Source organism: Aquarana catesbeiana, linkage group LG03 (assembly GCF_042186555.1).
Source record: "Aquarana catesbeiana isolate 2022-GZ linkage group LG03, ASM4218655v1, whole genome shotgun sequence".
Lineage (NCBI taxonomy): Eukaryota > Metazoa > Chordata > Amphibia > Anura > Ranidae > Aquarana > Aquarana catesbeiana.
In genome coordinates this window covers 368274934-368347022 of record NC_133326.1, presented here as the reverse complement: position 1 = coordinate 368347022, position 72089 = coordinate 368274934, and positions in this window count along the sequence as shown.

Below are 72089 nucleotides of genomic sequence, written 5' to 3'. Positions count from 1 at the left end.
TATAATCCAAATATACCCCGCAAATTCTACAAGAAAATGGCCGTGGACTCAGGCATGTTAAATAACCTATAACCTACATAGATCTTGCAGAACCTACAAGAAAATGGCCGCGGACTTCAGCTTGCAAAATAGCATATACCTATCAATTGCTCTATTGGGCTTCGGTCTGCAAAATCTCTCACAAAATGGCCACGGATTTCCCTTTGTTTTATTTCCTGTTTTTACAACACTAGGGATTTTATTTCCTGTCTTTACAACACTAGGGATATTCCACTAAAGGTTTATACACATGGCTCTGGTCTGCAATAGCCACATGCAAGATGGCCGCGTAAAAACCTAAGGGAAAATGGCCGCCGGAGGTTTCCGGTGAGCAGGCATTCAGCACATCGCACAGTATAAAAGGAGGGGAGGTGACGCAAAGGGGGCACGCTCCAGTTGACGTCCCTATCACGAAACACGTAGGGCGTGGCCTATTTTGACGCTTTTGCATCATCTCCCAGAGGATCACCAACTTAAATCTGACGCTCTCCTGTTTTGATGACATTTGGTTGCCTATTATAAACTGCTTAAATGTGAGTACCATTCTGTCATCTGAGTTCAATAAAGAGTGTTTTATGGTTTTACGCTATGGAATCTCCTCTTTCTTCTCTTATGCCTAAAACGTCACCATGACCCAGAAACAGCCTGTGGATTGCCGCACAGTGGCATACACTGTGACTGCGCATTACCCCCACAAGGGTTAAAAAAGCTGCCTAAAATGTCACCGTGACCCAGAAACAGCCTGTGGATTGCCGCACAGTGGCATACACTGTGACTGCTCATTACCCCCGCAGGGGTTAAAGAAGCTGGTGAGTGTCTGCATGATCACAAGACACGAGCACCTGGTCACCAAGATTAATACAAATACCTGCCTTGTTTTACAAAGATGTCAAGTTTTTCACTTAAGTTGCACTGAGCACTAGTCACGATTTAACCTATGTAATTATTCAGCAATGTTATGTTTGTCAATCACTATATGGGGTTTTTATGTGGATGGAATAGCTTTGGCTAAAGTCATTTTTTGATTTCATCCCCTGTTCCCCTTCCTCCTCCCCCAATTCAAAGGGGGCCAACCTAGCCGTTAAATTTGCTATATGCGATTTTGTTTATATTTTGTTTATAATTTACATGCGACTTTACATGTGGGATTTGGCTACACACGATTTACAAATTATTTTTTAAACTAGGACAACGTTACACCTACACACTCCAAAGGGGGTCACTTTGCTGTTTTATGTTTGGTTTTATTTTCGTTGAATTTTTTATTTGCAATTTTGGTTTATACTTTATATGCGACTTTACATATGGGATTTGGCTACACACGATTTACCAAGTATTTCTATGAATTAGGACTGAGCCACACCCACACACTAACCCTTCAAACACCATTAATTTGACCAACATAAATATTTTGAAGAATGCTATACCTGGCTCAAGCTATGCTCCTCCACATGTTGCTGCCTGGAAGGCCCAGGTTGGACGTCAGAAGCCTCAGCTGGGGGTGAAGGAAGTGTGGAAGGAAGACTGGAGATTGCTGGCCTGGGTTCAGTCTGGCCTGCCAGAAAATGCAGTCTGTCATAGTACCACAGCCTGGGGACATAAATGGCATCAGCAGCTCCTGATCTCTGGGAATCCTGGACCTTCTTGTGCTCCCTTAGATAAGTGCTCCTCATGCCACCAATTGGGATCTTCAAATAGGTGATGTCTGACGTAGGGATCACCGGCTTCACAAATTCCACCAATTGATCCAGCGCTGCCTTCCTCTTTGTTTGATTCTTATAATGTGGGTGGTTTACCCGCCACAGACAGGGCATCTCCCTGAACATATCAATGAATATGGGGATAAAGTCCTGATCATTCAATATATCCATTTTCTCTGCAAGACACAACACAAGACAAACCCTAATGTCAGGCTAAAGTCTCCTAATCTTGTCCCAATATAGGACACAATTTCTTGTTAAATATATTTATTGAGTTTTCACAGAAGAAGAAATAAAATGATACAATACATGGATACATATCAATCATCAGAAGATCTTTGCAGTATGATAAAAAAGATAAATAAATAAGTTAATAAAATAAAGTAATTTTAGAGATATCTTACAACCATATTTACTATACACTAGTTGGGATTCTAGATGAAAGATTAGAGAAGTAAATCAAGTTATTAGACTAAGTATCCATAGGAATATTTTAGGAAATAATAAAAGAAAAGGAGAGGGAGGAGAGATAAAGATGGAAAGAAGGAAAGAAGAGAAAAAAAAAAAGAGAGTTTCCCGGGATGATGATCCAGCTCTCATTAGGTATACAAATATAATATATATTTCAGTAATAATATGATATATATCTTAGTGTGGTAACAACAGAGATTGGTCAAAATCTGTAGGGAGGTAGTTTTTAACCCATGGTTGCCAAATTTTGCGAAATTTATTTATTTTATTTTCTTCAATAGCTGTCATCTTGGCGTATAAAAGTGCTCTGTTCATTCTGTGTTTAGCTTCAGCAAGAATCAGATTTTGTGACTTCCACGCCTTGGCAATCGTTTGTTTAGCTGCAGTGCTAAGTTGGATAAACAATTGGAATTGAGTTTGGGTGAGTATTGTGGGTTTAAGGTTTAGGAGTGCCGTTGCAGGATCTGGAGGAATCGTGATTTCCAGGGCTTTAGAAGCCATAAGAAATATATTCTTCCAGAATTCTTCAACTACGGGGCATTGCCACCATATGTGAAAATGTGTTCCTGCTGTGTCACATCCTCTAAAGCAATTAGGTGAATATGTGGGGACAAATTTAGCTATTTTAGCTGGTACAAGGTACCAGCGTGCTAGAACCTTGTAATTAGTTTCTAGAGCAAAACAATTTGGAGAGGAAGTTTTGGTGGCTGACCATATATTCGACCAATCTTGTTTATTAAACACTCAATTCATATCTTGTGCCCATTTAGTTGTGTATGAGGGTAGAAACTCACTAGATATCATATTAAGTTGGAAATATAATATTGAGATAAGTCCTCTAATGTGTGGATCACTTATACAAATCCGCTCAAATTGAGTCATTTGATTAAGAGTTGAGCCTGTACTAAGAAGTGGTTCATAAAAAATTTTAATTTGTAAATATCGAAATATTTCAGTTTTAGGTAACCCAAAGGTTTCACATAGTACAGGAAATGTATAAATAGCTTTAGTCGAGGAAAGATTGTATAAACGAGTCAGGTTCGTAGAGGTCCATGCAGAGAATGATTTTGGGAATTTCCAGGCAGGATAAAAGGCTGGATTATTAAGAAATGAAAGCAAGGGATTATGTGTTGATTGAAGATTATGTGCAAATTTACATTTATCCCATACTGCTAGGGTCTGTTTCGTGATAGGATTAGAAAGATGTATCCACTGAGATAGGGTCACTTTCCACTGATTCAATAGCTACCCATAGGGGAGCTTCTACAGAAGTATGATACTTGGGTATAAGTGCTAGCTGTGCAGCGTAGAAATAGGAGGAAAAGTTGGGCAATCCCAAACCACCACTCAATTTATTAAGGTAAAGCGTAGATTTAGGTATACGAGGTTTGAAGGACATAACTCTACGTTGAGTAAGTCTAAGAAAGTAAGATGGTAAAGAAATAGGGAGTACCCTAAATAAATATAAGAATTTCGGCAGGATTGACATCTTTACCGCATTAATCCTTCCCAACCATGACAATGATAGAAGAGCCCATTGTTTCAGGAAGCCAGAAGTTTGTTTAAGGAGGGGTAAGTAATTTGCCGCAAAAAGGTCTTTAAGAGAGATTGTGAGTTTTATTCCTAAGTATGGAAGCTGCTTTGGAACCCAAGTAAAGGGTAAGGAAGTTTGTGCCTGCTGAAGTTCTAATTGAGATAAGGAAATATTTAATGCATTTGATTTTGTTGGATTAACATGTAGTCCTGATATTTGGGCAAAATTATCTAGTGTTTTTAGTAGATTAGCGGTGGATATATGGGGATGAGACAAAAATATGAGAATGTCATCCGCAAAGAGACATAGTTTATGGTGATAACCACCTAGTTCGATACCTTTAATGTCAGGATTGGTTCTAATAAGGTGTGCCAGGGGTTCTATTATTAGGGCAAAAAGTAGAGGGGAAAGAGGGCATCCTTGTCTAGTGCCTCTTTTGATATCAATCATTGTTGACTTATAGCCTGCATATTTGATATATGCTCTAGGATTATTGTATAAGGATGAGACCCAGGTTAAAAAATTGTTTCCAAATCCCCATTTACCAAGGACATATTCCATATAAGGCCACGTAACCGAATCAAATACTTTCCTTATGTCTAAGGATACAAGGCAAGCTGGGATTCGTCTAGTTTTAGCCGCATTAATAAGTAAGAGTGCTCTCCTGATATTATCTCCAGCTTGGCGTTTAGGCATAAAGCCTGTTCGGTCTTTATGGATTAGTAGGCCAATAATATTATTCAGTCTAGTGGCCAAAATTTTAGCAATTAATTTTATATCGAGATTTAGGAGGGATATAGGACGATAATTAGTCCAGGAGGTGGAGTCAGAATGTGGTTTGGGGATCATTGCTATTATAGAGGTGAGAGTCTCTGTTCTAAATGAGTTACCTTTAAGGATCGAATTGAAGGCTTTAGTTAAGACAGGTGTTAAGATTGATGCAAATTGTCTATAATATGTTGCCGAAAATCCATCTGGGCCTGATCTTTTACGTAATTTTAAAGATTTTATTGCGTTAAGGACTTCAGTATCTGTAATTGGACAATCAAGAAGATCTTTCTGTTGTTGATCAAGGTTAGGAAGCGTGATATTGGAGAACAGTGTGTCTGCTTTAGTTTTATCAAAATTTGAGGCAGAAGAATATAGTTTAGATAACTTAGAGCAAAAAATTTCAAGTATTTTCACTGGGTTACTAGTGTAAGATTACCGGGATACTTTCAATCTGATAGGCGTATGTATATGTTGTGAATTTTTTTAAATTCTGGCCATAGGTGTATCAGGTTTATTTGCCTTGCGATATTGAACATGCGGGCGTTTACTTATAAGTTTATCTGCGGTATCAGTAAGAAAAAGATCTAGATCCAGGCGGGCTTTTTCTAGTTTGGTACTGTTGGTAGCATTCGGGGAGGTTTGAAAAGTTTGATGACAGTCATTAAAGGTAGATTCAAGTTTTGCAAACAACAGTTTGCGTTCTCTTTTAAGGTTAGTTGCTTGTTGTATCAGTCTACCCCTAATGACTACCTTGTGCGCCTCCCATAATGTAATAGCAGAGACATCGTCTGTATCATTGGATTTTAGGTAATCAGAAAGTGCTTTTTCAATCTCAACACGATGAGAAGGGTCTGACCCACCCTTCTCATCGTGTTGAGATTGAAAAAGCACTTTCTGATTACCTAAAATCCAATGATACAGACGATTGAATCGTTTATACACCAAGTGGTATCGTGTGATCTAGGAATTGTGGAAGCAATGGTAATGAATACTGCGCAGTGGTCTGTCCATGGAAAAGGAATGATTTTGGATGATATGATTTCTGGTAGCATACTTGACGGGATTAGAATATGATCTATTCGTGAAAAAGAGTTATGTGGATAAGAATAATGAGTGAAGCGCCTACTAATAGGGTTCATCTCTCGCCAAGTATCTACCAGGCTATGAGTGGTGAGTAGATGTTGAAAAGTTAGGTTTATTGAGTTTGTGGTAGGTCCAGGGGGAGATTTATCTAAGAACGGGAAAATAGTAGCCTTAGAATCCCCACAAATAACAACAGTACCAAACTTATGTACTTCTATAAGTTGAAAAAGGTGGGATAAGAAAGCAGTTGGGCGTTTGTTAGGGGCATAATAAGACACAATAGTAATAGGATTATCAGAAATAAATCCTGTTAGGAGAACATATCGTCCTTCAGGGTCTGTTATTTTGGATACAAGGTTAAACGGAGTGGAACGGTGAAAACCAATGAGAGTTCCGCGCTGTTTAACGGTAGCTGAAGCAGTATATAATTGTGGATATGATGATGAAAGAAATTTGGGATAAACTTTGTCAGTAAAATGCGTTTCCTGCAAACATATAATATTAGCTTTTTTCATAGCAAAAGAGCGTAAAGCCTTGGTTCGCTTATGTGGAGTATTAAACCCCTGTACATTTAATGACAAGATATTTATAGGAGCCATAAAACAACAAATGCGAATATTATAGCATAACAAGCAGAGTACTCACCGAGAGCCAGGATCACCAACCCGAGAGTCAGGAGGGAATAGCAAAGATTAAAGAAAGAAGCAATAGAATAGAAAAAGAAAAAAGGAGAGGAGAATTGAACAAACCCAATATGAAGACAATTTAGCAGTATATAAAGGCTAAATAATAGGGTGTAGGAGCATCTCAGGAGAGTTTTTAGAACTCTCTGAGAGGGTCCGGGACCACCAATAGAGACCCCCATAACAATGGTAGGAGTCCTTAGGTGGAATAAAGGGCAACAAGAAATTCCTAAGGGATGTATAACATCGGAGGACCACAGGAACTATTCCATTACTATCATGGAAAAATTTTGCTTAAATTGTTACAAAAAAAGAAAAAATAAAGTTCAAAAACTTGAGAGGAAAAAAAAACAGTAAAAAGTTAATATAAAAAAATAAAAAAAAAAAATATTAAAAAAAAATAAATAAATATTTTTGTAACATAACAGTAGTATGTAGCCATAACTCATTTTAGTCATGAATATGGCCAGTTTATTAACTCTGTCAGCATACTGTGCTGGAAAAAAGTAGCAAGGACAAATAACTAGTCTGGCTTAGATTGTCAGTCCATTGAATCCTCATTGTTTGGTGGTGAATGTTCATATCGACCTCGCTTGTTAAGATTTTGATGGGAAGATGTGGAATAGTTGGGTTTTGGGTCTTTGTTTTGCTGTGTAGAACGAAAAGCTGAGCGCCTTTGAGACTGGTCATTTGGTAAGATTGCTTCGGCTAGGCCCATATCAAATAGGGCTGACTTCAAGTCCTCTTAAGAGCGACAAACATATTTTGTTTCCAAATGAGTAAATCTGAGACAAAAAGGAAATCCCCATTGATAGGAAATTTGATTTCTCTGGAGTACCTGGAGTTGAGGTTTAAGTGCACGTCTTTTTGCAACCGTTAGTGGGGACAAATCTGTGAAGAGTTGATAGGTATTGCCCTGGAAGCTAAGAGATTCTCTCCCTCTGGCAGCTGTTAGTATCTGTTCTTTGGTTCTGTAAAAGTGCAATTTAGCTATAATATCCCTCGGGGGACCATTTATTTTGCGTGGGGCTAACGCTCTATGCACTCTATCCATTTCGAACCTGTCAATAGGGGTTCCAGGTAATAATTCTTGAAAGAGCGCCATGATATTAGCCTGCAGGTCTAGAACAGATTCAGGGATTCCCCTGATTCGCAGATTCGATCAACGATCTCTGTTCTCTTGGTCCTCTAAACGATTTTGTAATGTAAGGTTTTCCTCTTTTAGTACCTTCATCTCAGACATGTAGTTCTGTGTAAAATTATCAATTTCATCAACCCTCAGTTCTAAGTCAGCTGTTCTCTGACCTAGTTCTCTAATTTCTTTAGTCAGTTTGTCAGTTATATGATCAGAAGTCTGTTTGAGGGCTTTCTGAAGCATACATTCAAATTTTTTGAAGATGTCAGACTGTGTAGCAGCTTGTAATTCACAGTATTCATTTTCAGACTCAGACTCACCGTTAGCAGCCTGTGTCTTCTGACTGTGAGGTAAAGATTTTTCAGTGTATTCACCGCTGTGCTGTCTGTGAGGTAAAGATTTTCCAGTGTATTCACCGCTGTGCTGACTGTGAGGTAAAGATTTTCCAGTGTATTTACCGCTGTGCTGACTGTGAGGTAAAGATTTTTCAGTGTATTCACCGCTGTGCTGACTGTGAGGTAAAGATTTTCCAGTGTATTCACCGCTGTGCTGACTGTGAGGTAAAGATTTTTTAGTGTATTTACCGCTGTGCTGTGGGGGAGAGGATGCCGCCGCCATTCCAGCCGCCAGCCTGTGTGCCGTTTCCTTCTTTTTTCCTGCTTTAATTTTCGTTTTAGGAGCTCTCAAGACCATTGTCAGTGAAGCTGACAGTATTAGGTAGGATTTTCTGCTGTTTTGGGATACCTGCTGGTTCACTGGGACCTGTAGTCCTCCGATGAAAACTCCCGAGGAGCGGAGCTCTAAGGTAACATTACCTTCACCTCAGGCTGCCGCACATGTGCCCCAGGACACAATTTCTAAGCAGTATAGGCCCAAGTTTAAATGTTACCTTCGTTATCACGATCAGCGCTTCCTCTACTCCTTTCTCCGCTCACAGATCGTACGTACTATGCACGCGTGTTACGCTTTATATACACTGCACATGCGTGAAACTCTGCCCACCCCTGACGTTCTTTCTAGTCTATTCCCCGCCCCTTCTCATTCGGCGCAGTGGGGAAGAGCACATGGCGGAGACAGAGCAGGTGCGTGCTAATTACAGCAACGAGGAGGAGGAGGAGGAGCTAAGCCCGGAGTCAGAAACGTCACAATCCCAGAGGAGATGATTTAAGGCATCAAATATGCCCTTTGTAGAGATGGTGGAGATGGTGGACATACTGAAGAGGGCCAACTATGACGGGAAGTATGGATCTTACCCCAATCCAAATGTCAGAAAGGCCAAAATCATGACTAAAGTTGTGAAGAGTCTGCACCGAAATTTTGGGGTACGGCGATCCAAGGATCAACTCAGGAAGTGGTGGTCGGACGTCAAAATCAGGGCGCATGATCAGTATAGAAGGATCAGGAGAGTGCTGCAAAAAAGTAAGTGGTTGTCCTGTGCTCCTATTCATTATTTTTATAATGTTCGTGCTGCTCCATGTGCTTTACTTTACTGTTGTACAGTTTAAAATGGCAACTTTCATGTTCATGAACACATTATTCGTTCGTAGGAAACATTGTTCGTTCAGCCAGTAAACACCATGTTTTGTCCAGATGCATCTCAATACATTTTTTCTGGCCTATTTCTCCTAAAATAATTTTGCTGTCTAGATGGGTTTGTTACTAGAATGAAATGCAAACTCGATTCTGTGTAAGGAGAGGATGCTCAGCAGATGTTTACACATCTGGACGCTGGAGCACTAGTGTGGGACAAAAGAACACCCTTTTTATTAGGGGGCCCACACAGATGCTCCAGTGTATACTATAGGGGTGTCTCCATCTGTGCAGCTTGTACAAAACAGGTAAGTATTCAAGCTTGACAATGTACAAAAATATTTCTTGATCTTGGAACTCAGCCAAAATAGACAATTGTACCCCACTTCCAAGCAATGTTTTATATTCCTATTTCTGGCCATCAAATATCTGTGTGTTAAGTATACCTATTTTTTTTTACATAGGGGAGAAAAGACTTACATAGGGGAGGACACCACACATCAGAGGAGACCACAGACCCCCCACCTCATGAAGAAGTGGAAATGCCACAAACACAACAGGAGGAGGAGGAAGACGTTGTGGAAATTTTCACCACAACAGGTGAGTGTCTGCGACCACAGGCTCAGGTAAGAGATGGATGCCGGCATATTTATAATACATGGTGTGTTCTTGTTTCTATATTTTTAGGTGATGTTGTGGATGAAGGTCATTTCACCAGTGAAATCAGAGATCATGGGGTGTAATAGGAACCTGGAAAACATCAAGCAAAATATCAATGATGTTAAAAAAAATGAAGAACATCATTGATGTTTTAGGGAGAGTTTAAAACCACTCGAAATCCTTATTTTTTTCACCTTTTTTGCCAGAAAATATTTTTCACATTTTTTGACATTTTATAGCCAATTTTTGAAGATGCACACAGTGTGTCAACATGTGCTATCTGCCATCACGGGAGATCAATGTGTGCGTTTTGGGGGTACAACCCCTTCCTCAATAATAAAGTAGCTGAGAGGAAGGGGTTGCACCCACAAAACATGTCCATTGATCCCCCATGATGGCAGCTAGCACATGTTGACATTCGGCAATTTGTGTGCATCTTCAAAATTTGGCTTTTCCAGGGGTGACTTCAACCCATCTGCTGAATGCAAGTTCAAACACAGTTTATAAATACTCATGTCTGATATTGCCTTCAAGTTCTACAAAAGTTGAACTTTGTAAGTTCCCGATTTGTGTATTTCTTGTTGGTTTTACACATGCCTGTTTTACCTTAAAAGGACATTTCTACTTTTAATGTGACCTACCAAATTGTTATACAACAAACATGTTGGTTTGTTTTAAAAACCTTTTATAAATACACATGTGATTGTGCTTTGATTAAAAAGATTGAGCTGAAACAATGTGTGGCTTCTTCTTTCAATGCTCAAAAGCATTTTTGTGTTGTAAAATCGGTGTTTTCAGTGGCAATAGGTGTTATTTACTAAAGGAAAATCCACTTTGCACTACAAATGCAGTTTCAGTGCAGTCTCAAGTGCACTTGTACTGCAAAGTGTATTTTCCTTTAGTAAATAACACCCAACAGTGCTTTTTAATTTTACACAATCATGCCATTTTCAGGACTCCACAAATTTCTGTCAGGGTTAGCTAAAACAAAGCCAGGCAGTAAATCAAACCAAATATTTGTTCAGTTTAATTTTTTTTTTATTTAAAAAATGTCTCAGACATTGTCTGGCATATTGATGGCCCCCCTACCTGCAAAGTATTCCATGTATCTTATACGGACCTCGCGGGCACTGTGGGGGGGCAAGCCAGGATGGCCAGCTTCAAGAGCCGTCAGGGTTGGTTCATTGAGATTAATAATTCCGGCTTCAGGCCCAACTGAGCCAGCATAGTTCACAGAATTTCTCCTTAAAAAGTTGTGGAAAACACAGCAAGCCAGGATGATGTGATTAAGTTTATACTCCGCCATGTGTATTGGTGTAAGGAATAGGCAGAACCGGCTGGCCATTATTCCAAACGTGTTCTCCACCACTCTTCTGGCTCTGGCCAGCCGGTAATTAAAAACCCTCTGTTCCGGGGTGAGGGTCCTCATAGGGAATGGCCGCATAAGATCATCCCCCATCCGCAATGAAGAGGAATGGGAGTCCTTCCGCATTGTCTTCTGGAGGTGGCAAGTCCAAGCTGCCATTCTGGAGACGCCTGTAGAACTCCGTCTGGGCGATAACGCCACCATCTGACATCCGGCCATTCTTCCCCACGTCCACATACAGGAACTCGTAAGTAGCTGACACCACCGCCAACATCACAATACTATTGAACCCCTTGTAGTTGTAATCGTATGACCCCAAGCTGGGTGGTGGGACAATGTGGACATGTTTCCCATCAATTGCCCCTTCGCAGTTAGGAAAGTCCCACCGCTGGGCAAAGTGGGAGGCCACAGTCTGCCATTCCTGTGTGTTGGAAGGAAACTGTGGAGTCAAACAAGAATAAAAAATTAATAATTTTGCACATAAACATGGAAAGCAGATTAGACACAAACATTCTTTGCCAACATCAGTATAACATTTATTTTAAGACAAAGGTCCACCTATCATGGGGATATGCAATTAGCAGACCTCCAGCTGTTGCAAAACTACAAGTCCCATCATGCCTCTGCCTCTGGGTGTCATGCTTGTGGCTGTGAGAGTCTTGCAATGCCTCATGGGACTTGTAGTTCTGCAACAGCTGGAGGTCCACTAATTGCATATCCCTGACCTATCAGATTCCCCGACCCCCCCCTGGGGCCATTTTAGATATTTTATGGGGGGGGGAGATGTTTTGGACAGGTAACCCTCTCCACTTCATTGAGAGATGAATGCTTAAATAATGTGTATTACTTTGGCCAGCCCCTCCTTACTTACACTATTGGCAGCCCACTGGACAAGTAAGAAGTGTCATAATACAAAGATATAAATAAACACTGTTCACATTTTATCACATTTTTACATTCTGCTATTACCTATTAAGATAATAATAGGATACAAAAACTTTGAACGTTACCATTCGAAAGTATTCAGGCAGGCCCTTGCACTACATGCTTTGGGGAATTCATCCATAAATCTGACCACAAAAGAGGTGGGTATAGTGTGTATGGGTTTGGCAAAGTCAGCAGATAGAGGATTGGTATCAGCTGAGTTAGCAGTTGGGGGGGGAGGGAGGGTTAAAAATGATTTTGGGACCCCCCCCAAAAAAAAGCCTCTGGCACCTGAATTTAAAGCACAAATCGCAATTTTACACATTTTAGGGGGTATTTAGGGTAAAGCACTACTATGGAGCTGACAAAATACATTGTTAAGTGACTACACAAGGTAAATATAGGCCCAGGATATCATGCCGGGGAGGTAAGTGAAGGCAAATATGTATGAAGGACAAAAAAAACAAACCTAAAAATCCAGCATGCATGAGGACAAAGGGGACATTCACAGCATATTACAATCACGGTAATTAGGGAATGAGGAAAGAAATACAATACATTAGCAAGCATTCTATACAATAAAATTTGATATTAAAGGATAAAAATCTTACCTTAATATAGTCCTTCTGCAGGACCTGAATGATGGCAGAACAGGTCTCTGGGATAATGATCCCCAGAGCCTGGGGGGAGATGCCTGTTGAGAACTTAAGGTCCTGCAGGCTTCTCCCCGTCACCAAGTACCGCAGGGTGGCGACTAACCTCTGCTCCGGAGTGATGGCTTGCCTCATGCAGGTATCTTGCCTGCTGATATAGGGGGTCAGCAAAGCCGAGAAATGGTGGAATATGAGGTCCGTCATCTGGAGAAAGTTCCTGAAATCGTCAGGATTATTCTCATGGATCTCACGGAGCAAAGGCATGTGACAGAACTGGTCACGCTGGAGCAACTAATTCTTGGTCCATGAACTCCTCCTCACCCTGTTCATGGACTGGGCTTGTGTCAAAGTAAGGACCCCAACACCAAGCCCCCGCACAGCATGAACTCTACGATGAGTACGTACATGCAACATGGCTAGAAAACACATGGCTGGTCAGAACGAAGTAACAGAACGCACTGAAGAACAGCAAGGCCTGTGAAGAGCGACCTGAAAATCAGTAACGAATGAACAAGAACACAATGACAAAGTCAATGGTAACTCGTTGCATGCACTGAAGAACAGATACAAACCCTCAAGCACAAACTGAATACCAGAAAAACGAACCGAAAACCACAAGTCTGAAAAAGCATGAATCGTCTCTGACCAAACTTTTACTAACACGAGATTAGCAAAAGGAGCCCAAAGGGTGCCGCGCTTGGTATTGAGCTTACCTTTTATAGTCTCGTCATACGTGGTGTATGTGACCGTGTTCTTGGTGTTCAGAAATTTCGAAAACTTTGTGCGACCGTGTGTATGCAAAACAAGTTTGAGCCAACATCCGTCGGAAAAAATCCATGGATTTTGTTGTCGGAATGTCCGATCAATGTCCGACCGTGTGTACGGGGCATTACTTAACATGGCTAAACTAGCTGGCAAATTGATCAACCATATTCTAACAAATGCCACCTTTCCAAACAGACCTCCACAAACATATCCATGATGTCTACAATATGGAATACTTGACAGCTCAACAATAAAATTTGGTGCCAATGGCATTTTTTAGAATCCTAGTTTTACCAGTAGAGATAACCTTTCAGTGTCCTATCATTCTACCTGAAGATATTTGGGATTGTCTGGTAGGGTGGGTCATATACCCCACAACCACCCCCTCCCCCCAGGTCTCCCTTTTTTCCTCCTATTTGGACTAGCTGTAAGTTGAAACCACCTCTTTTCCTTCTGTACTTACTCCTGCTCTGGTTCCTGGTGCTCCAGCTTCCGTTGTTCCTCCTGTTTTGGACAGTCCCTCAGAACTCTAGCTGCCTCCTCTGCTTCGCTTGCTAAGGCTTCATCAATCAGTGTTCAATTAATTTCAAACTAGCAGCCAGCCATTTCCCTACTGACTGCTCCAATGTAGCATACATTCTATCACTTTTCACAGGTAATGCTCTGGCCTGGGCCTCGCCAGAGCATCAAGATCTTATCATTTTCAGTCTCATCACCTTCTTGGGAGTTTTCTGTAAGATAGATCTTTGATTTGTCAGGCAGGCCCTCATCTGCTGCTTGTACACTTATTTGGCTTTGTCAAGGAAGCAAGACTGTTGGTCAATATGCAGTTTAGCGCCACACCTTGGCTTTGATACTAGTATGAAATAATGAGGCCCTTACTGCAACATTTTGACAGGGCTTAGTGGATCACATTAAGGATGAACTAGCTGTCAGAACCATACCCTCCACCCTGGATGATTTGATTGTCCTTAGCATCCTATCGTTGTTCACTTCCAATAGTGAGATCTGGAGAAGACTGGTTCACATTTCCTTCCAGTGGGTCATTTAGCACCTGCGTTTCAGCAAGCTGCCAGTGTTTCAGAAAGCTGCCTATGTAAAAGTAATCCAATAAAGAAAGAATTGCAGTAGTCGAGGCGAGAGTTTGAGTTTGAGGCAGCAAGATTTGGATAGTGAGGTTAAAAAATGTTTTGACTTTAGAACCACTTTAAGCATTGCTGGTGCTTTTGGAATTGAGTGGTATTTCCTGCCTCTTTTCCTTCCTTGTATTTTACAACTCCTCCTGCCCATTTACTGTATCTTGCATATTATGCTCTGCATAGCTTTCAAAAAGCCCAAAAGTATTTTCTTTATATTCTTTGTTTCTTTAGGTTCCTATTTTTAACCATTTATGCTCATTTTTATTATTGATTGAATACAAAATAATGTCTTAGTACTAGTGCTATATAACAGGCTCATAACTGCATGAATTATGGGGACCGTGGGATGTGATTCAGTTTTTCAGCTGTTCATTTTTGCTGGTTAAAATGCTTCTTAATGCCATTCAAGACTATTTTGGGTTGCCTTTATTTGTATCTGCAGCTGACAGGATTTGCAAGATTACCAAAGATGAAAGTTGTAATGAATACTTGCTTTATTATGATTTATTACAACCCTAATTGAAAATGTACCTTTAGTCTTCTAAGTGTAACTCAATTTTTAATTAGAAATGTAAAAAAGACAAGAAAGGTGAATCGTTATTTGAGAGAGAGTGTGATTTTTTGGGGGGATTTTAGTTTGGGGAAAAAATAATCTTTACTTTCATGTTCTTGAGCAGTGAATTAAAGGATCACACAATGTTCTGTTGGTTGGGGAAGAATTGCTGTGCTCATCATATGCGGATATGCAGTTTTTACTTTAAGTACTGTACACTATGTGTGGGAACGCATATGTATGTGAGCAGCACCCTCAATTTATATAGGTATTTACACATATTTAGGATCTCACAAAAAGGTAGCGTGACAGTCTTTAGGTTTATTATTACACTGTGTTCATCATATACCATGCAGCAAATTGTAGCAGTGAGTCCCATAAAAAACTGGAGACCTACTGCAGGTTCTGGGTAGCTAGTCTGTAGGCTGTAATAATATTTTAGTGTACATATCCTGCTGCAGCTCAAAGTGAGAACATAAACACATTATACATTATATGATATCATATATAAAATGAATTAGGGCTATTAAAAAGTACCTCATCCATATGAAATATGTAACAAAAAGCTAGAAAATATTGGACTATACTGGTACCAGAAAAAAGAAGGCCACATGGGTAATATAAAAATATCAAAATTTATTATAAATATTACAAAAAAGAGAAAATTGTTAAAAACATGCATCAATGCGACAGATATACGCCATAATAAGAAGCCAACGTGTCTATGCTTAATGCCAAAAAGGTTGTCGTGTTTCACATAGTTGCTTCCTCAGGACCCCATTGATTTGGCAGCAGAGATAATCGCCTATACTGAAGAAAATTTGCAATAATCAGTTAGTATACAACATATTTCAAGATATCCATACAGTTTGTTACAGCTTACAGTATATGTCAACTCACGTGTCGTCACAGTGGTGTAGTACAAGGATAGTAGAACAGTGCAGTATAGTGCAGACAAGATAAGTAGTGTGGGGCAGTAGGATAACATATACAAATGTAGCCATATAATAAGGAAATAAAATAAATAAACGGCCAGTAAACCAAGATAAACTCCTCATATAACCATGGTACAGAACTTTCTTGTCTACAGATGAAGAAAAAGGCAAAGTATGGAAAAGACAGCAAACATGGGGTCGTACCCTAGATGTACAAGGTTATTGTCTAGATATCTGCAAATAGGGTAAAAGACCTACAATTATCAACAAAATACAATTAGGCACAATACCAAAAAGGCCAATGGTCCAAAAATAAAAAATATATATAAAATACTAATGTGGAAAAAAAAAACATTATTTACCATATGCCTTATTAGTATATTATACCATTTCCCAAGGTGGATGAGAGGGAGCGAGGAGAAAAATGACCCAGAATGGAAAGACCCACCAGACTTTATATTCAGTCCTATAAATGAGGATACAGTATTACTTTCAAAAATCCAAACCAGAAAGCAAAACCACCTACAATAATATAGATGGATAGAGAGGAGATCAATAGCCAAAACGACAAACCAGAATGGAAACACTGCTGGCTAAAAGCAAAAAAGTCATTGCACTTACTCCACAGTCTGCATACAACAATGTGTCCACCAGCGTTCAATCATCCAAATGAGAAACCATGCTGCTTATATATCAGACCCTGGAACCAAAAATTCATGACCTCATCATCCCGTGCACCTTTGCAGTGTGTCAGGGATTGCCAGACAAGTCATTTAGAGTTCATTTTACCATCACCTGAATCTATCATTGTAATCAAACACAGCATGCAAAAGCAGCATGTGTTGCAGCCGCCATTGTGGACATCCATCAGCAACCACTCCAGCCAATGAAGATGCACCACGGCAACCCCCAGGCATCCACCCTAACCGCACACACGCAGCATGGTAGTATCCGCAAAATCGCAGCAAATTACTTCCACCATGCAAGCGCAATGCAAACGGCGGTGCTGGATAGTAATTTATAATTTAAAAAATCCAAAACAAATCACAGAAAACGGCCACACAACTCCAGCGCCCCACAAATAAAAAGGTGAGCTGGCGACATGGAATCCAGTGACAAACAGCAACGCACACAAAACAAAGGCCATTCACGCAGCAACACTGCCCCCAGGGGTAGAACAGTAATAAGCTATTACAGACACAGAACATCCTACCGCAGTGTGGGAAGGTCACAGATATCAAAGAATCAAAAGGCACACAAGGTTATAACATCCCCCACACATATAAGCCCCCCACACCATGAACGATGATGAAGGAAGGGGTCCCATGTTACCTCCACTGCAACTCCACCACATAAAGAAAGACTGGGGAACATAAAGATACCCCAAGTCTTTAGATGTACACCACATATGGGACCAAGAGGCAGGAAATTAAGAAATGTATACATAATAATATTAGAGCTAGCATATTGTCAGCCAGCTATCATGTATCCTAGTGCACACCCCCAGCAACAACATGGCCATACAAGAATAACATACATACTGCAATTTACAAATGCTGAAGCAAACGCAGTACTAGTGAGGACATCAATGACATATGATATTGTTATAATAATAATTAGTACAATATAAAGACAATAGAACAATCCTAGAAAAATCTATCCTTTAGCATACATGTACTGCTACATGTTAGTGTATTCTAATGGGAAACATTTCGTATACATTGCTAATTCCATAGCCCAATATCCTATAGGAAGGGTTTAAAACTTAAAGCGTCATTCAAACCAGGTGCGGAGGTGGAGTTAACATTAAATATCCATCTCGCTTCTCTTTGTAGCACCTTTCTATCAAAATTCCCTCCCCTTGGATCCCCAAGGATTTTCTCAAGAACAGTGAATTTGACCATAGAGGTGTTGTGGCTGTGCTTAAGGGCCACATGTCTACCTATCGGTATATACAAAAGATTTTTCCTAATGTAATAGATATGATCATATAAAGCGCCCACACCTGCAGAACATAATGTATATGACTCCAGTTGTCCGGCAAACCTGATATCATGTAAGTTGATTTCTGTGCACATGAAACTATTTATTATCAAACATTGGGGGTTATTTACTAAAGGAAAATCCACTTTGCACTTCAAGTGTACTTGAAATTGCACTTAAAGTGCACTTGGAAGTAAAGTTGCTGTAGATCCGAGGGGGACAGCAAGGAAAATATAAAACAGTATTTTAGCTTGCACATGATTGGATGATAAAATCAGCAGAGCTTCCACTCATTTCAGATCTACCCCTTAGATTTAGAGTGACTGAACTTCCAAGTGCACTTTCAGTGCACTTTCAAGTGCACTTGCAGTGCAAAGTGGATTTGCCTTTCGTAAATAATCCCCATTACATAATTTGATTTTTAGTCTGAAGTTGTGCCTTAATTACAGCTACATTCAGATCTAGGAGGCTAGAATGGTTGTGATCACCATCTCCCCTTCAGCAAAAAACTGATTCGGCAGAAGTAAAAGAACCACATATAATATCATGGTACAGAATCTGAGATATCTGCATTGCATAGTTTTTACTGTCCTTGCAGAGACTTGTGATGACCTTGAAAAACATGTAGAAAAATAATAAATCTGATATTATCCACTTTCAAAAAAGTGTAACTGTTTTTTCATTGCTCTCTTCCCCATCTCTGAGGCAAATGTGTGTAGCCATATTGGGCGAGCACATCTAGTCTGTTATTCTAATCTATAGTAACTCTATGTTTAAAGTAAGGGCCATATTCAACAGCCTTTTTCAAACAACACTTTTCCCTCTTACACCTTTTTTTTAAAGGTTCTTTTCCTACGTAATCTCCTTCTTGCTTACATACATGCATGAAGATGGAGTAGACACTGGGACAATATTGATCAAAACTTCAAGATGGTAATAAGGAAGCTGGAATACCCTTACCGGAACAGGTGGACTCACCAGCCGGGGGCTGTGAGTTAAATGAGCTTGTACCGAGATTCGGTAGAGGTAGCTATCCCAGAAGGAATGGATGTAGAGCTGTATCCAGGAAGAGGTACATGGGAGTTCGTGACAATTACTCACCGACCTTCAAAGGTAGATATTCACACACTAGGGACGTCCATAGTTATGCAGCTGTACTGGAATTATCAGCTTTATTCTCCAATTCTCTTAGCCAAGATAAAATTTCTCAAAAGAAAAGAAGGAAAAAATGCCTCCACATAGTGTTATCTGTTCCAGTAAGGGTATTCCAGCTTCCTTATTACCATCTTGAAGTTTTGATCAATATTGTCCCAGTGTCTACTCCATCTTCATGCATACTGATCGGGATTCACCTTACATGCATATAGAGGACACTGAAGCTGTTCACATTAGCGTTTGCCACACGTCCATGTGAACTTTATTTTTCCTCTTGCTGAGGGTGCCACTCATGGATTTTTTCCAGTTTTAGTCATCTCTATTCATGTTGTGCACAGAACATGTTGGCACCTAGTTTGAGATAACATCTACCTTATATGTCACACTACTCCCATCAATTTTTTGTACACATTTTTTGATTGTATTAGTTTAATTTAGTGTGAGTTACTATACACAGTCTTTATAAGACACACTTATGATATAATTGGTGTATACAGTTATGTATACTACTATACTCCAGGTAGGGTCATATAATCTTATATTGTCTGGTGACTACCAGGAGGTTATTAATCAATATTGACATCTAACGATACATATTGCCATACACTTGTTGAATACATCTATTTACTTGTTTATTTATATGGGCGTATCTATAATTAAATTACAGACTTATATTCCACAAGTGCACATATATATGCACTTTTATTACTCTCATATATCTTTTTACACTCGTCTTTCAGAGTGTTCCATTAAATTTTTACAGTGCAGTGTACCCCCAGATCCATATTCTTGTTAGGTTTGCACAGTAACAGACATCATTTAGCGCCACATTGTTTCCATTATATCAAACCAGCTTGCTGGACCTGATTATGTTGGTAGATTGTTGAAGCCCAATTAAATGTCACACATTGAACACCTGATAATCAAATAGAGTCATACTGTACAAAATAAATTATGTTGTAAAACATATGCATATTTTAATGACCACATCCAAGTAAGACAGATCAATTAATTTTGTAAAAATAAGGTACTTTAATGCTATGTACAAGTACCTCATACAAGTTTTCTAACACCCTGAAAATGCTACTTTTTCAATTATATCTGTCAGCCATTCCCAAGGAAGACCAATTATGGCAGTACTATCAAATAGATTCCAAGGGCTCCATTCATCAGCCTTGGATGCACCTGTTAAGTTTCCTTTTTCCTATTATTTTCTACTGGGGAGAATGCATTATACCAATACATAATTCATTCTGGAGGCATGAAAACATATCAGAGATTAATGACTTTGTCCTACAGTCCCTGCCTGAGTTGTATACCTGACTACATTTCTCTCCTTGCCAGCATTTGTCTTATAATTAATTACCATGGTGCAGAACTTGGACAGGGTAACAAGACAAATTTCACGTGGAGTTAGAGCTTGTCTGCACGAAGAGTGCAATGAAATACACCTTCATATTCCTGAGGAATGAGGCCCTGGAGACACAGCTCTTGGACATTGTACCTTTATGGTTTTATACGTGAAAGCCCCATTGTTATTGTATGTGTAGATCCAGTGACTCAGAACTCTCTTATGACAGCACTGAAGAAATAACTCTATTCTTTGTCGAGAACGAGTGACCTGCTCTTGACATAAAGTTATATAGAAAGGTCATGAAACAGGAACTGTTCATTTCTTTATAGACTTACTGATGAGTGATGACAGTTGCACTGGTTTCTACAAGACAGAAAGCACAAGAGAGCATATTTAGCATACATAGACATATTCAAAAAGGCAAAGAGCAATGTAGAAATTACTTTGACCCACAGGAACCAACCAGCAATCATCTTTCAGTGTTTCTGAGTGGCTGCTATGGGATAAAGGGTTTTACATGTCATCACTGATTTTGTTATGCCAAACGAAAAAAATGAATTACAATAAGATGTGTAGTACAGTGCAAAAAAGTTGTTTTAAGGAAAACTATAATATAATGTATAAGGAAAAAATATTGATAGATGCAATACATGATATACCAAAAACAGCAATGTGAGTGTACATCCGCCTAAAAAGTGAGTGTGTGTTTGTAAGTGTGTGTATGTATGTGCTTGTTTATATACAGTATCTCACAAAAGTGAGTACACCCCTCACATTTTTGTAAATATTTTAATATATTTTTAAATGTGACAACACTGAAGAAATTACACTTTGCTACAATGTAAAGTAGTGAGTGTATAGCCTGTATAACAGTGTAAAGTTGCTGTCCCCTCAAAATACCTCAACACACAGCCATTAATGTCTAAACCGCTGGCAACAAAAGTGAGTACACCCTAAGTGAAAAATGTCCAAATTGGGCCCAAAGCGTCAATATTTTGCGTGGCCACCATTATTTTCTAGCACTGCCATAGTCCTCTTGGGCATGGAGTTCAACAGAGCTTCACAGGTTGCCACTGGAGTGCTCTTCTACTCCTCCATGATGACATCACGGAGCTGGTGGATGTTTCCACTTTCCGTTTGAGGATGCCCCACAGATACTAAATAGGGTTTAGGTCTGGAGACAAGTCCATCACCTCTACCCTCAGCTTCTTTAGCAAGACAGTGGTCATCTTGGAGGTGTGTTTGGGGTCGGTATCATGTTGGAATACTGCCCTGCGGCCAAGTCTCTGAAGGGACGGGATCATGTTCTGCTTCAGTATGTCACAGTACATGTTAGCATTCATGGTTCCCTCAATGAACTGTAGCTCCTCAGTGCTGGAAGCACTCATGGAGCCCCAGACCATTACACTACCACCACCATTCTTGACTGGGGGCAAGACACACTTGTCTTTGTACTCCTCACCTGGTTGCCCCCACATACGCTTGACACCATCTGAACCAAATAAGCTTATCTTGGTCTCATCAGACCACAGGACATGGTTCCAGTAATCTATGTGCTTAGTCTTCTTGTCTTCAGCAAACTGCAAGCTTTCTTGTGCATCAGCTTTAGAAGAGGCTTCTTTCTGGGATGACAGCCATGCAGACTAATTTGATGCAGTGTGTGGCGTATGGTCTGAGCACTGACAGGCTGACACCCACCCCTTCAACCTCTGCAGCGATGCTGGCAGCACTCATACATCTATTTCCCAAAGACAACCCCTCGATATGACGCTGAACATGTGCACTCAACTTCTTTGGTTGACCATGTCGAGGCCTGTTCTGAGTGGAACCTGTCCTGTTAAACTGCTGTATGGTGTTGGCCACCATGCTGCAGCTCAGTTTCAGGGTCTTGGCAATCTTCTTATGGCATAGGCCATCTTTATGTACAGCGACAATTCTTTTTTCAGATCCTCAGAGTTCTTTGCCATGAGGTGCCATGTTGAACTCCCAGTGACCAGTATAAGAGAATGAGAGCGATAACACCAAATTGAACACACCTGCTCCCTATTCACACCTGAGACCTTGTAACACTAATGAGTCACATGACACCGGGGAAGGAAAATGGCTAATTGGGCCCAATTTGGACATTTTCACTTAGGAGTGTACTCCCTTTTGTTGGCAGTGGTTTATACATTAATGGCTGTGTGTTGAGTTATTTTGAGGGGGCAGCACATTTTCACTGCTATACAAGCTGTGTACTCACTACTTTACATTATAGCAAAGCACAATTTCTTCAATGTTGTCACATGAAAAGATATAATAAAATATTTACAAAATGTGAGGGGTGTACTCACTTTTGTGAGATACTGTGTATAAATATATATAGAATAACAGTAGAATAACATATACAAATGTAGCCCTATAATAGGGAAATAAAATAAATAAACAGCCAGTAAACCAAGATAAACTCCTCATATAACCATGGTACAGGACTTTCTTGTCTACAGATGAAGAAAAAGGCAAAGTATGGAAAAGACAGCAAACATAGGGTCGTACTCCAGGTTTACAAGGTTATTGTCTAGATATCTGTAAATAGGGTAAAAGACCTACAATTATCAACAAAATACAATTAGGCACAATACCAAAAAGACCAATGGTCCAAAAATAAAAAATATATATAAAATACTAATGTGGAAAAAAAAACTTTATTTACCATATGCCTTATTAGTATATTATACCACTTCCCAAGATAGATGAGAGGGAGCGAGGAGAAAAATGACCCAGAATGGAAACACCCACCAGACTTTGTATTCAGTCCTATAAATGAGGATACTCTATATATATATATATATATATATATATATATATATATATATATATATATATATATATATATATATATATAATGTTTTGCCTTTCTATTTTAAACTGAATGGGTCATTTTACATGGTGAGGGTTTACATACGCTTTAAAGTTGTGGGGTCTTCTTTTTTATTAAAGTCTTGGATTTTGGCACATCCATGAGCCAATCTTGGTGGGGTAGACTGTATCCAGGGTAATGGAATGCAAGATCTGGCAACATATACTAACTGAATAAGAAATTTCTTGTATGTGTTCTAGAATTGTTGCTGTGATGTAGGAGAAATAAGGAATCCTTGTAATTCTCTAGTTTCTTAAACTTCACAGAGACTCTGAAGACATGATCTCACCAACAACAATTTTATCACCTCTGCTCTCTTTTCTATGCTAGTTATGTAGCCAAGTAAGTTTGTCTTACTTAGGCTGTGGTATTTTTTTTCCACATAATTGATGCATTTTAATTTAAAATAAATAACTAATAAAGCAGAAGTTACAAACCCTTCTTGCATGAATTTCTGAGAAGCGAAAGATTAAGGACTTCTACTGTACCCTTAGGAAATAAATAGATGTAAACTCTACTTGAATGAAATTTTGATTGCTAAAGCACCGTGCATCATAAAAAAATTATATAAATACAATGTGGATGCAATCAGGCAGGCCCTTGCACTACATAGTTGAAGTTCTGATTTACGTTTGACTTCTTTACCTCTCTCACCAAGGCTCTTCTTCCCCGATAGCTTAGTTTGGCCGGACGGCCAGCTCTAGGAAGGGTTCTGGTTGTCCCAAACGTCTTCCATTTAAGGATTATGGAAGCCACTGTGCTCTTAGGAACCTTAAGTGCAGTAGAAATGTTTTTGTAACCTTGGCCAGATCAGTGCCTTGCCACAATTCTGTCTCTGAGCTCTTCAGGCAGTTCCTTTGACCTCATGATTATCATTTGCTCTGACATGCACTGTGAGCTGTAAGGTCTTATATAGACAGGTGTGCGGCTTTTCTAATCAAATCCAATCAGTATAATCAAACACAGCTGGACTCAAATGAAGGTGTAGAACCATCTCAAGGATGATCAGAAGAAATGGACAGCACCTGAGTTAAATATATGAGTGTCACAGCAAAGGGTCTGAATACTTAGGACCATGTGATATTTCAGTTTTCCTTTTTTAACAAATCTGCAAAAATGTCAACAATTCTGTGTTCTTCTGTCAATATGGGGTGCTGTGTGTACATTAATGAGGGAAAAAATGAACTTAAATGATTTTAGCAAATGGCTGCAATATAACAAAGAGTGGAAAATTTAAGGGGGTCTGAATACTTACCATCCCCACTGTATGTTCACCAACCAAATGCTATGTATTTTACAAATGTTTAATGTAATACATTATGTTTACTATATAAAACATATGCACATCACAATAGCAAGGACATTTTTAGCAAAGCGCACTCTTACGCACCCTGACATATTATCAAACATAAACGTATTATTGCTTCCTGATCCCGACTGGCAGATGGGATCACAATTCCTTGCAAAATGCTTAAACTACAATATTAGATCACCAAGGAGGAACATTGCTTTTCACCCCCAGCTGTGACAGGAACTCTGAAAAGCAATTAACCATAACTTGTTAGAGGGTTTATACACTATTTACGCAATTATCTTTCTTAATTTGTACATGGAGATATGAGCAACAGAAAATATAGTACAAAAAAAATTCTCATTCAATCTGTTTTTCTATTTGTTCTCTGCTGTCAAAAAGCTTCAGAAAAAATAATTGCTTTGCATTCTTGCTTCTGATATTTTTAAAAAGATTAATTATGTCTTGTGCTGTCCATAATCCCATTTATTTAGTTTTCAGCTTTTATATTCACTTATGGATAAATATTCTATCTGCAAATTTAGCAGAGTGTACAAAAGCAAGAAATAAAATTATACCATGTAAATTTTATTTGCTTTAATTTTTGAACTACTAATATAACCCCAACTTGCGTTCTGTGGTTTTTCTTGAATTCATTCAGGCAGAAAGCTGAAATGTTCCCTTCTTGTTTAAATATGTTATATCTTTCAGCATGCAAGAACAGCGCGTTAATAGGACTTTTTGTATTGTCTTGTGAGTAATTGAGAGAAACACAATTAAGTTTTATACCACTGTGAGTCTTTATAAGGGAAGGCTTTCTTTGTGTTAATCACATGCTAATAAACTACTGGTCATAGAAGATTTCATTGTTTTCCCTTTGTTATTCTGGTAAACAACATAGACCAAGTAACTCTAGTCATTATTCTTCTGTTACGTTTACAGGAACACATTTTATAGACTATTTTCCATAATTTATATCCTGTTCTTCCTTTTGCAACTAGCTTTCATATATTGAATTGCCTAAATGTATGCCATTTTACTGGCTGGCATAGGCACACATTTTGTGATATTGGTGGCCCCAGCCATCATCCCTGAAATCCTCTCTAACCAAAGAAGTAGCTTTCCTGGTGCCTACAGCAGTCAGTCACTGTCTGGTGGTGATCATACTCTTTCAGTGGTGTATCCCAATATACCATTTTTTTTCTCATTTTCTAGAAGCTTATAATAATAAGATCAGCAGCTGTGACTGTGAAGCATTGTCACCATGTACCCTTCCCTACCTACTCTCTCACACATTCAAAGAATTACTTTTACAAAAAAAATGACCATTTAAATTGCTAGATGCTAAGTGACATATCCCACCTGCTTTCTTCTATTTTTAAAATAGGGATGGGGTTCAGCTCAGTGCAGCATTCGACCCTAACTTTGCATGTTCAGCATTCGAGGACTGACTACTATCACCAATTTATTAGTACTACCCACTGTGCAATCGCACAACATCGTTAGTTGATAAGATGCTGGTGGCTGCCAGCATCTTAGTAACCACTATCCCACTGCTTGCTGGCTTCTAAACAAGATGGCAGCCTAGGACACATCATTTACCTCATATGGTCATTACCATCAATGATGTTATGCCCCGTACACACGGTCGGATTTTCCGATGGATAATGTCCGATCGGAGCATGTTGTCGTAAATTCCGACCGTGTGTGGGCTCCATCGGATATTTTCCATCGGATTTTCCGACACACAAAGTTTGAGAGCAGGCTATAAAATTTTCCGACAACAAAATCCAATCGCATCAATTCCGACCATGTGTGGCCTGTTCCGACGCACAAAGTGCCACGCATGCTCAGAAGAAATTCTGAGACGGTACAGCTCGGTCGGGTAAAATTAGCGTTCGGAATGGATACAGCACTTTCGTCAGGCTGCAATGTTAAAAATGGTTTAATACAGCGCACTCTCTTCTTCTTTATAATGTGAGAAGAATGAAGTAATTTTGCTGCTCATATTCACACAGACTTCTCACAAACTTCTTTCTTTATTATTTATCGGGATTCCCTCAACATATTTGGATTTGTCACATCTGACAAAAATATTTTTTTTATTTTTTTTTTTTGAAGGCAGTTTTTTTTTAGATTTTAGGTTTGTATTTTTTTCCAAGGCTGATCTTTGTTTTATTTAATTTTTAGTTTTACTCCAGAATATTTTTGTGTGTTTTTTGTGTGTCAAGTCACCACAACACCATTATTATCTTGTATTATTTAATCTCAAGGAGATTGTTTGGTGTTGGTGTCCCTTGTTAATTTCACATAGTATTTTTGAAATGTACCTGAATCCTCACAAACAAACTGTTCTTTTTGAAGGAAAAAACACATAGGCAAGTATAATTGAAACCAAAAATCCTTTATTAAGGGCTCAGAACCAAACAAAGAGGGAGGCAACACTGGATAAACAGCAGAAATTAGCAAAGCCTTGGACCCCCAGGGCAGACATCAATTCTATAACATCAAAATTGGTGGCCTGAGGAGTCCATATGTAAGGGAGTCCAGTCTGGTCCAGAAGTCCCAGAGATCCGGAAAGCAGCAGATGACATCTGTGTCCCCAGGCTGTAGTACCACAAGAGGATGCATCTTTTGCCAGACCAGACTGGATCCAGGGTCATCACTTTCTGGTCTTCCTTCCACGCTTCATTCCCGGCTGTGGCTCTGCTGTTGGAGATGTGGCAGGAGGAGGAGTAGGACCTGGAGGAGGAGGAGGACTAGTAGGACCTGGAGGAGGAGGAGGAGAAGTAGAAGGACCTGGAGGAGGAGGACCATGTGTGAGGTCACAAATGTGGGTATCAGATGTTAGTTGGGCCCTCAACCCCTTATTGAGAGCTTCCAACATTAATGACTCACACATGAGTTGTTGGCCCTCCTCCATCCGCTGCATTTTACAGGCAATTATGGCAGCAAAGTCCTCCTCCACAGTGTGTGGTGCTCCCAGGGCCTCTGAAGCCTTCCAAAAGAGGCCTATGGCAGCCTCCTCTAGGGTACTCCTCTTCCTGCCACTTTCTCTTTGCAGGTGGATGGGAGGGACCTGCATATCAGGCAGCCTGCTCGGCCCAGCCACCTCCTGGCTGAGACTTCCCTGTGTATGAAAAAGGGACATGGTTTTAGTTTTTGCATCATCAATCACAATCAGAAATTAGTACTCCAAACTAACATCTAGTTAACATCATTGATTGGACAACCTGAACTATTTAGAGGAATGCTATACCTGGCTCAAGCTGGGCTCCTCCACATGTTGCTGCCTGGAAGGCCCAGGTTGGGAGTGAGAAGCCTCAGCTGGGGGGGAAGGAAGCATGGAAGGAAGACTGGAGAGTGCTGGCCTGGGTTCAGTCTGGCCTGCCAGAAAATGCAGCCTGTCATAGTACCACATCCTGAAAAAACAAAATAACCTTGCGCTCACTCAAAACGTATTAACTCAAAACGTGTAAGCCGCTGACACTGCAAATAGAATTTTTGCTGAAAACCATAAGATATATAAGATACGTGCAGCGCTGTAAATTATTCAAAAGTGAAGTGACAAAATGTGAGTATCAACATAAAAATGATAAATGTTCCTTATTAGTAAAACAGTCCATCTTGATTGTGAAACAATTATAGTCACCACGTGGATAAATAGTGAAAACAGTGGTCAAAATAATCCCCAAAGTAATGAAGGCGTATCATGGATATTGGACCTAAAAATAGCTGATGCTATATAGGTCTAGACAAGCCTTTAATGTCCAATAGCAAAAGTGTAGGTCAGAAGAAAATATACAGGTATAAATCGCCTTGGAGGCCTTCTCAGGGGTTTGATGTGAAAAAAAAAAGATTGTGCAGATACCACCACCCATATGAATGGAGGCTTACCGAAAGGTTGGGACCCAAGACAGCGTATGCTGTATGAGTCAAACAGGCTTAAAAGTTGCCCCCTGGCAAAGATGAGGAGATCCCAATGGTACACTGGAGAAGAAATCCTAGGGGTGCTTCACCAGGATGCCTTCCCCATATGGAGGATAGAGACGTCCTTCAGCATTCAGGGTCTTCCAACTCCATGAGAGGCTGAACATGGAGGGGCAGGTTTGGCAGGGGGGATGCAGCAAACAAATTACTTAAAACTGCAAACAACAGGTGGCCTGGAGCAGACCAAAAAAAGAAGAACTGATGTCAACTGATGTCATCTGCTGCTCCGGATCTCTGCGAATCCTGGACTTTCTTGCGCTCCCTTAGATATGTGCTCCTCAGGCCACCAATTAGGATCCTCAAATAGGTGATGTCTGCCGTGGGGATCACCTGCTTCGCAATTTCCAACAATTGATCCAGTGCTGCCTTCGTCTTTGTTTGGTTCTTATAATGTGAGTGGTTGATCTCCCACAGACAAGGCAGCTCCCTGAACATGTCAATGAAGATTGCCATGAAGTCGGTATCGTTCAAGATATCCATTTTCACTGCAAGACACAACACAAGACAAACCCTAATGTCAGGCAAAACTCTCCTAATCTTGTTACAATATAGGCCTCAATGTAGAAGCAGTATAGGCCCAAGTTTGGCTCTTACCTTCGTTATCACGATCGGCGCCTCCGATACTCCTTCGTCCGCTCACAGATCGTACGTACTACGCTTTATACACACTGCGCATGCGTGTAACTCCGCCCGCCCCTGACGTTCTTTATAGTCTATTTCCTGCCCCTTTTCGTTCGGCGCAGTGGGTGAAGCGCACATGGCGGAGTCAGAGCAGGTGCGTGCTAATTATAGCAACGAGGAGGAGGAAAGCCCGGGGTACGACGATCGAAAGATGAGCTCAGGAAGCGGTGGTCGGACCTGAAATTAAGAGAGCCCGAGCAGTACAGAAAGATCTGGAGAGTGCTGCAAAAAAGTAAGTAGTTGTGCTGTGTTCCTATTCTTTTTGTCTTTATTACATTCGTGCTGCTCCATATGCTTTTCTTAAGTGTTGTACAGTTTAAAATGGCGACTTTAATGTTCATGGGCCCATTATTCGTTCGTATCAAACATTTTTCTTTCGGCCTATAAAACACCATTGTTTAGGCCATATGCATTTGCCAACATTTTTTAGGGCTTACTTGTATGAAAAATATTTGGTTGTGTAGATGGGTTTGTTACTAGAATGAAATGCAAACTAGATTCTGTGTAAGGAGAGGACACTCAGCAGCTGTTTAGACATCTGGACGCTGGAGCACTAGTGTGGGACACAAGAACACCCTTTTTATTAGGGGGCCCACACAGGTGCTCCAGTGTATACTAAAGGGGGGTCTCCATCTGAGAAGCTTGTACAAAACAGGTAAAGTATTGAAGCTTGACAAAGGACAATAAAAATGCTACATCTTGGAACTCTGCCCACTTCCAAGCAATGTTTCATCTTTATATTTTGGCCATCAAATATCTGTGTGCTAATTATACCATTTTTGTTTTACATAGTGGAGAAAAGACTCGGAGGACACCCCTCATCCGAGGAGACCACAGACCCCCCACCTCTGGAAGAAGGGGAAATACCCCCAACACAAGCTGAGCAGGAGGAGGAAGAAGATGTGGTGGAAATTGACACCACAACAGGTGAGTGTCTGCGACCACAGACTCAGGTAAGAGATGGATGCCGGCAGATTTTTGATACCTGTTTTTGTTTGTTTTCTCTCTTTTTAGGTGATCGTGATGTTGTGGATCGAGATCCTTTCACATCAGAAAGTGCCCAGATCCTGATCGGGGAGATCATGGGGTGTAATTTTGAATTGGAAAACCTCAAGAAAAAAATCAATGATGTTATTCAAAAAAGTAGTAACATCATTGATGTTTTGGGGCGAATTTAAAACCCCTCAAAATCACTTTTTTTTTTGTGTGTGCTACAATCTTAAAAATGTTTTAGTGATGTTTAGAAAAGCCAAATTTGGACGATGCACACAGTGTGCCAACATGTGCTATCTGCCATCACGGGAGATCAATGGAAGCGTTTTGGGGGTGCAACCCCTTCCTCAATAATAAAGTAGCTGTGAGGAAGGGGTTGCTCCCCCAAAACACGTCCCTTGATCCCCCGTGATGGCAGCTAGCACATGTTGACATTCGTAAATTGGTGTGCATCTTCCAAATTTGGCTTTTCAAGGGGTGACTTCACCCCATCTGAACGCAATATCAAACATAGTTCCTAAATACTCATGTCTGATATTGCCTTCAAGTTTAACCATATGTGAACTTTGTAAGTTCAAGATTTTTGTCTTTCTTGTTGGTTTTACACATGCCTGTTTTATCTTAAATGGACATTTCTATTTTTGATAATGCCACCCCAAGAATTGTTATACAACAAACATGTTGGTTTGTTTTAAAAACCTTTTCTAAATGCACATGTGATTGTGCAGGTATTAAAAAGATTGTTATCAAGAATGTGTGGATTATTGTCTCAACGCTACAACACTTTTGTGGTGATGTAATTGCTGTTTTCTGTGAAAATGGGGGTTATTTCCTAAGGGCAAATCCTCTTTGCACTACAAGTGCAGTTTCAGTGCAGTTTCAAGTGCACTTGTAGTGCAAAGTGTCTATGCCTTTAGTAAATGACACCCAACAGTGCTTTGTATAAGGCTACACAATCACGCCATTTTCAGGACTCCCCACATTGCTGTCAGGGTCAACTAAAACAAACACAAGCAGTAAATGTCACCAAAGCTTAGCTTTTTTTTTTTATTTGGTAAAGGCTTCACAAATTGTCTGGCATATTGATGGCCCCCCTACCCACAAAGAACTCAAGGTATCTTAACCGGACATCACGGGCACTCAGGGAGGGCAAGCCAGGACGGCCACCTTCTAGCACCGTCAGGGTTGTTTCATGTAGAATTCCGGCCTCAGGCCCAACTGAGCCAGCATAGTTGGCAGAATGTTGGCGTAAAAAGTTATGTAGAACACAGCACGCCAGGATTAGATGATTAAGTTTATACTCCGCCATATGGATGGGTGTCAGAAACAGGCGGAACCGGCTGGCCATGATTCCAAATGTGTTCTACACCACTCTTCTGGCTCTGGCCGGTAATTAAAAACCCTCTGTTCCGGGGTGAGGGTCCTCATCGGGAATGGCCACATAAGATGGTCCCCCAGCGCAAATGCTTCATCTGCAATGAAGACGAATGGGAGTCCTTCCACATTGTCTTCTGGAGGTGGCAAGTCCAAGCTGCCATTCTGGAGATGTCTGTAAAACTCAGTCTGGGCGATGACTCCACCATCTGACATCCGGCCATTCTTCCCCACATCCACATACAGGAAGTCGTAATTAGCCGACACCACTGCCAACATCACAATACTATTGAACCCCTTGTAATTATAATAGTATGACCCCGAGTTGGGTGGTGGGACGATGTGGACATGTTTCCCATCAATTGCCTCTCCGCAGTTAGGAAAGTCCCACCGCTGGGCAAAGTGGGAGGCCACAGTCTGCCATTCCTGTGGCGTGGAAGGAAAAAAAAATTACTATTTTTGCACATAAACATGGCAAGCAGATTAGACACAAAAATTCTTGGCCAACCTCCATATAACATTTATTAAGTGGAATTTTATAACACCAAAGTATAAGGTACACCTATCATACCCCCCTCCCCCCACGGGCCATTTCTAACATTATAGGGGGGGGAAATCTTGGACAGGTAACCCTCTCCACTTCATTGAGAGATGAATGCCTAAATACAGGGTATTACTTGGAACAGCCCCTCCTTAGTTACACTATTGGCAGCCCACTGGACAGGTAAGAAGTGTCCTAATACAAAGATATAAATACACACTGTACACATTTGAGCACATTTGAACATTCTGCTATTACCTATCAAGATAATAATAGGATACAAAAACTTTAACCACTTGAGCCCCGGACCATTATGCTGCCTAAGGACCAGAGGTCTTTTTCCAATTTGGCACTGCGTCGCTTTAACTGCTAATTGCGCGGTCATGCAATGCTGTACCCAAGCGAAATTTGCGTCCTTTTCTTCCCACAAATAGAGCTTTCTTTTGATGGTATTTGATCACCTCTGCAGTTTTTATTTTTTGCGCTATAAACGGAAAAAGACCGAAAATTTTGAAAAAAAATGATATTTTCTACCTTTTGTTATAAAAAAAATCCAATAAACTCAATTTTAGTCATACATTTAGGCCAAAATGTATTCGGCCACATGTCTTTGGTAAAAAAAATGTCAATAAGCGTATATTTATTGGTTTGCGCAAAAGTTATAGCGTCTACAAACTAGGGTACATTTTCTGTAATTTACACAGCTTTTAGTTTATGACTGCCTATGTCATTTCTTGAGGTGCTAAAATGGCAGGGCAGTACAAAACCCCCCCAAATGACCCCATTTTGGAAAGTAGACACCCCAAGTAAATTGCTGAGAGGCATGTTGAACCCATTGAATATTTATTTTTTTTGTCCCAAGTGTTTGAATAATGACAAAAAAAAAAAAAAAAAATATTTGCAAAAAGTTGTCACTAAATGATATATTGCTCACACAGGTCATGGGCCTATGTGGAATTGCACCCCAAAATACATTCAGCTGCTTCTCCTGAGTACGGGGATACCTCATGTGTGGGACTTTTTGGGAGCCCAGCCGCGTACGGGACCCCGAAAACCAATCACCGTCTTCAGGATTTCTAAGGGTGTAAATTTTTGATTTCACTCTTCACTGCCTATCACAGTTTCAGAGGCCATGGAATGCCCAGGTGGCACAAACCCCCCCCAAATGACCCCATTTTGGAAAGTAGACACCCCAAGCTGTTTGCTGAGAGGCATATTGAGTCCATGGAATATTTTATATTTTGACACAAGTTGCGGGAAAGTGACACTTTTTTTTTTTTTTTTTGCACAAAATTGTCACTAAATGATATATTGCTCACACAGGCCATGGGCATATGTGGAATTGCACCCCAAAATACATTCTGCTGCTTCTCCTGAGTATGGGGATACCACATGTGTGGGACTTTTTGGGAGCCTAGCCGCGTACGGGGCCCCGAAAACCAATCACCGCCTTCAGCGTTTTTAAGGGCGTGAATTTTTGATTTTACTTTTCACTGCCTATCACCGTTTCGGAGGCCATGGAATGCCCAGGTGGCACAAAACCCCCCCAAATGACCCCGTTTTGGAAAGTAGACACCCCAAGCTATTTGCTGAGAGGCATGGTGAGTATTTTGCAGCTCTCATTTGTTTTTGAAAATGAAGAAAGACAAGAAAAAACTTTTTTTTTTTCTTTTTTCAATTTTCAAAACTTTGTGACAAAAAGTGAGGTCTGCAAAATACTCACTATACCTCTCAGCAAATAGCTTGGGGTGTCTACTTTCCAAAATGGGGTCATTTGGGGGGGTTTTGTGCCACCTGGGCATTCCATGGCCTCCGAAACTGTGATAGGCAGTGAAGAGTGAAATCAAAAATTCACGCCCTTAGAAATCCTGAAGGCGGTGATTGGTTTTCGGGGTCCCGTGCGCGGCTAGGCTCCCAAAAAGTCTCACACATGTGGTATCCCCGTACTCAAGAGAAGCAGCAGAATGTATTTTGGGGTGCAATTTCACATATTCCCATGGCATGTTTGAGCAATATATCATTTAGTGACAACTTTGTGCAAAAAAAAAAAAAAAAAAATGTGTCTCTTTCCCGCAACTTGTGTCGCAATATAAAATATTCCATGGACTCGACATGCCTCTCAGCAAATAGCTTGGGGTGTCTACTTTCCAAAATGGGGTCATTTGGGGGGGTTTTGAACTGTCCTGGCATTTTATGCACAACATTTAGAAGCTTATGTCACACATCACCCACTCTTCTAACCACTTGAAGACAAAGCCCTTTCTGACACTTTTTGATTACATGAAAAAGTTTTTTTTTTTTGCAAGAAAATTACTTTGAACCCCCAAACATTATATATTTTTTTAAAGCAAATGCCCTACAGATTAAAATGGTGGGTGTTTCATTTTTTTTTTCACACAGTATTTGCGCAGCGATTTTTCAAACGCATTTTTTGGGGAAAAAACACACTTTTTTAAATTTTAATGCACTAAAACACACTATATTGCCAAATGTTTGATGAAATAAAAAAGATGATCTTAGGCCGAGTACATGGATACCAAACATGACATGCTTTACAATTGCGCACAAACGTGCAGTGGAAACAAAATAAATACATTTTTAAAAGCCTTTAAAAGCCTTTACAGGTTACCACTTTAGATTTACAGAGGAGGTCTACTGCTAAAATTACTGCCCTCGATCTGACCTTCGCGGTGATACCTCACATGCATGGTGCAATTGCTGTTTACGTTTGACGACAGACCGCCGCTTGCGTTCGCCTTAGCGCAAGAGCAAGGGGCGACAGGGGTGCTTTTTTTTTTTTTTTTTTTTTTTTCTTTATTATTTTTTTGCTTTTTTATCTTATTTTTAAACTGTTCCTTTCATTTTTTTTTTTTTAAATCATTTTTATTGTTATCTCGGGGAATGTAAATATCCCCTATGACAGCAATAGGTAGTGACAGGTACTCTTTTTTGAAAAAATTGGGGTCTATTAGACCCTAGATCTCTCCTTTTCCCTCAAAGCATCTGACCACACCAAGATCGGTGTCATAAAATGCTTCCTCAATTTCCCAATGGCGCTATTTACATCCGGCGAAATCTAAGTCATAAAATGCTTGTAGCTTCCGGTTTTTTAGGCCATAGAGATTTTTGGAGCCACTCTGGTCTCTGATCAGCTCTATGGTCAGCTGGCTGAATCACCGGCTGCATTCTCAGGTTCCCTGTTGAGACAGGAGAGCCAGAGAAAAACACGGAAGGCGGTGGGGGGGGGGCATTCCCTCCCACGGCTTGTAAAGGCAGTCTAGAGGCTAATTAGCTGCTAGGATTGCTTTTACATGAAAGCCGACTTCTGGCTGAAAAGAATGATACCAAGATGATACCTAAACCTGCAGGCATCATTCTGGTATAACCACTCAAAGTCGTGAATGGCGTACCTGAAGACAAAAAAATGGTTAACAATAAAGCACAGTAAACGGTAAAGTATAAAAAATTGCATACCTGAAAAACAAACATGATAAAACATAATAACAATAAAACATTGCAGAATAGAATACAGTAAAAAAGAGCAGAACAATAGAGAGAGAATAGAGAGAGAGAGAACAATAAAACGACAACAATTTTTTTTTATTTTATATATTTTTTTTTTTTTTACACTTTTTTTGTAACTAACTTTTATAACTGTAAACGGTTCCAGGTTCGGGTCTCTCAAAATGCGATGGCATCTTGGGAGACCCTGTAAAAGTGTGCCTAGTCTGTGCAGTGCTGTACCCTACGCTAATACTCAACTAGTGCATGGTAGCGTTCAAAACATTCACCAATGCAAAGACCAGGATTGTCAGGACAGGAGGGACAATAATAGCGGGTGTCACGCCTATATCCGCGCTTGCTGCAGACACAACATCTTTTTTGGGGGGGTTCGTTGGGTAGGGGTACTCGGGAGGACATAAAGTGCCTCTTATGCAGCCGACTGCATTTGGTTGGGGATGTGAATGGGGGAGGTACGGGCGCTGCAGAAGTGGTGGGTTCCCAATTAGTAGGATTGGCGAATGCAGCAGGAAGGGCATTATGGGCACGACGGGCCTGTGTTTGTCTTTTTGGTGGCAGCGGGACACTACTTGTGCTTGCCACCTCACCAGCTTGAACTGCACTTATGGGACTCGCCACGTCACCAAGTGTTACTGCAGTGCTGGTTTGACTACGACCGGGGTGTACTAGGCCGCTGGTGCTTGCCAGTTCAATAAAAAGCTTCCAAAAAAACTGTTAGCGATCGCAGGGATCAGGCCTGACTCTGCGAACGCTGCAGTTATGTGTTTAGTGTTTTGTAAGTGACAGTGATCGATCGATACTGCACTTGGGTGGGCTGGGCCAGGCTGGGTGGAGGGCCAAACGCAGGTGCTAGCAGGTATCTGGGCTGATCCCGCTAACACTGCGTTTTTGGGAACCCTAAACTGCTGGGGACGCCAGTATAGATCTGATCGGACCAGATATTGATCCGTTCAGATACTATACCACTAAGGGAGGTGTACGGTGCGTGCGTGGGTGTTAGCGGTACTGGCGCTAACCTGACGCTGCCTGGGGCTGGTGCTTGCTAGTTCACCAAAATGCTACCAAAAAAACTGTTAGCGATCGCAGGGATCAGGCCTGACTCTGCGAACGCTGCAGTTATGCGTTTAGTGCCTTGTAAGTGACAGTGATTGATCGATACTGCATTTGGGCTGGGCCGGGCGGAGGGACAAAACGCAGGTGCTAGCAGGTATCTGGGCTGATCCCGCTAACACTGCGTTTTTGGGAACCCTAAACTGCTGGGGACGCTAGTATAGATCTGATCGGATCAGATATTGATCCGTTCAGATACTATACCACTAAGGGAGGCGTATGCCGCGTGCGTGGGTGTTAGCGGTACTGGCGCTAATCTGACGCTGCCTGGGGCGACGCATATCACCGCCGGGCGATCGGGGGGGCTAAACCTTTATTCGGTAATAAACGGCGGGTTCCCTGACACTATAAAAAATAAACGAACTAACCAGCGTCACCCGTAACGGTTATACGGTGATCAGTGGTGAAATGGTTAACTAGGGGGCAATCAAGGGGTTAAAAATTTTTTAGGTAGTATATGGGGGTCCCTGTCGCTATAAAACGCTGACGGCGAACCTAAATATTTACCTCACTAACTAGCGTCACCAGTGACACTAATACAGCGATCAGAAAAATGATCGCTTAGTGACACTGGCGACAGGGGGTGATCAAGGGGTTAAAACTTTATTAGGGGGGGTTAGGGGGGTATCCTAGACCTAAAGGGGGGTAATACTCACTGTCCCAACACTGTAACTGTCACAAACTGACACCAATGCTGTAATCAGAAAAAAAAAAAAACTGCTGGTGTCAGTTTGTGACGGGGGGGGGGTGATTGGGGGGTGATCGGGGGGCGATCGGGGGGGGGAATCGGGGTGTTTTGTGTGCCTGGCATGTTCACTGTGTGTGTAGTGTTGTGCACTCACCGTGAAGTCTTCTCTCCTTGGCGCTGCAACGGAAAATACCGAGCCGAGGAGAGATGACATCACTTCCTTTGCTGCTGTTTAGCATACAGCAGCAAAGGAAGTGATCTGATTGGCCGGCGGCGATCGCGAGGGGGGGGGCCACGAACGGATGGCCTCCCCCTCACCTCTGATTGCCGGGGGACAAAACAGGACCGCCTCGGGCACCGGGGGGGGGTCCGATCGGACCCCCCACCTGCGGGAGGCAAATCACGTATATGTACGTGATTTTGCCTGCCCGTGCCGTCTTGCCGACGTACATCGGCGTGAGGCGGTCCTTAAGTGGTTAAACAGTACCATTTGAAAGTATACAGGCAGGCCCTTGCACTACATGCTTTGGGGAATTCATCCATACATCTGACCACAAAAGAGGTGGGTATAGTGTGTATGGGTTTGGCAAAGTCAGCAGATAGATGATTGAGGATAGACTGAGAATTGGTATCAGCTGACTTAGCAGTTGGGGGGAGGGAGGGTTAATAAAAATGATTTTGGGACACCAAAATCTGGAACTCTGCCTGAATTTAAAGCACAAATCACATTTCAAAACATTTTAGGGGGTGTTTTGGGTAAAGCACTACTATGGAGCTGATAAAATACATTGTTAAGTGACTACATGAGGTGAATATAGGGGCAGGAGAGCATGCTGGGGAGGTAAGTGAAGGCAAATATGTATGAAGGACTAAAAAAAAAATTACATAAAAATCCAGCATGCATGAGAACAAAGGGGACATTCACAGCATATTACAATCATGGTAATTAGGGAATGAGGAGAGAAATACAATATATTAGCAAACATTATATACAATAAAATGTGATATTAAAGGTTAAAAATCTTACCTTCATATACTCCTTCTGTAGGACCTGGATGATGGCAGAACAGGTCTCTGGGATAATGATACCCAGAGCCTGGGGGGAGATGCCTGTCGAGAACTTCATGTCCTGCAGGCTTCTCCCTGTCGCCAAGTACCGCAGGGTAGCGATGAGCCTCTGCTCCGCAGTGATGGCTTGCCTCATGCAGGTATCCTGCCTGCTGATATAGGGGGTCAGCAAAGCCAGCAGACGGTGAAATACGGGGTCCGTCATCCTGAGAAAGTTTGTGAAATCATCAGGATTATTCTCACGGATCTCACGGAGCAAAGGCATATGAGAGAACTGGTCACGCTGAAGCAACCAATTCTTGGTCCATGAACTCCTCCCCACCCTGTTCATGGACTGGACTTGTGTCAAGGTCAGGACCCCAACACCAAGCCCCAGGACGAACTCTACGAGGAGTACGTATATGCAACATGGCTAGAAAACGGTCGGCTGCTCAGAACGAAGTAACAGAACGCACTGAAGAACAGCAAGGCCTGTGAAGAGCGACCTGAAAAACAGTAACGAACGAACAAGAACACAATGACTAATCCAAGTCATGCGTAGCTTGCTTGCACGCACTGAAGAGCAGATACAAACCCACAAGCACAAACTGAACCGCAGAAAACGATCTGAAAGCCACGAGTCTGAAAAAGTGCGAATCGTCTCTCACCAAACTTTTACTAACACGAGATTAGCAAAAGGAGCCCAAAGGGTGCCGCGCTTGGTTCTGAACTGGCCTTTTCTAGTCTCGTCGGACTGGTTGATGTCACCGCGTTGTTGGCGATCGGAAATTCCGACAACTTTGTGTGACCGTGTGTACGCAAAACAAGTTTGAGCCAACATCCGTCGGAAAAAATCCTAGGATTTTGTTGTCGGAATGTCCGATCAATGTCCGACCGTGTGTACGGGGCATTAGAGTTCTTAGCTCCATTGTTTCCAAACAGCCTGGAGCTGTCCATTGACATGGAGTCCATCAAGTTGAGATTGTCATGTGCGTCCACCATATTTGTCTTTCAAGGGTCATTAAAATTGTTGTTCTTCATGATTGACATTGATCTACGTTGCTGACTGATGATAGGATTTTTTTATTTTTCATTTTTTTTTAAAAATGATTTTTTTTCAAATTTTTTACATTTAAGCCCCATACAAATGATCGGACTTTCTGACAACAAAACCGTGGAAGTTTGTCCGAAGGGTGTTGGCTCAAACTAGATGTACTACGTGGTTTTTCAGTTCTTTAGCACCACCCTTTGGGCTCCTTCTGCTAATTTCGTGTTAGTAGAAATTTGGTGAGCGTTGATTCGCGCTTTTCTTTTCGCGATTTTCATTTAGCGCTTTTCAGTTTGTTTCTGAACAGCCATTTGTCAACCAAACATGTTGCAGAATCAGATAAGATAAAGTGTTATTTATTATTGGCCTTGAAGTTATTGCTTTGACATTATTTTTTTGATTGAATAATGATTTGATTTGGTATTTTTTACATATTTTTGGATGCATAGAATGCACTTTTTGATTAATTTCTATTGGCAGATAGCATGTCTATTTTTTTTTTTTTAAATGCACAATAAAAAAATGTGTAGAATAATGCCCCGTACACACGGTCGGATTTTCCGATGGAAAATGTCCGATTGGAGCGTGTTGTCGGAAATTCCGACCGTGTGGGCTCCATCGGACATTTTCCATCGGATTTTCCGACACACAAAGTTGGAGAGCAGGAGATAAAATTTTCCGACAACAAAATCCGATTGCGTCAATTCCGACCGTGTGTGGCCTGTTCTGACGCACAAAGTGCCACGCATGCTCAGAAGAAATTCCAAGACGGAACAGCTCGTTCTGGTAAACTTAGCATTCGTAATGGATACAGCACTTTTGTCACGCTGCAATGTTAAAAATGGTTTAATACAGCGCACTCTCTTCTTCTTTATAATGTGACAAGAATTAAGTAGTTTTGCTGCTCATATTCACACACACTTCTCACAAAGTTTTATTTTTGTTTTTTTATTGGGATTCCCTGAATATATTGTTATTAGTTGTCACATCTGACTGAATTTTTTTTTTTATTTAATTTTTTTGGGGATTTTAAGCCTTTTATTTTTTTTAATGTTTGAATTTTTTCAAAGGCTGATCTTTGTTCAATGTTATTTTTATTTTTACTTCAGAATATTTTTGTGTGTGTTTTGTGTGTCAAGTTACCCCAACACCATTGATATCTTTTATTATTTAATCTCAAGGAGATTGTTTGTTGTTGGTGTCCCTTGTTCATTTCACATTGTATATTTGAAATGTACCTGAATCCTCACAAACAAACTGTCCTTTTTGAAGTAAAACACATAGGAGTGTATAATTCAAAACAAAAATCCTTTATTAAGGGCTCAGAACCAAACAAAGAGGAAGGCAACACTGGATCAACAGGAGAAATTAGCGAAGCCTGGGACCCCCATGGCAAACATCAATTCTTGAACATCAAAATTGGTGGCCTGAGGAGTCCATATGTAAGGGAGGGCAGTCTGGTCCAGAATTCGCAGAGATCCGGATAGCAGCAGATGACATGTGTGTCCCCAGGCTGTGGTACCACAAGAGGCTGCATTTTTTGGCCGACCAGACTGGATCCAGGGTCCTCACTTTCTGGTCTTCCTTTCATGCTTCATTCCGGTCTGTGGCTGTGCAGTTGGAGATGTGGCAGGAGGAGGAGTAGGACCTGGAGGAGGACTGGGAGGACCTGGAGGAGAAGGAGGAGGAGGAGGAGGAAGACGAGGAGGACCTGCAGGAGGAGGAGGAGGACCATCGCAAAGGTGTGTCTGAGCTGTCATTTGGCCCCTCATACCTTTGTTAAGAGCCTCCAATATGAGCGCCTCACACAAGACTTGTTGGCCCTCCTCCATCCTCTGCATTTTATAGGCAATGGTGGCAGCAATGTCCTCCTCCATGGTCTGTCGTGCTCCCAGGACCTCTGTAGCCCTCCAAAAGAGTCCTCCAGTAGCCTCCTCTAGGGCACTCCTCCTACTGCCACTTTCTCTTTTCAGGGGGGGTGGAGGGACCTGCAGATCAGCCAGCCGGCTCGGCCCAGCCACCTCCTGGCTGAGACTTCCCTGTGTATGAAAAAGGGACATGGTTGTAATGTTTTGCTTCATCAATCACAATCCTAAATTAGTACTCCAAACTAACATCTAGGTAACATCATTGATTGGACAAGCAGAAATATTTAGAGGAATGCTATACCTGGCTCAATATGGGCTCCTCCACATGTTGCCTGGAAGGCCCAGGTTGGGCGTCAGAAGCCTCAGCCGGGGGGGAAGGAAGCGTGGAAGGAAGACTGGAGAGGGATGGCCTGGGTTCAGTCTGGCCTGCCAGAAAATGCAGCCTGTCGTAGTACAACATCCTGAGGACATAGATGTCATCTGCTGCTCCGGATCTCTGTGAATCCTGGACTTTATTGCGCTCCCTTAGATATGTACTCCTCAGGCCACCAATTAAGATCTTTAAATAGGTGATGTCTGCCGTGGGGATCACCTGCTTCAAAATTTCACGCAATTGCACCAGTGCTGCCTTCCTCTTTGCTTGGTTCTTGTAATGGGGGTGTTTAATCTCCCACAGACATGGCAGCTCCCTTAAGATATCTATGAATACTGACATGAAGTCATTGTCTTTCACTAAGATATCCATGTTCACTGCAAGACACAACACAAGACAAAGCCTAATGTCAGACAAAACTCTCCTAATCTTGTTACAATATAGGCTTCAATGTAGAAGCAGTATAGGCACAAGTTTGTCTCTTACCTTCGTTCCTACGATCGGCGCGTCCAATGCTCCTTCCTCCGCTCACAGATTGTACGTAATACGCACGCGTGTTGCGCTTTATACACACTGTGCATGCGTGTAACTCCGCCCGCCCCTGAGGTTCTTTCTAGTCTATTCCCCGCCCCTTTTCGTTCGGTGCAGTGGGGGAAGAGCACATGGCGGAGTCACAGCAGGTGCGTGCTAATTGCAGGAACGAGGAGGAGGAGGAAAGCCCAGATCCGGACATGTCCCGATCCAGAAGGAGACGTTTTAAGGCCACAAATATCTCCTTTGGGGAGATGTTGGAGATGGTCGACATCATGAAGAAGTCAAACTCTGACGGAAAGTATGGGCCTTACCCCAACCCCAACATCAGAAAGGCAAAGATCATGGTGAAAGTGGTCAAAAGCCTTCACAAGAATTTCGGGGTACGACGATCGAAAGATCAGCTCAGGAAGCGGTGGTCGGACCTGAAGTTAAGAGAGCCAGAGCAGTACCGAAAGATCCGGAGAGTGCTGCAAAAAAGTAAGTAGTTGTGCTGTGTTCCTATTCTTTCTGTCTTTATTGCGTTCGTGCTGCTCCATGTGCTTTTCTTAATTGTACAGTTTAAAAGGGCAACTTTAATGTACATGGGCCCATTATTTGTTCGTATCAAACATTTTTCTTTCGGCCTCTAAAACACCATTGTTTAGGCCATATGCATTTTCCCACATTTTTTTGGGGCCTACTTGGATGCCAAATAGTTGTTTGTGTAGATGGGTTTGTTACTAGAATGAAATGCCAACTAGATTCTGTGTAAGGAGAGGACACTGAGCAGCTGTTTTCACATCTGGACACTGGAGCACTAGTGTGGGACACAAGAACACCATTTTTATTAGGGGGCCACACAGGTGCTCCAGTGTATACTATAGGGGGGTCTCCATCTGTGAAGCTTGTACTAAACAGGTAAAGTATTGCAGCTTGACAAAGGCCAATAAAAAAATACATCTTGGAACGCGGCTAAAATAGACAATTGTACCCCACTTCCAAGCAATGTTTCCTATTTCTAGTTCTGCCATCAAATATCTGTGTGCTAATTATACCATTTTTGTTTTACATAGGGGAGAAAAGACTCGGAGGACACCCCTCATCCGAGGAGACCATAGACCCTCCACCTCTGGAAGAAGGGGAACTAACACCAACCCAAGAAGAGCAGGAGGAAGAAGAAGATGTGGTGGAGATTGGCACCACAACAGGTGAGTGTCTGCGACCACAGGCTCAGGTAAAAGAGATGGATGGTGGCAGATTTTCAAGACCTGTTTTTGTTTTCTTTCTCTCTTTTTAGGTGATCGTGATGTTGTGGATCCAGAACGTTTCACATCAGAAAGTGCCCAGATCCTGATCGGGGAGATCATGGGGTGTAATGTCGAACTGCAAAACATACAGCAAAAAATCAATGATGTTATTAAAAAAAATAATAACATCATTGATGTTTTGGGGCGAATTTAAAACCCCACAAAATCACTTTTTGGATTGTGGTCCAATCTTTTAAATATTTTTGCAATGTTTTGAAAAGCCAAATTTGGAGGATGCACACAGTGTGCAAACATGTGCTATCTGCCATCACGGGAGATCAATGGACGCGTTTTGGGGGTGCAACCCCTTCCTCAATTATAAAGTAGCATTGAGGAAGGGCTTGCTCCCCCAAAACACGTCCCTTGATCCCCTCTGATGGCAGATAGCACATGTTGACATTCCTAAATTGGTGTGCATCTTCCAAATTTGGCTTTTCCAGGGGTGATTTCCCCCCATCTGAACGCTATATCAAACCCAGTTCCTAAATACTGATGTCTGATATAGCCTTTAGGTTTTACCTAATGTGAACTTTGTAAGTTCAAGTTTTTTGGCTTTCTTGTTGGTTTTACACAGGTCTGTTTTATCTGAAATGGACATTTCGATTTTTGATAATGCTACTGCAAAAATTGTTATACAACAAACATGCTGGTTTGTTTTAAAAACCTTTGGTAAATGCACATGTGATTGTGCAGGTATAAAAAAGTTGCTTACTCAAGAATGTGTGGATTATTGTCTCAACACTACAATATAACACTTTTGGGGTGATGTAATTGCTGTTTTCTGCAAAAATGGGTGTTATTTCCTAAGGGCAAATCCTCTTTGCACTACAAGTGCAGTTTCAGTGCAGCTGCAAGTGCACTTGTAGTGAAATGTGTTTTTACATTTAGGAAATAACAGCCAACAGTGCTTTGTTTAAGGTTACACAATCACGACATTTTCTGGACTCAACACATTTCTGTCAGGGTCAGCTAAAACAAACACAAGCAGTAAATGTCCACCAATATTTTCTTTTTTTTTTTATTATAAAAAGGCTTCACAGATTGTCTGGCATATTGATAGCCCCCCTACCCGCAAAGAACTCCAGGTAGCGTAACCGGACATCACGGGCACTCAGGGAGGGCAAGCCAGGACGGCCACTTTCAAGCGCCGTCAGTGTGGTTTGATGTAGGATTCCGGCCTCAGGCCCAACTGAGCCAGCATAGTTGGCCGAATGTTTCCTTAAAAAGTTATGGAGAACACAGCACGCCAGTATAATATGGTTCAGTTTATACTCCGCCATATGGATGGGTGTTAGAAATAGTCGGAACCTGCTGGCCAGGATTCCAAATGTGTTCTCCACCACTCTTCGGGCTCTGGCCAGTCGGTAATTAAAAACCCTCTGTTCCGGGGTGAGGGTCCTCATTGGGAATGGCCGCATCAGGTGGTCCCCCAGCGCAAACGCTTCATCAGCAACGAACACAAATGGGAGTCCTTCAACATTGTCCTCTGGAGCTGGCAAGTCCAAGCTGCCATTCTGGAGATGCCTGTAAAACTCTGTCTGGGCGATGACTCCACCATCGGACATCCGGCCATTCTTCCCCATGTCCACATACAGGAAGTCGTAATTAGCCGACACCACCGCCAACATCACTATACTATTGAACCCCTTGTAATTATAATAGTATGACCCCGAGTTGGGTGGTGGGACGATGTGGACGTGTTTCCCATCAATTGCCCCTCCGCAGTTAGGAAAGTCCCACCGCTGGGCAAAGTGGGAGGCCACAGTCTGCCATTCCTGTGGCGTGGAAGGAAACTGTTGAGGAAAAAACAATAAACATTACTATTTTTTCACAGAAACATGGCAAGCAGATTAGGCACAAACATTATGTGGCAACCTCCAGATAGCATTTAGTAAGGGGAATTTAACAAGGCCAAAGTATAAGGTACACCTATCATATTCCCCCTCCCCCCCTCTCATGGGCCATTTCTAACATTATAGGGGGGGGATCTTGGACAGGTAACCCTGTTCACTTCATTGAGAGCTGAATGCCTAAATAATGGGTATTACTTGGAACAGCCCCTCCTTAGTTACGCTATTGGCAGACCACTGGACAGGTAAGAAGTGTCATAATACAAAGATATAAATACACATTGTACACATTTGAGGACATTTGGACATTCTGCTATTACCTATCAAGATAATAATAGAATACAAAAACTTGAAACAGTACCATTGGAAAGTATACAGGCAGGCCCTTGCACTACATACTTTGGGCAATTCATCCATAAATCTGACCAGTAAAGAGGTGGGTATAGTGTGTATGGGTTTGGCAAAGTCAGCAGATAGATGATTGAGGATACATAGAGAATTGGGATCAGCTGACTTAGCAGTTGGGGGAGGGAGGGTTACAAAAAATTATTTGGGGACACCAACAAAAAAAAGCCTCTGGCACTCTGCCAGAATTTAAATCAAAAATAAAATTTCCAAACATTTTAGGGGGTGTTTGGGGTAAAGCACTACTATAGAGCTGATAAAATACATTGTTAAGTGACTACATGAGGTGAATATAGGCCAGGAGACACCATGCTGGGGAGGTTATTGAAGGGCAAATATGTATGAAGGACCTAAAATAATAATTACATAAAAATCCAGCATGCATGAGGACAAAGGGGACATTCACAGCATATTACAATCATGGTAATTAGGGAATGAGGAAAGAAATACAATATATTAGCAAACATTCAATACAATAAAATGTGATATAAAAGGATAAAAATCTTACCTTCATATACTCCTTCTGCAGGACCTGTATGATGGCAGAACAGGTCTCTGGGATGATGATACCCAGAGCCTGGGGGGAGATACCTGTCGAGAACTTCAAGTCCTGCAGGCTTCTCCCTGTTGCCAAATACCGCAGGGTAGCGACCAACCTCTTCTCCGGAGTGATGGCTTGCCTCATGCAGGTATCCTGCCTGCTGATATAGGGGGTCAGCGAAGCCAACAAACGGTGAAACACGGGGTCCATCATCCTGAAAAAGTTCCTGAAATCATCAGGATTATTCTCACGGATCTCACGGAGCAAAGGCATATGAGAGAACTGGTCACGCTGAAGCAACCAATTCTTGGTCCATGAACTCCTCCCCACGCTGTTCATGGACTGGACTTGTGTCAAGGTCAGGACCCCAACACCAAGCCCCCGCACAGCACGAACTCTACGAGGAGTATGCATACAAAACATGGCTAGAAAACGGTCGGCTGCTCAGAACGAAGTAACAGAACGCACTGAAGAACAGCAAGGCCTGTGAAGAGCGACCTGAAAACCAGTAACGAACGAACAAGAATACAATGACTACTTAAAGTCACGCGGAACTTGCTTGCACGCACTGAAGAGCAGATACAAACCCACAAGCACAAACTGAACGGCAGAAAACGATCTGAAAGCCACGAGTCTGAAAAAGTGCGAATCGTCTCTCACCAAACTTTTACTAACACGAGATTAGCAAAAGGAGCCCAAAGGGTGCCGTGCTTGGTTCTGAACTGGCCTTTTCTAGTCTCGTCGTACGTGGTGTATGTAACCGCGTGGTTGGCGATCGGAAATTCCGACAACTTTGTGCGACCATGTGTAGACAAAAAAGTTTGAGCCAACATCCGTCGGAAAAAATCCTAGGATTTTGTTGTCGGAATGTTCGAACAAAGTCCGACCGTGTGTACGCCCTATAATACTTGGCTATATGTTTTACTTCAAATGACAGTTTGGGAGTAGGCAGTTACATTTAAATAAATACAATGTAAAATTGACAAGGGACACCATATATAGTTATAGATAGTTATATATATAGATATAGTTGTATCTTTGATCTTAAAAATTATGGGATAATGTGGTAACGTGCACAAATAAAAAAAAAAAAACATAATAATATCATTCTTGATATCACTAGAATAAAAAGCCTTTGAAAATTCGTTTGCAATAACTCCATCAGTATCACCAGCAAAGCAGCTTCATTATTATCCTATTAAAGAAGAAGAGAATTGTGCACAGCATTTGGAGATTTCATAATTTGCCACGTCATGAATGTTAATTCTCCATTACAAATGCTAGTTTAAAAGACAGACCGCTTCTGCTTCCGAGCATGAGTATTTGTACTTTGGTCTTTTGTCCGATGGACTTATGCACACATGATCGGAAAATCCGACAACACACATTGTCGGATTCACAGACCTCATCTCAGAGTCTCAGATACATCTCTCAATGGCATGGGAGATTTACTTTCTCCTGGTCTCCGGTAGATGACATCAGTACCCTGCCCCAAGACAGCTGCTGGAAGCTAAAGCAACAGTATCTGTGTGTGGCTGAGAATTAGTGACAGAAGCCACGCTCTCCTCTCCACTGAAACCGGTTACTCGGGAGATCACGTGACCAGACCGGATTGCTCTGAGAATAGGTAAGTATATACATCTTCCTTCTACAGATTAGTTAGTATAGGTGTTAGAGGTGTGGTTGGGGCTGTTTTAAGCTTGGTTAGTTCTAGCCTGGACTTCCACGTTAATAAAAAATCTGGTAGGTGCAGTGCTGGATTACTAAATAGGCAAAGTAGGCACTGGACTATGGGCCCCATGCCATTTAAGTTCTGGTTATTGCTGGCCTTGATTGAATTTCACCTTATCCCCCTCCCTGGCATAAGTTTTTCTTCCTTTTGTTGTTTCCCCTTGCAGTATATTGCAGTATATTTAAATACTTACCATCAACATAGCTAATGATCAAACATTACCAATAGTACTGTATATGACCACCTTATTACCTATATACAGTATCTCACAAAAGTGAGTACGCCCCTCATACTTTTGTAAACATTTTATTATATCTTAAAATAACTGAACATACTCCATTAATGGAGAATCAAAACAGTGCTATAAAAAAGGCCCAATAGCACAACTCTGCACCAAAAGCAAAAACCCTTTTAAGGAATTGATGTTACCTGAATGCAGTTTAGTTTTCACTTAAATAGGACATAAACTCAGCCACTTCTGTATTTATGTCAGCAGCTGCTGTCAAATAAAACATAAATGGAAAAATGACAATAAAAAGTCCCACATCTTTTTGTGTCCTTAGAATGTCATAGCAGCGCTCATGTCAAATATGTGCTTGAATTATTTCATCGCTTCATTCTTGTGTGTTGAAAACATATAAAAGCTTGTCATAACCTGACTGTTTGACATGAGCGCTGCTATGACATTCTAAGGACACAACAACATGTGGGACTTTTTATTGTCATTTTTCCACACAGCCATTAATGTCTAAACCACGGGCAACAAAAGTGAGTACATCCCTAAGTGAAAATGTCCAAATTGGGCCCAAAGTGTCAATATTTTGTGTGGCCACCATTATTTTCCAGCACTGTTTTAACCCTCTTGTGCATGGAGTTTACCAGAGCTTCAAAGGTTGCTACTGGAGTCCTCTTCCACTCCTCCATGATGACATCATGGAGCTGGTGGATGTTAGAGTCCTTGCGCTCCTCCACCTTCCATTTGAGGATGCCCCACATATGCTCAATAGGGTTTAGGTCTACAAACATGCTTGGCCAGTCCATCACCTTTACCCTCAGCTTTTTTAGCAAGGCAGTGGTTATCTTGGAGGTGTGTTTGGGGTCATTATGTTGGAATACTGCCCTGTAGGGATGAACCGAACACCCCCCTGTTCGGTTTGCACCAGAACCTGCGAACTGACCGAAAATTTGCACGAACGTTAGAACTCCATTGAAGTCAATGGGACTCGAACATTCTAAATCAAAAGTGCTTATTTTAAAGGCTAATTTGCACGGTATTGTCCTAAAAAGGGTTTGGGGACATGTATCAATGCAAAAAAAGTTTTAAAAACGGCAGTGATTTTAATGATGCTTAAAGTGAAAAAAAGTGAAATATTCCTTTAAATTTTGTACCTGGGGGGTGTCCATAGTATGCCTGTAAAGTGGCGCGTGTTTCCCATGCTTAGAACAGTCCACTGTGGTCAAACAGTTCGGGGGACTCCTCAGGAGGACATGGTGGGGCTAGGGAAGGAGTCACTGATGCCATTGAGCCGAGGGAGTAAATCAGTGAGACAAACGGCATGGGTACCCTCCCCCCAGTCCATTACCAGGCCCTTTGGGTCTTGGATCAATATTAAGGGGAATCCCGCACCCAAATTAAGAAAAGGAAAGGCGTGGGGCCCCCAGGCCCTATATACTCTGAACAGCAGTATACAGGGGGTGCAAACAAGACAGGGACTGTAGGTTTGTTGTTAAGTAGAATCTGTTTGTCATTTTGAACTGGTACATTTTTAAAGTGTAGCTCCAACCAAAAAAATCTGGTGCTGGTGCCACAACACTGTAAGTCCTCACAGTTACTCTTGGTGGGCGCTGGAACGGGCCCTGCTGTGAAATATTAGATCAAGAATTGTAATTACATGTCCCTGTTGAACAGGGACAGAAAAATTGGGCCTTAGGCACTGGTGCTGGTGCCACAACACTGCAACCCCTCACAGATATTCTAGTTGGAGCGCAGGAACGAGCCCTGCTGCAAAGAATTGCATCAAAAATTGTAATTACATGCCCCTGTTAAACAGGGGCTGAAAAATTGTGCCTTAGGCACTGGTGGCACAACACTGCAACCCCTCATAGATACTCTAGTTGGAGTGCAGGAACAAGCCCTACTGCAAAGAATTGCATCAAAAATTGTAATTATACACCCCTGTTAAACAGGGGCTGAAAAATTGGGCCTTAGCCACTGGTGGCGGTGCTCAGAAACAAAAATATTCTTACAAGCTAATAGCATGATCATTAAGGAGGAAGAGGATAGTCACTCAGCATAACAGGATAGTCACTCAGCATAGGCAGTCTTGAAGGGATCTGACATTTCAAAAAAAATTATTCAGTTACATCAGCATCAGGTGCTTGGTATCTGGTGGTGATCCAAGACTGATTCATTTTTATGAAGGTCAGTCTATCAACCGAGTCGGTGGACAGGCGCACCCTGTGATTGGTTACAAAGCCTCCAGCAGCACAGAATGTGCGTTTTGAAAGAACGCTGGATGCAGGACAGGCCGGTAGCTCAATTGCATACTGTGCAAGCTCTGGCCAGTGATCCATCCTCAAAACCCAGTAACCCAGAGGATTTTTGGTGGGAAAGGTGTCCAAGTCAGATCTTGCCCCTAGGTATTTCTGCACCATGTAAAACAGACACTGTCGATGGTTGCTGGAACTGATCATACCTTGGAGCTGTGGACTAAAAAATTGTCTGAACGCATCGGTCAGACGGCCACCTTCTCCACCGCTCCTTCTTTGACTGACTGAAGCCTCAGCAACACATTGTCCAGGAACAGGAGTTTGTAACCTCCCAGTCTCTGGGAACACGTCGCACAGATGTTTCTGCAAGGCCTTACCGAAGATGTTTCATCCTCTGCTCCATCTGCGATGTCAAGATAAGGTCTGCAACCTTACTCTTGTAACGTGGATCAAGGAGGGTTGCCAGCCAGTAACGATCCCTCTCCTTGATACCACGAATACGAGGATCCTTCCGCAGGCTTTGCAGGATCAGGGAGGCCATGCAGCGTAGGTTTGCTGAGGCATTCGGTCCGGAGTCCTCTGGGTCACTAAGGATGACATGATCCGCAGCCACCTCCTCCCAGCCACGTACAAGTCCATGGGTTTCTTGGGACTGTAAATGATCCCTTAAAGATGCTGATGCTGAGTGCCAGGCTCCACCTCCATGCTGACACAATCCTCCTCATCCTCTTCCTCCTCCTCTTCCAGTGTGATCGGCGGGCACGCAGGAACACTGTCTGGATAAAGGGGGCCTTGAGAGCTAAGGAAGTCCTCCTTTTCCTGCCTCTGTTCTGCCTCAAGTGCCCTGTCCATTATTCCACGCAGCGTGTGCTCCAACAGGTGGACAAGGGGGACAGTGTCACTGATGCATGCACTGTCACTGCTCACCATCCTCGTGGCCTCCTCAAATGGTGACAGGACAGTGCATGCATCCTGATCATGGCCCACTGGCGTGGGAAAAAAACAAGCTCCCCTGACCCTGTCCTGGTGCCATAGTCACACAGGTGCTCATTGATGGCCCTCTGCTGTGTGTGCAGCCACTGCAGCATGGCCAACATTGAGTTCCACCTGGTGGGCATGTCACAGATTAGGCGGTTCTTGAGCAGGTTAAATTCCTTTTGGAGGTCAGCCAGCCAAGCACTGGCATTTTATGACCTGCAGAAATACACACAGACTTTCCTGGCCTGCCTCAGAACATCCTGTAAGCCCGGGTACCTGCCCAAGAACCACTGCACCACCAAGTTAAGGACGTGAGCCAAACAGGGCACATGGGTCAGTTGTCCCTGTCAGAGGGCAGAGAGGAGGTTGGTGCCATTTTCGCAAACCACCATTCCTGGCTTAAGTTGGTGTGGCATCAACCACCTCTGAACCTGCCCCTGCAGAGCTGACAGAATCTCTGCCCCAGTGTGGCTCCTGTCCCCCAAGCACACCATCTCAAGCACCACATGGCATCTTTTGGCCTGCGTACTTGCGTATTCCCTTGAACGCCTACAGAGCACCGATGGTTCCGAACACAAAGCACAGGAAGAGGCCATGGAGGAAGAAGAAGAGGAGGGGGTGGAGGAGAGAGGTGTGTCAGAATCACCAGTAGTGGCATTTTGGAGGCGTGGTGGCGGAACAACCTCCAACACTACTGCACCTTGTCCTGCATCCTTCACAGCTGCCAGCAGAGTCACCCAATGCACCGTGAAACTTAGGTAATGTCCCTGTCCATGCCTGCTGGACCATGAGTCAGAGGTAATATGCACCTTACCTTGTCCAGCGAGGCCAAGACATTGCCTTCCATATGTCAGTAGAGAGCCGGAGTCGCCTTCCGTGAGAAAAAGTGGCGTTTGGAAACCTGCCACTGAGGAACCGCATATTCCACAAACTCACGGAAGGGGGCAGAGTCTACAAACTGAAAAGGTAGCAGTTGAAGTGCTAGCAATTTTGCCAAGCTAGTATTCAACTGCTGGGCATGTGGATAGCTGGGAGCGAACTTCTTTCTGTGGTGCAGGTCAACATATCTCTGGTCAAGCATGTGGTGCCCAAGCGGGAGATGTTTTGGCCACAAGAGATACGCTTGAGACATATGTTGCAAATAGCAGCGGTGGGATCTGATGCACTCATCTCAAAAAAGCCCACACCAAAGAACTTTTGGAATAAGGTACAGAGACAGCAGCGTCCTGCACATGCGGAGCTCTGCGGTGTGATGCAGTCAGTGTGCTGCCCTTAGGCTGGCCCCTGGAGGGCATACTGCCTCGTTGGTGATGTGCCTCCTCCTCCTCCTCCTCTCTCCTATCAGGCACCCACGAGGAGTCAGTGACCTCATCATCCCCTTCTTCCTCATCACTGGAGCAAACCTGGCAGTATGCTGCAGCAGGGGGAACATGACTGCCAGATTGCTTTCCTTCTTGGGCACCCCCTCTGTCTGGGCTCACGTTACTGCCTTCCTCTAGCTGAGTACCATCATCGGAGCCTTCAAAACGCTGGGCATCCTCCTGGAGCATGTACCCAACACTGTGGTCAAACAGTTCGGGGGACTCCTCAGGAGGACATGGTGGGGCTAGGGAAGGAGTCACTGATACCATTGAGCTGAGGGAAGAGGCTGTGTTGGCAGCTGCTTTGCCAGACAAAGTACCCTGATCCTGAGTGAGAGAGGATGAGGCGGATGAGGATGGCTTGGTCATCCACTCGACCAAGTCTTCCGCATGTTGCGGCTCAACATGGCCAGCTGCCGGAAAAAGGGCCAAGCGTGTCCCATGGCCACGTGCTGATGAGGATGCACCCTGTCCACGACCATCACTGTTGCCTCTAGATACAGGGCCTGCTTGCCCTCTTTTATTGGCTTGTGACTGTCTGCCTTTCCTTGTTGGCCTTCCAGACATACTATTGGCCTGCAGTGAGATGTAGCTGCACAAAACTGGGATGTATATATATACCGATTATACTGCAGCTAGCAGAATCAACTGCCTGCCTGTAGTATTATTAGTGTGAGAACACCTGCACTTGTCTTCAGGTATTTATACTGTAGGTGCAACTGTGCAGGGTACACAGTACAGTAAATGGAAATACATCAAGAGCCTACACAAGCACCTGGCTTCAGGTAGTTATACTGTAGGTGCAACTGTGCAGGGTACACAGTACAGTAACTGGAAATACGTCAAGAGCCCACACAAGCACCTGACTTCAGGTAGCTATACTGTAGGTGCAACTGTGCAGGGTACACAGTGCAGTAACTGGAAATACATCAAGAGCCTACACAAGCACCTGGCTTCAGGTAGCTATACTGTAGGTGCAACTGTGCAGGGTACACAGTAAAGTAACTGGAAATATGTCAAGAGCCTACACAAGCACCTGGCTTCAGGTAGCTATACTGTAGGTGCAACTGTGCAGGGTACACGGTACACTAACTGGAAATACGTCAAGAGCCTACACAAGCACCTGGCTTCAGGTAGCTATACTGTAGGTGCAACTGTACAGGGTACACAGTACAGTAACTGGAAATATGTCAAGAGCCTACACAAGTACCTGGCTTCTGGTAGCTATACTGTAGGTGCAACTGTGCAGGGTACACAGTACAGTAACTGGAAATACGTCAAGAGCCTGCACAAGCACCTGGCTTCAGGTAGCTATACTGTAGGTGCAACTGTGCAGGGTACACAGTACACTAACTGTAAATACGTCAAGAGCCTACACAAGCACCTGGCTTCAGGTAGCTATACTGTAGGTGCAACTGTGCAGGGTACACAGTACAGTAACTGGAAATACGTCAAGAGCCTACACAAGCACCTGGCTTCAGGTAGCTATACTGTAGGTGCAACTGTGCAGGGTACACAGTACACTAACTGGAAATACTGTAAAAACACCTGCCTGCCTTTCAGTATATTAGGAAGAGAAGAACAGGAGCTAGCTAAACTTAATACAGTGTATATATATATATATATATATATATATATATATATATATATATATACAACACCTGGGATGCATATATACACACAATACACTGTAAGTTCAGCTAACTGACTCGACCTGCCTACTCTATCTTACTTAAATGTCTGTCTCTCTGTCTATCTCTCTATCTCCAGTCTCCACCGCAACACACTACACAAAGCCGCCACGGAGGCGGCCTTATATAGTGTGAGGCGTGTACTAAACCCCCCAGCCATAATTGGCCAAAGCCTCCTTGGCTTTGGCCAATTACGGCTCTCTGTACACACAGTGCTGTGATTGGCCAAGCATGCGGGTCATAGTGCATGCTTGGCCAATCATCAGCCAGCAATGCACTGCGATGTCGCAGTGAATTATGGTCCGTGACGCGCCACTCAAATTTGGCGCGAACGGCCCATATCGTTCGTAATTTGGCGAACGACCAAACACACAATGTTCGAGTCGAACATGCTTTCGACTCGAACATGAAGCTCATCCCTACTGCCCGGCGGCCCAGTCTCCAAAGGTAGTGGATCATGCTCTGCTTCAGTATGTCACAGTACGTGTTGGCATTCATAGTTCCCTCAATGAACTGTAGCTCCTTAGTGCCGGAAGCACTCATGCAGCCCCAGACCATGAAACTCCCACCACCATGCTTCACTGTAGGCAAGACACACTTGCCTTTGTACTCCTCACCTGGTTGCCGCCACACACACTTGACACTATCTGAACCAAATAAGTTTATCTTGGTCTCATCAGACCGCAGGACATGGTTCCAGTAATCTTTGTCCTTAGTCTGCTTGTCTTCAGCAAACTGTTTGCAGGCTTTCTTGTGCATCATCTTTAGAAGAGCCTTCATTCTGGGACGACAGCCATGCAGACCAATTTGATGCAGTGTGTGGCGTATGGTCTGAGCACTGACAGGCTGACCTCCCACCCCTTCAACCTCTTCAGCAATGCTGGCAGCACACATACATCTATTTCCCAAAGACAACCTCTGAATATGACGCTGAGCATGTGCACTCAGCTTCTTTGGTCGACCATGGTGAGGCCTGTTCTGAGTGGAACCTGTCCTGTTAAACCGCTGCATGGTCTTGGCCACAGTGCTGCAGTTCAGTTTCAGGGTCTTGGCAATCTTCTTATAGCCTATGCCATCTTTATGTAGAGCAACAATTCTTTTTTTCAGATTCTCAGAGAGTTCTTTGCCATGAGGTGACATGTTGAACTTCCAGTGACCAGTATGAGAGAGTTAGAGAAATAACACCAAATTTAACACACCTCCTCCACATTCACACCTGAGACCTTGTAACACTAACAAGTTACATGGCACCTGGGGAGGGAAAATGGCTAATTCGACCCAGTTTGGACATTTTCACTTAGGGGTGTACTCCCTTTTGTTGCCAGCGGCTTATACATTAATAGCTGTGTTTAGTTATTTTAAGGGAAATTTACACTATTATACAAGCTGTACACTCACTAATTTACATTGTAGCAAAGTGTAATTTCTTCAGTGTTGTCACATGAAACGATAAAATAAAATATTTACAAAAATGTGTGGGGTGTAATCACTTTTGTGAGATACTGTATGTGCAATGTTGGCATCATCCATTGGGTCACCATCTCTACGCTTGTTTTGTCAGAAGCAATGTAGGTGGCATAGATAACATTTATGATTTTGGAAAAGCTATATTAATAACAATTTATCATCATTATGTATGTTCTCTCAGCTAGGCCAAGATGTAAAGGTCCTGAAGAAGCTAATTAATGTGAAACTTGTAGACATCTTGGGATATTTCAGCAAAGAGATTTGTGAATAGATATAACATATATTATCTATAATGTCTTGAAGGGATCATAATGCCATGTTATTTTAATTGTGATTTTAAGTTTTGGAATACAATTTTCTATTTCTTATATATCTATGTCTGTCCTCTCTAGTACCAGTAAAGTCTAACATATGAAAATGTTACATTAAACACTCTATAGAGAAAATACTATACTATATTAAAGTGATATTAAAGCCTTGTTTTTTTCATAAAAAAAAAACAAACATGTCATACTTACCCGCTCTGTGCAGTGGTTTTGCACAGGGCATCCCGGATCCTCGTCCTCTCGGGTCCCTCTTTGACCCTTCTGCCCCCCCCCGCCGAGTGGCCCAACAGCAAGCAGCTTGCTATGGGGACACCCAAGCCGAGTTGCAGACACAGAGCCACTGCCCCTCCCCACCTCTTCTCTCTCCTCATTGGCTCATTGACTTTGACAGCAGCGGGAGCCAATGGCGCTCCACTGCTGTCTTAGCCAATCAGGAGGGAAAGTCCTGGCCAGCCGAGTCTCTCATGCAACATGCTGGATCAAAATGGGCTCAGGTAAGTATTAGGAGGGCTGGGGGGCTGCTGCACACAGATGTTTTTTATATTAATGCATAGAATGTATTAAAGCGGGGTTCCACCCAAATTTTGAACATTATCTCTATGCATTCTCTTCCTTGCCTAGATGCTGACACGCTGTGTAAAAAAAATTAAATCGCCGTAATTACCTTTTTTTTCCTAATCTTCTTAGCACTTCCTGGTTTTCCTCCCATGGGAGTAGGCATGTTTCTAGCCTCTCCCAGACCTCCCACAGTCCCCTGGGAGCTAGTCTCAGGCTTTCCAGCATGTATTGTGCAACAGCGTCATCACAACATCTCGGTGAATGCTGGGAGCACAGCATTCACTGCATCCAGGAAATACATGCTTGTGGGCTTCAAATGCCCACAATGAAGATGGAAACCGCCTTCAGTGAATTTTATAAGTTATTCTTTACAACGAAATCGGACACAGGCGGACTTATTACACAGAACATGTGAGTAGATAATCATGAGAAGAAAAGTTTGTGAATGAACTCCAAAAAAAAAAAAAACGATAGATAGGTGGACCCCCGCTTTAAGATAAAAAAACCTTCTGCCTTTAGAATCACTTTAATGTAATGCACTCAATACCAACTTAAAGTACATAAACCATAGACATCAGATTTACAGTTTGTCTCTTAAAAGCTCAGCTTCTTTCAGTTGTCAGTTTGTAAAAAATGTTGCTGCAACCTACGTACGTGTAAGGTACAGTAGTTATGGTCATCTCCATCTATAGCCAATGTGCATACTACTTAGTTCCATGTTATCCCACTAGATAACATGGAACTAAAAAAACCTCTAGAAACTTGCAAGGGAGACCCCAATTTTTTGAATGTCTCCAAAGAGTTTAATCTAGCACTGGGTAAGTCTCATTAGTATTGTGATTCTGTAACAGTACAACTGATTAGAAATGGATGTGTATGTGTATGTAGAGAAGCTGCAACTCATTCTTGGATTATGCTGTGGTTATGAATCAATTGCAGTAGTGAAGGACAATCAAAGATATGTAAAGTTGGCAACTATATACAAGGTGCATTAAGTCACCACAGTGTCTTGATATAAATAATTGATGAGGCAATTACTGCAATTCCCAGGCCCTGCTGGAGGAACAATTAACTGAGGAAGATTAGGATTTGTTATTAAAAAAAAATATGATTACACTTAATAGCAATTTTAGAAAGGGAATCCAACTTATAAGGACGTAAAACAGAGATAGATCATTGGGCTTGAGTTACTAAAGATAATGCAAGTTCCCTGTTGAAAAACTTCACCTTCAAAACATTTACTATGCACAAGTATTACCAGTGGAGGTGTACATGGGTATGATAGCAGTGGCGGCTGGTGCTCAAAATGTTTTAGGGGGGTGAAAAACAAACTGAAAAATACTGAAAAAAACCATCAATTGCAGCGTCACTGTGCCCTTTAGATGTGGCCATTGTGCCCACCAAATGCAGCCACTGTGCCATTAATTGCAGCCATTGTGCCCATCACATGCAGCCACTGTGCCCATCATATGCAGCCACTGTGCCCATCATATGCAGTCACTTGTGCCCATCATATGCAGCCACTTATGCCCCATCAAATGGAGCCACTGTGCCCATCATATGCAGCCAATGTGCCCATCATATGCAGCCACTTGTGCCCATAAAATGCAGCCACTTGTGCCCATCAAATGCTGCCACTTGTGCCCATCATATGCATACATGTGTGCCCATCATATGCAGCCACTTGTGCCCATCAAATGCAGCCACTGTGCTATCAATTGCAACCATTGTGCCCATCAAATGCAGCCACTGTGCCCATCAAATGCAGCCACTGTACCCATCATATGCAGCCACTGTGCCCATCATATGCAGCTATTGTGCCCATCATATGCAGCCACTTGTGCCTGTCATATGCAGCCACTTGTGCCTGTCAAATGCAGTCACATGTGCACATCATATTCAGCCACTTGTGACCATTATATGCAGGCACTTGTGCCCATCATATGCAGCCACTGTGCCATCAATTGCAGCCATTGTGCCCATCAAATGCAGCCACTGTGCCAACAATTTCAGCCATTGTGCCCATCAAATGCAGCCACTGTGCCCATCATATGCAGCCATTGTGCCCATCATATGCAGCCACTTGGGCCCGTCATATGCAGCCACTTGTGCCTGTCAAATGCAGCCACATGTGCCCATCATATGCAGCCACTTGTGACCATTATATGCAGGCACTTGTGCCCATCAAATGCAGCTGCTGTGCCCATCAAATGCAGCCACTGTACCCGTCATATGCAGCCACTGTGCCCATCATATGCAGCCATTGTGCCCATCATATGCAATCACTTCTGCCCGTCATATGCAGCCACTTGTGCCTGTCAAATGCAGCCACATGTGCCCATCATATGCAGCCACTTGTGACCATTATATGCAGGTACTTGTGCCCATCATATGCAGCCACTGTGCCATCAATTGCAGCCATTGTGCCCATCAAATGCAGCCACTGTGCCCATCATATGCAGCCACTTGTGCCCATCATATACAGCCACTTGTGCCCATCAAATGCAGCCACTTGTGCCCATCAAATGCAGCCACTGTGCCCATCAGATGCAGCCAATGTGCCCATCATATACAGCCACTTGTGCCCAAAAAATGCAGCCACTTGTGCCCAACAAATGCAGCCACTGTGACCATCAGATGCAGCCAATGTGCCCATCATATGCAGCCACTTGAGCCCATAAACTGCAGATACGTGTGCCCATCATATGCAGCCACTTGTGCCCATCAAATGAAGCCACTGTGCCATCAATTGCAGCCATTGTGCCCATCAAATGCAGCCACTGTGCCAATCAAATGCAGCCACTGTACCCATCATATGCAGCCTCTGAGCCCATCATATGCAGCCTCTGAGACCATCATATGCATACATGTGTGCCCATCATATGCAGCCACTTGTGCCCATCAAATGCAGCCACTGTGCTATCAATTGCAACCATTGTGCCCATCAAATGCAGCCACTGTGCCCATCAAATGCAGCCACTGTACCCATCATATGCAGCCACTGTGCCCATCATATGCAGCTATTGTGCCCATCATATGCAGCCACTTGTGCCTGTCATATGCAGCCACTTGTGCCTGTCAAATGCAGTCACATGTGCACATCATATTCAGCCACTTGTGACCATTATATGCAGGCACTTGTGCCCATCATATGCAGCCACTGTGCCATCAATTGCAGCCATTGTGCCCATCAAATGCAGCCACTGTGCCAACAATTTCAGCCATTGTGCCCATCAAATGCAGCCACTGTGCCCATCATATGCAGCCATTGTGCCCATCATATGCAGCCACTTGTGCCCGTCATATGCAGCCACTTGTGCCTGTCAAATGCAGCCACATGTGCCCATCATATGCAGCCACTTGTGACCATTATATGCAGGCACTTGTGCCCATCAAATGCAGCTGCTGTGCCCATCAAATGCAGCCACTGTACCCGTCATATGCAGCCACTGTGCCCATCATATGCAGCCATTGTGCCCATCATATGCAGTCACTTCTGCCCGTCATATGCAGCCACTTGTGCCTGTCAAATGCAGCCACATGTGCCCATCATATGCAGCCACTTGTGACCATTATATGCAGGTACTTGTGCCCATCATATGCAGCCACTGTGCCATCAATTGCAGCCATTGTGCCCATCAAATGAAGCCACTGTGCCCATCATATGCAGCCACTTGTGCCCATCATATACAGCCACTTGTGCCCATCAAATGCAGCCACTTGTGCCCATCAAATGCAGCCACTGTGCCCATCAGATGCAGCCAATGTGCCCATCATATACAGCCACTTGTGCCCAAAAAATGCAGCCACTTGTGCCCAACAAATGCAGCCACTGTGACCATCAGATGCAGCCAATGTGCCCATCATATGCAGCCACTTGAGCCCATAAACTGCAGATACGTGTGCCCATCATATGCAGCCACTTGTGCCCATCAAATGAAGCCACTGTGCCATCAATTGCAGCCATTGTGCCCATCAAATGCAGCCACTGTGCCAATCAAATGCAGCCATTGTGCCCATCATATGCAGTCACTTCTGCCCGTCATATGCAGCCACTTGTGCCTGTCAAATGCAGCCACATGTGCCCATCATATGCAGCCACTTGTGACCATTATATGCAGGTACTTGTGCCCATCATATGCAGCCACTGTGCCATCAATTGCAGCCATTGTGCCCATCAAATGCAGCCACTGTGCCCATCATATGCAGCCACTTGTGCCCATCATATACAGCCACTTGTGCCCATCAAATGCAGCCACTTGTGCCCATCAAATGCAGCCACTGTGCCCATCAGATGCAGCCAATGTGCCCATCATATACAGCCACTTGTGCCCAAAAAATGCAGCCACTTGTGCCCAACAAATGCAGCCACTGTGACCATCAGATGCAGCCAATGTGCCCATCATATGCAGCCACTTGAGCCCATAAACTGCAGATACGTGTGCCCATCATATGCAGCCACTTGTGCCCATCAAATGAAGCCACTGTGCCATCAATTGCAGCCATTGTGCCCATCAAATGCAGCCACTGTGCCAATCAAATGCAGCCACTGTACCCATCATATGCAGCCTCTGAGCCCATCATATGCAGCCTCTGAGACCATCATATGCATACATGTGTGCCCATCATATGCAGCCACTTGTGCCCATCAAATGCAGCCACTGTGCTATCAATTGCAACCATTGTGCCCATCAAATGCAGCCACTGTGCACATCAAATGCAGCCACTGTACCCATCATATGCAGCCACTGTGCCCATCATATGCAGCTATTGTGCCCATCATATGCAGCCACTTGTGCCTGTCATATGCAGCCACTTGTGCCTGTCAAATGCAGTCACATGTGCACATCATATTCAGCCACTTGTGACCATTATATGCAGGCACTTGTGCCCATCATATGCAGCCACTGTGCCATCAATTGCAGCCATTGTGCCCATCAAATGCAGCCACTGTGCCAACAATTTCAGCCATTGTGCCCATCAAATGCAGCCACTGTGCCCATCATATGCAGCCATTGTGCCCATCATATGCAGCCACTTGTGCCCGTCATATGCAGCCACTTGTGCCTGTCAAATGCAGCCACATGTGCCCATCATATGCAGCCACTTGTGACCATTATATGCAGGCACTTGTGCCCATCAAATGCAGCTGCTGTGCCCATCAAATGCAGCCACTGTACCCGTCATATGCAGCCACTGTGCCCATCATATGCAGCCATTGTGCCCATCATATGCAGTCACTTCTGCCCGTCATATGCAGCCACTTGTGCCTGTCAAATGCAGCCACATGTGCCCATCATATGCAGCCACTTGTGACCATTATATGCAGGTACTTGTGCCCATCATATGCAGCCACTGTGCCATCAATTGCAGCCATTGTGCCCATCAAATGAAGCCACTGTGCCCATCATATGCAGCCACTTGTGCCCATCATATACAGCCACTTGTGCCCATCAAATGCAGCCACTTGTGCCCATCAAATGCAGCCACTGTGCCCATCAGATGCAGCCAATGTGCCCATCATATACAGCCACTTGTGCCCAAAAAATGCAGCCACTTGTGCCCAACAAATGCAGCCACTGTGACCATCAGATGCAGCCAATGTGCCCATCATATGCAGCCACTTGAGCCCATAAACTGCAGATACGTGTGCCCATCATATGCAGCCACTTGTGCCCATCAAATGAAGCCACTGTGCCATCAATTGCAGCCATTGTGCCCATCAAATGCAGCCACTGTGCCAATCAAATGCAGTCACTGTACCCATCATATGCAGCCTCTGAGCCCATCATATGCAGCCTCTGAGACCATCATATGCAGCCTTTGTGCCCATCATATGCAGCCATTTGTGCCCGTCATATGCAGCCACTTGAGCCCATAAAATGCAGACATGTGTGCCCATCATATGCAGGCACGTGTGCCCATCAAATGCAGCCACTGTGCCATCAATTGCAGCCATTGTGCCCATCAAATGCAGCCACTGTGCCCATCAAATGCAGCCACTGTACCCATCATATGCAGCCTCTGAGCCCATCATATGCAGCCTTTGTGCCCATCATATGCAGCCATTTGTGCCCGTCATATGCAGCCATTTGTGCCTGTCATATGCAGCCACTTGTGACCATCATATGCAGGCACTTGTGCCCATCATATGCAGCCACTTGTGCTCATCATATGCAGCCACTTTTGCCCATCATATGCAGTCATTTGTGCCCCATCAAATGCAGCCACTGTGCCCATCAGATGCAGCCAATGTGCCCATCATATGCAGCCACTTGTGCCCATAAAATGCAGCCACTTGTGCCCATCAAATGCAGCCACTTTTTCCCATCATATGCAGACATGTGTGTCCATCATATGCAGCCACTTGTGCCTATCAAATGCAGCCACTGCGCCATCAATTGCAGCCATTGTGCCCATCAAATGCAGCCACTGTACCCATCATATGCAGCCACTGTGCCCATCATATGCAGCCATTGTGCCTATCATATGCAGCCACTTGTGCCCGTTATATTCAGCCACTTGTGCCTGTCAAATGCAGCCATATGTGCCCATCATATGCAGCCACTTGTGACCATTATATGCAGGCACTTGTGCCCATCATATGCAGCCACTGTGCCATCAATTGCAGCCATTGAGCCCATCAAATGCAACCACTGTGTCCATCATATGCAGCCATTGTGCCCATCAAATGCAACCACTGTGCCCATCATATGCAGCCATTGTGCCCATCATATGCAGCCACTTGTGCCCGTCATATGCAGCCAATTGTGCCTGTCAAATGCAGCCACATGTGGCCATCATATGCAGCCACTTGTGACCATTATATGCAGGCACTTGTGCCCATCAAATGCAGCCACTGTGCCCATCAGATGCAGCCAATGTGCCCATCATATACAGCCACTGTGCACATCAGATGCAGCCAATGTGTCCATCATATGCAGCCACTTGTGCCCATTAAATGCAGCCACTTGTGGCCATCAAATGCAGCCACTTGTGCCCATCATATGCAGACATGTGTGCCCATCATATGCAGCCACTTGTGCCCATCAAATGCAGCCACTGTGCCATCAATTGCAGCCATTGCGCCCATCAAATGCAGCCACTGTGTCCATCAAATGCAGCCATTGTAGCCATCATATGCAGCCACTGTGCCCATCATATGCATCCATTGTGCCCAACATATGCAGCCATTGTGCCCATCATATGCAGCCACTTGTGCCTGTCAAATGCAGCCACATGTGCCTATCACATGCAGCCACTTGTGACCATTATATGCAGGCACTTGTGCCCATCATATGCAGCCACTATGCCATCAATTGCAGCCATTGTGCCCATCAAATGCAGCCACTGTGCCCATCATATGCAGCCATAGCGCCCATCAAATGCAGCCACTGTGCCCATCACATGCAGCCACTGTGCCCCTCATATGCAGCCACTTGTGTCCATCATATACAGCCACTTGAGCCCATCATATGCAGCCACTTGTACCCATCAAATGCAGCCACTGTGCCATCAATTGCAGCCATTGTGCCCAATAAAATGCAGCCACTGTGCACATCAGATGCAGCCAATGTGTCCATCATATGCAGCCACGTGTGCTCATAAAATGCAGCCACTTGTGGCCATCAAATGCAGCCACTTGTGCCCATCATATACAGCCACTTGTGCCCATCAAATGCAACCACATGTGCCCATCAAATGCAGCAACTGTTCCCATCAGATGCAGCCAATGTGCCCATCATATGCAGCCACTTGTGCCCATAACATGCAGCCACTTGTGCCCAACAAATGCAGCCACTGTGACCATCAGATGCAGCTAATGTGCCCATCATATGCAGCCACTTGAGCCCATAAAATGCAGACACGTGTGCCCATCATATGCAGCCACTTGTGCCCATCAAATGTAGCCACTGTGCCATCAATTGCAGCCATTGTGCCCATCAAATGCAGCCACTGTGCCCATCAAATGCAGCCACTGTACCCATCATATGTAGGCACTGTGCCCATCATATGCAGCCTTTGTGCCCATCATATGCAGCCAATTGTGCCCATCATATGCAGCCACTTGTGCCTTTCATATGCAGCCACTTGTGACCATCATATGCAGCCACGTGTTCCCATCAAATGCAGCCACTTGTGCCCATCATATGCAGCCACTTGTGCCCACAAAATGCAGCCACTTGTGCCCAACAAATGCAGCCACTGTGACCATCAAATGCAGCCAATGTGCCCATCATATGCAGCCACTTGAGCCCATAAAATGCACACACGTGTGCCCATCATATGCAGCCACTTGTGCCCATCAAATGCAGCCACTGTGCCATCAGTTGCAGCCATTGTGCCCATCAAATGCAGCCACTGTGCCCATCAAATGCAGCCACTGTACCCATCATATGCAGCCACTGTGCCCATCATATGCAGCCTTTGTACCCATCATATGCAGCCATTTGTGCCCATCATATGCAGCCACTTGTGCCTGTCATATGCAGCCAATTGTGACCATCATATGCAGGCACTTGTGCCCATCATATGCAGCCACTTGTGCCCATCATATGCAGCCACTTGTGCCCATCAAATGCAGCCACTTGTGCCCATCATATACAGCCACTTGTGCCCATCAAATGCAACCACATGTGCCCATCAAATGCAGCAACTGTTCCCATCAGATGCAGCCAATGTGCCCATCATATGCAGCCACTTGTGCCCATAACATGCAGCCACTTGTGCCCAACAAATGCAGCCACTGTGACCATCAGATGCAGCTAATGTGCCCATCATATGCAGCCACTTGAGCCCATAAAATGCAGACACGTGTGCCCATCATATGCAGCCACTTGTGCCCATCAAATGTAGCCACTGTGCCATCAATTGCAGCCATTGTGCCCATCAAATGCAGCCACTGTGCCCATCAAATGCAGCCACTGTACCCATCATATGTAGGCACTGTGCCCATCATATGCAGCCTTTGTGCCCATCATATGCAGCCAATTGTGCCCATCATATGCAGCCACTTGTGCCTTTCATATGCAGCCACTTGTGACCATCATATGCAGCCACGTGTTCCCATCAAATGCAGCCACTTGTGCCCATCATATGCAGCCACTTGTGCCCACAAAATGCAGCCACTTGTGCCCAACAAAATGCAGCCACTGTGACCATCAAATGCAGCCAATGTGCCCATCATATGCAGCCACTTGAGCCCATAAAATGCACACACGTGTGCCCATCATATGCAGCCACTTGTGCCCATCAAATGCAGCCACTGTGCCATCAGTTGCAGCCATTGTGCCCATCAAATGCAGCCACTGTGCCCATCAAATGCAGCCACTGTACCCATCATATGCAGCCACTGTGCCCATCATATGCAGCCTTTGTACCCATCATATGCAGCCATTTGTGCCCATCATATGCAGCCACTTGTGCCTGTCATATGCAGCCAATAGTGACCATCATATGCAGGCACTTGTGCCCATCATATGCAGCCACTTGTGCCCATCATATGCAGCCACTTGTGCCCATCAAATGCAGCCACTTGTGCCCATCAAATGCAGCCACTGTGCCCATAATATGCAGCCACTTTTTCCCATCATATGCAGCCACTTGTGCCCATCAAATGCAGTCAATGTGCCATCAATTGCAGCCATTGTGCCCATCAAATGCAGTCACTTGTGCCCAGCAAATGCAGCCACTCTGCCCATCATATGCAGACATGTGTGCCCATCATATGCAGCCACTTGTGCCCATCAAATTCAGCCACTGTGCCATCAATTGCAGCCATTGTGCCCATCAAATGCAGCCACTGTACCCATCATATGCAGCCATTTGTGCCCATCATATGCAGCCACTTGTGCCTGTCATATGCAGCCAATTGTGACCATCATATGCAGGCACTTGTGCCCATCATATGCAGCCACTTGTGCCCATCAAATGCAGCCACTTGTGCCCATCAAATGCAGCCACTGTGCCCATAATATGCAGCCACTTTTTCCCATCATATGCAGCCACTTGTGCCCATCAAATGCAGTCAATGTGCCATCAATTGCAGCCATTGTGCCCATCAAATGCAGTCACTTGTGCCCAGCAAATGCAGCCACTCTGCCCATCATATGCAGACATGTGTGCCCATCATATGCAGCCACTTGTGCCCATCAAATTCAGCCACTGTGCCATCAATTGCAGCCATTGTGCCCATCAAATGCAGCCACTGTACCCATCATATGCAGCCACTGTGCCCATCATATGCAGCCATTGTGCCCATCATATGCAGCCACTTGTGCCCGTCATATGCAGCCACTTGTGCCTGTCAAATGCAGCCACATGTGCCCATTGATATGCAGCCACTTGTGACCATTATATGCAGGCACTTGTGCCCATCATATGCAGCCACTGTGCCATCAATTGCAGCCATTGTGCCCATCAAATGCAGCCACTGTGCCCATCATATGCAGCCATTGTGCCCATCAAATGCAGCCACTGTGCCCATCAAATGCAGCCATTGTGCCCATCATATGCAGCCACTTGTGCCCGTCATATGCAGCCACTTGTGCCTGTCAAATGCAGCCACATGTGGCCATCATATGCAGCCACTTGTGACCATTATATGCAGCCATTGTGCCCATCAAATGCAGCCACTGTGACCATCAGATGCAGCCAATGTGCCCATCATATACAGACACTTGTGCCCATAAAATGCAGCCACTTGTGCCCAACAAATGCAGCCACTTGTGCCCATAAAATGCAGCCACTTGTGCCCAACAAATGCAGCCACTGTGACCATCAGATGCAGCCAATGTGACCATCATTTGCAGCCACTTGAGCCCATAAAATGCAGACATGTGTGCCCATCATATGCAGGCATGTGTGCCCATCAAATGCAGCCACTGTGCCATGAATTGCAGCCATTGTGCCCATCAAATGCAGCCACTGTGCCCATCAAATGCAGCCACTGTACCCATCATATGCAGCCTCTGAGACCATCATATGCAGCCTTTGTGCCAATCATATGCAGCCATTTGTGCCCGTCATATGCAGCCACTTGTGCCTGTCATATGCAGCCACTTGTGACCATCATATGCAGGCACTTGTGCCCAACATATGCAGCCACTTGTGCTCATCATATGCAGCAACTTTTGCCCATCATATGCAGCCACTTATGCCCATAAAATGCAGCCACTTGTGCCCATCAAATGCAGCCACTTGTGCCCATCATATGCAGACATGTGTGCCCATCATATGCAGCCACTTGTGCCCATCAAATGCAGCCACTGTGCCATCAATTGCAGCCATTGTGCCCATCAAATGCAGCCACTGTACCCATCATATGCAGCCACTGTGCCCGTCATATGCAGCCATTTTACCCATCATATGCAGCCACTTATGCCCATCATATGCAGCCACTTGTGCCTGTCAAATGCAGCCACATGTGCCCATCATATGCAGCCACTTGTGGCCATTATATGCAGGCACTTGTGCCCATCATATGCAGCCACTGTACCCATCATATGTAGGCACTGTGCCCATCATATGCAGCCTTTGTGCCCATCATATGCAGCCAATTGTGCCCATCATATGCAGCCACTTGTGCCTTTCATATGCAGCCACTTGTGACCATCATATGCAGCCACGTGTTCCCATCAAATGCAGCCACTTGTGCCCATCATATGCAGCCACTTGTGCCCACAAAATGCAGCCACTTGTGCCCAACAAAATGCAGCCACTGTGACCATCAAATGCAGCCAATGTGCCCATCATATGCAGCCACTTGAGCCCATAAAATGCACACACGTGTGCCCATCATATGCAGCCACTTGTGCCCATCAAATGCAGCCACTGTGCCATCAGTTGCAGCCATTGTGCCCATCAAATGCAGCCACTGTGCCCATCAAATGCAGCCACTGTACCCATCATATGCAGCCACTGTGCCCATCATATGCAGCCTTTGTACCCATCATATGCAGCCATTTGTGCCCATCATATGCAGCCACTTGTGCCTGTCATATGCAGCCAATAGTGACCATCATATGCAGGCACTTGTGCCCATCATATGCAGCCACTTGTGCCCATCATATGCAGCCACTTGTGCCCATCAAATGCAGCCACTTGTGCCCATCAAATGCAGCCACTGTGCCCATAATATGCAGCCACTTTTTCCCATCATATGCAGCCACTTGTGCCCATCAAATGCAGTCAATGTGCCATCAATTGCAGCCATTGTGCCCATCAAATGCAGTCACTTGTGCCCAGCAAATGCAGCCACTCTGCCCATCATATACAGACATGTGTGCCCATCATATGCAGCCACTTGTGCCCATCAAATTCAGCCACTGTGCCATCAATTGCAGCCATTGTGCCCATCAAATGCAGCCACTGTACCCATCATATGCAGCCATTTGTGCCCATCATATGCAGCCACTTGTGCCTGTCATATGCAGCCAATTGTGACCATCATATGCAGGCACTTGTGCCCATCATATGCAGCCACTTGTGCCCATCATATGCAGCCACTTGTGCCCATCAAATGCAGCCACTTGTGCCCATCAAATGCAGCCACTGTGCCCATAATATGCAGCCACTTTTTCCCATCATATGCAGCCACTTGTGCCCATCAAATGCAGTCAATGTGCCATCAATTGCAGCCATTGTGCCCATCAAATGCAGTCACTTGTGCCCAGCAAATGCAGCCACTCTGCCCATCATATGCAGACATGTGTGCCCATCATATGCAGCCACTTGTGCCCATCAAATTCAGCCACTGTGCCATCAATTGCAGCCATTGTGCCCATCAAATGCAGCCACTGTGCCCATCAAATGCAGCCACTGTACCCATCATATGCAGCCACTGTGCCCATCATATGCAGCCTTTGTACCCATCATATGCAGCCATTTGTGCCCATCATATGCAGCCACTTGTGCCTGTCATATGCAGCCAATAGTGACCATCATATGCAGGCACTTGTGCCCATCATATGCAGCCACTTGTGCCCATCATATGCAGCCACTTGTGCCCATCAAATGCAGCCACTTGTGCCCATCAAATGCAGCCACTGTGCCCATAATATGCAGCCACTTTTTCCCATCATATGCAGCCACTTGTGCCCATCAAATGCAGTCAATGTGCCATCAATTGCAGCCATTGTGCCCATCAAATGCAGTCACTTGTGCCCAGCAAATGCAGCCACTCTGCCCATCATATACAGACATGTGTGCCCATCATATGCAGCCACTTGTGCCCATCAAATTCAGCCACTGTGCCATCAATTGCAGCCATTGTGCCCATCAAATGCAGCCACTGTACCCATCATATGCAGCCATTTGTGCCCATCATATGCAGCCACTTGTGCCTGTCATATGCAGCCAATTGTGACCATCATATGCAGGCACTTGTGCCCATCATATGCAGCCACTTGTGCCCATCATATGCAGCCACTTGTGCCCATCAAATGCAGCCACTTGTGCCCATCAAATGCAGCCACTGTGCCCATAATATGCAGCCACTTTTTCCCATCATATGCAGCCACTTGTGCCCATCAAATGCAGTCAATGTGCCATCAATTGCAGCCATTGTGCCCATCAAATGCAGTCACTTGTGCCCAGCAAATGCAGCCACTCTGCCCATCATATGCAGACATGTGTGCCCATCATATGCAGCCACTTGTGCCCATCAAATTCAGCCACTGTGCCATCAATTGCAGCCATTGTGCCCATCAAATGCAGCCACTGTACCCATCATATGCAGCCACTGTGCCCATCATATGCAGCCATTGTGCCCATCATATGCAGCCACTTGTGCCCGTCATATGCAGCCACTTGTGCCTGTCAAATGCAGCCACATGTGCCCATTGATATGCAGCCACTTGTGACCATTATATGCAGGCACTTGTGCCCATCATATGCAGCCACTGTGCCATCAATTGCAGCCATTGTGCCCATCAAATGCAGCCACTGTGCCCATCATATGCAGCCATTGTGCCCATCAAATGCAGCCACTGTGCCCATCAAATGCAGCCATTGTGCCCATCATATGCAGCCACTTGTGCCCGTCATATGCAGCCACTTGTGCCTGTCAAATGCAGCCACATGTGGCCATCATATGCAGCCACTTGTGACCATTATATGCAGCCATTGTGCCCATCAAATGCAGCCACTGTGACCATCAGATGCAGCCAATGTGCCCATCATATACAGACACTTGTGCCCATAAAATGCAGCCACTTGTGCCCAACAAATGCAGCCACTTGTGCCCATAAAATGCAGCCACTTGTGCCCAACAAATGCAGCCACTGTGACCATCAGATGCAGCCAATGTGACCATCATTTGCAGCCACTTGAGCCCATAAAATGCAGACATGTGTGCCCATCATATGCAGGCATGTGTGCCCATCAAATGCAGCCACTGTGCCATGAATTGCAGCCATTGTGCCCATCAAATGCAGCCACTGTGCCCATCAAATGCAGCCACTGTACCCATCATATGCAGCCTCTGAGACCATCATATGCAGCCTTTGTGCCAATCATATGCAGCCATTTGTGCCCGTCATATGCAGCCACTTGTGCCTGTCATATGCAGCCACTTGTGACCATCATATGCAGGCACTTGTGCCCAACATATGCAGCCACTTGTGCTCATCATATGCAGCAACTTTTGCCCATCATATGCAGCCACTTATGCCCATAAAATGCAGCCACTTGTGCCCATCAAATGCAGCCACTTGTGCCCATCATATGCAGACATGTGTGCCCATCATATGCAGCCACTTGTGCCCATCAAATGCAGCCACTGTGCCATCAATTGCAGCCATTGTGCCCATCAAATGCAGCCACTGTACCCATCATATGCAGCCACTGTGCCCGTCATATGCAGCCATTTTACCCATCATATGCAGCCACTTATGCCCATCATATGCAGCCACTTGTGCCTGTCAAATGCAGCCACATGTGCCCATCATATGCAGCCACTTGTGGCCATTATATGCAGGCACTTGTGCCCATCATATGCAGCCACTGTGCCAT